General features: G+C 44.6%; 1 protein-coding gene across 3 annotated transcripts; it reads left to right on the top strand.

The window, feature by feature from the left end:
• The first annotated feature begins 22,542 nt into the window (after positions 1 to 22,542).
• On the top strand, positions 22,543 to 70,228 carry Bub1b (BUB1 mitotic checkpoint serine/threonine kinase B). 3 transcript variants are annotated; one of them, XM_060371452.1, is made up of 23 exons: positions 22,543 to 22,740; positions 24,492 to 24,638; positions 31,836 to 31,895; positions 32,749 to 32,893; positions 39,136 to 39,332; positions 41,364 to 41,533; positions 43,730 to 43,950; positions 44,281 to 44,372; positions 46,193 to 46,422; positions 50,830 to 50,942; positions 51,411 to 51,526; positions 52,634 to 52,683; positions 54,547 to 54,604; positions 55,396 to 55,504; positions 56,996 to 57,270; positions 58,221 to 58,354; positions 59,267 to 59,407; positions 59,896 to 59,996; positions 63,322 to 63,471; positions 65,245 to 65,387; positions 66,999 to 67,170; positions 68,084 to 68,190; positions 69,710 to 70,228. In XM_060371452.1, the coding sequence occupies exons 1-23, from the start codon at positions 22,706 to 22,708 to the stop codon at positions 69,939 to 69,941; spliced, it is 3,198 nt and encodes a 1,065-aa protein (XP_060227435.1). In that variant the 5' UTR covers positions 22,543 to 22,705; the 3' UTR covers positions 69,942 to 70,228. The 3 variants fall into 3 exon arrangements, with proteins under 3 accessions (XP_060227435.1, XP_060227434.1, XP_060227436.1); XM_060371451.1 differs by having other exon boundaries at positions 51,408 to 51,526; XM_060371453.1 differs by lacking the exons at positions 22,543 to 22,740; positions 24,492 to 24,638 and adding an exon at positions 27,020 to 27,084 and having other exon boundaries at positions 51,408 to 51,526.
• The last annotated feature ends 947 nt before the right edge of the window (positions 70,229 to 71,175 follow it).

Here is a 71,175-nt window from a genome sequence, read left to right as displayed (position 1 = left end):
TATATACCTCTTGGGGTTGGAGAGATGGCTCATGGTTAAGAGGCTGCTCTTCCAGAGGAACTGGGTTCAATTCCTAGCCCCCACATGGCAGTTTACAACTGTCTGTAACTCCAGTTCCAGGGGTCTGACACCCTTACACAGACATACATGCAGGCAAAATGCTAATGCACATAAAATGAAAACAAATAAATTATATAAAAGAGAATATATTTCTAGGTAGACCAGGCTGACCTCAAATTCTACCTGGCTCTCTCTGCCTCCCAGGTGCTGGGATTAAAGGTGTGTGCCACCATGCTCGTCCTACAGTCCATTTTAAATCACTCAGTGGTAAATGCCCCCTGGAAGATAAGATGAATTACTTTAGAAATAGGAAACATGCTCTATTATACAGCCTCAATCAGGTACTGAATGAGCCTGGAAACAGATTGTGTCCACACCCACCAGCTCTCTCTCTTTTACACACACACACTCTCTCTCCCTCTCCCTCTCCTACCTGGCATAGCCTCTATTTCCAAAACCTGGGATAGTTTGCTAGAAGTGAATGGAAGCTAGATCACCTTGCACCATGCAGCATGCTAGTTGAGCTATTGGGTAAGATCTCATCTGTGGAGACCTGAATGTTTGCTCGTAAACTCCTTGCTATTGATTAGAGGGAATGACTATCTGCTTGTTGAAAGAGCAGAGGAAGAAAGTGGTTGTCAGTGAAGGACAGATTTGGGATTCTCAACACAAACGCTAATCATGCTTTGCATCTTGCAAGTTTTTGTTTGTTTGTTTGTTTTGTTTTGTTTTCCAGGTTCTTGTGTTTCCTGGGCTGGTCTCAAACTCACTATGTAACTAATGATGCTCTTTATCTTCTTGATCCTTCACCCTACACTTCCTCAGCGCTGCAATTACAGGTGTGTCCCAACATTCCCAGTTTATGCAGCTCTAGGAATGGAACTCAGGGCTCCATGCATGCCAGGCAAGTTCTCTACCCACTGAGCTGCAGCTTCAGCCCAGTTTGCTTTATCGATTGATTGTTTCTTTATCAAGTTTTTTGAGTAGATGACAGATATAGAAGTGTTTTTCATGATGCCAACTGTGTAGATGCTTATGAAATGTTAGTTTCTCTTCCCTTCTCCAAAAGGGAACATGCTACAGGAACATAACTGGACAGCCTCAGCTGACCCCGAAAGCCACCAGTATCCTTACAACTGAGCGTCTGTGCCCTTCAGAACTAAAGTCTGAGCTAGTTACAACAGGCTAAGACTTTCTGTTAACTACCTCTCCAATAACTTCTTAGCTAAAGGATTTAAATGTGTAATTTAATTCACTGGCAGTTAAAATTTATATTTCCAGTAACATAACTTTGGAACTAAAACAGCAGAATCTACAGCTTAGTTCTTGTCAAAAGACAAAGTCACAACAAATTTACTTAGAGATACAGTTGGCTTTTACTTATGATTCATGAATTCTGCAAATAGGAAAAGCTCTCTCTAAATAATACTAACACTACAATTCCATACTATAGAAACAAGGAAGGTGAAAGAAAGAAAGAAAGCTGATTAGTTAACATCAGGCTGCTCAAGGCTAGTTTGTTTGTTTTGTAAGGGTTAGGGCAGGGACAACTTCCTGACTCAGACTGGGATCTCCAGTTCTCAGGAAATGTTGGTCTGTTTTGGGATCTTCCTGGTTGTTCCTTACAGTCTCAGTATGATGATGTAGTGTTTAGCCTAACTAACTCCATTTTTTGTTGGGTTGCAGTGACCTACTAATACAAGAGTTCAATTCAAAATAATGGCTTCCTGTGATCTCTGTGTAACAGATTCCAAATTCCAAAACTACTGTTGTAGCTTGTGACTATGACAGTCCTAGGAGCCTGTGGCACAAGCTATAGGTCCCTGTTCCTGTGAAAACTTGGGCTCTCTTACAGGCTTCAGTTTCATCTTTAGATTCAGGTTAACATTTCTCCCAGAATTCTCTCACATTGTTTAGGGCTCAGCATTTTATATCTATATATATATATACATATATACATATGAACTATTTGTATGTATATGTATAGTACTTATATACATTATAGTTATATAAGGTATGTTATAGTTATTATATATTTTATTGGGTACTGGGCCTTTGTGTATGCCAAGCAAGTTCTCTACCACTGAGCTACACTTCCAACTTTACAGGGCTGAATTCTAAGGGGGGGGGGAAGGAGAGAGAAGTAAAAGGAAAATAACCTTTAAAAAGGAAATGGCAGACAAGGGTTGGGGTGGTGGTGGTAGCCCATGCCTGTAATCTCAGCACTCAGGAGGTGAAGAGAGGAGAATCAGAAATTTAAGAGCATCACTGACTACATAGGGTGTTTGAAGTTAGCCTTGGATACACGAGACCCTGATTCATAAATCAATCGACCGATTAACTAATTACTAGAAAATAGCCCTATCCTTTCAGTGCACATGGGCCTCTGGAATGACCACATAAGCCCCATATTTCCAGCTTGGGACTCAGGAATAAAAGCAACATCAGACCTCTTGGGCTAGCTACAGATGGTATGCTTATTGGCTCGCATTTACATACACTTAGAAGAAAGGAAGAACAATGAATTAATTAGGCCACCCAGTAATGATGGCAATCAACCTCAATATTAGAAGATGACCTGTGAGAAGAAGGTGGTAGGCCTACAGCCTACATACAAGCAGGTAGTGACCATTCAGGAACCCCCTTAAAGTGAGGGCCAAAGGCCCACTGCAAAGACATTCCCCCCAGATCCCTCTGCCCTCCCAGCTCCTGCTCCCCCCCCCCCCGCCTCCCACCCATATCCAGAGAAGACCTGGCTCAGAGACCTGAAGCACCTGAAGAAGGGGTCCTCACTAGCCACAGGCACCCCTAAGGATCTCACAGCACCTCCAGCAGGAAAGATACTCAGAAGCATGTTCTCAGTGTGGGACCACATAACACGTAAAGAAGTCTCCCCGAGGGCAGGCAGAGGGACAGACCTGGGAATGTGGAAGGACTTGGCCCTGCTCCATTAGCCCTGCTTTTAAAGTACACCATCAAAGTCTCATGTTGTTTTCAAGTCTGCAGAGCCCTTTGTTCTCTGGCCATTGCTGACCAGCCTGGCTCCAGGACAAAGTTAAGTTTGTTCTAAATCCTGGTTTTCTATTGGTTCTCTGTATCTAATGAATTGTCACTCAATTCTGCCCCAGAAGCCAAGCAGAGTGTGAAGGAAACCCAGGGGGATGGTATGTGTGCCAGCATCCATAGCTGGGCTGGACCCCCTCTGGTTTAGAGGGGAGTCTGGACCTTTAATTCCACTCTTGAGGAACCCTTTTGGTCTTTGAGTTATCTGCATCCCGAGAGTCAAGCCAAACTGTGCGTAAGGTCTCAGGATCCCAATGATGCTCAAATCAGGGCCACCCAGACTGGGCACTGTTATAGTTGCCTTCGCTCTTCACAGCACTGGGGTGGTTTGAAAAGGGGCCCCAAGACGAGAGCTTCCATAGCCCATGCTGAGTCCTGCAAGTACCATAACTAGAACCCCTTCTTTGGAGTTTCCACTTAAGGGCCCTCTTAAGACACGGCTATTAAGCCAGGAATGGTGGCACACACCTGTAACCCTTCACCTAAGATGTGTAGACAGGATGGTCAAGAGTTCAAGGCCAGTTTCAGCTACCCAGAAAGTTCTAGGCCTACATGGGTTGCTTGAGGCACTAGCTTAAAACACACACACACGTACACACTCACACTGCTGATGATGAATAAAATAAAATATACCAGAAAGAGAAAGAAAGAAAGAAAGAAAGAAAGAAAGAAAGAAAGAAAGTAAGTTAGTTGGCAGGGACAGAATGTTATAAAATATAATGCAGCTAATGCAGCCTATACTAATGGTATAGGCTTTGGGGGCCTATACCAAGGTGGGCCCTTGAGTAATTAATTACACTGTGCAACAGACCTGGTGTAAAGAGGATTATTGGGGGAGAGGAAAGGAGTGAGGGCTTGGGAAAGGGATAGAGGCAGACAAGTGGACCATGCAGGCAGGCAGACACACAGGAGCAGAGCCATGAAGGCCAAGAAGCAGGGGATGGGAGTGGGGGGGTGGGGGGAAGAGGACAGAAACAGGAGGGAAGAGAGAGATCCAGAATGGCTGGGGGTACTTTTATCTCTGCACACAAGTGCAGAGGAATTGCCTGTATGCTAACAGGAACAGATGGGTATGTCCCCTATTCTGGGTATGTCCTCATATTCAGTGGGTATGTCCTCTATTCTGCTTGGAGAACAGGAAGCAAAGAAGGCTGTTTGAGTGGCTTTGTAGCCAATCTCAAAAAGCAAAGGTGTACCTGGTGATTTGGTCTTTGAGAGGACGAAGAAAGAAAGGCCATCCTGCTTGGCTGTGGAGAACAGTGTAAGTCAGCCTGGAGTGACTGAGGGCCAGCAGAAAGAAGTAGGGTCTAGTAGGCACCCTCCCAAAGCCTGGCAGCCCACGTGAGCGGGCTTGCCGAGGGCAGCCTTGCCTTCTCATGGGATTCTGCTGTGGTGTAGCTGTAGTTCTCAGTGAGTCTTCCAAAGGTTCACGTGTTGACATTTAAGCCATATTAAGAAGTATTCACAGAGCCAAGCGGTGGTCGCACACGCCTTTAATCCCAGCACTTTGGAGGCAGAGGCGGGTGGATCTCTACAAAGTGAGTCCTGGACAGCCAAGGCTACCGTGTTTCAAAAAAACAAAACAAAAAAAGTACTAACAGGGTGAACATAGCTAGGGTTTTAAGATATGATAAGTTCATTCCATCTTGGGGATAACTGAATTCTAGTGGCTTATAACAACAGGGAGGGATGCCAGAAATCACAACACACTCCCTCTCTATATATGTCTGCCTCTGTCTTGGTTCTGTTTTTGTTGCTGCTGCTGCTTGTTACAAGGTCTCTCTTTTCTCCCCTCCCCCGCCACCCCAGGGTTTTTCCGTGTAACAGAGCCCTGGCTGTCCTGCACTCTTGTGGACTAGGCTGGCCCCAAACTCAGAGATCTGCCTGCCTCTGCCTCCCGACTCCCGAATACTGGGATCAAAGGTGTGCGCCACCACGACCAGCCCTTGAGACAAGGTCTTACGTCACTCAGGCTGGCCTGGGATTTACAGTACAGTGGAGTTGGACCCTGAATTCCTAATCCCGCTTCCCCCTGAGGTTATAAACAGATCTGCACTGACATACGTGCTACAACTAATGGTCTCGGGGTTTTTTAAATTATAATTATTTACTCATTCGGTGTGTGTGGTGTGTATACATGTGTACACCAGAGGACAACTTGTGGGCATCTGTGAGCAAGTTCTCTCCTTCCACTATGTCTGGCTGAAATAGGGTCGGCCTTTCAGCCTTGGTTGCAAATGCCTCATCCTTTGAGCTATCTTGTTGGCCCTTTTCCAAAAACAAAACAAAATAGCTTGGGTTTTGCTGTGTGACATTGCAACATCTGGGGACTGTGCCAGCCAAAAAAAAAAAAAAAAATCAATCCCAGATACGGCTCCTCAACCTTGGACCACCAGAACCACAGCCAAAATAAATTCGTATTGCCTGAGTTGATCTCACAGGCTCAAATGATCGTCCAGCCTCTGCCTCCAGAGTAGCCAATGCAGCAGGCACGCAGTCGGTTTCCTGTAATTTGTGGTGGCCTCTAACCCAAGGATGGCCTTGAATTTGGAGTCCTCCTGCCTCCATCTCCAAAGTGCTGGGATTATGGGCATGTGTCACCACACCTGCTTTATGAGGTGCTGGGGATCAAACCTTTGCGCATGCTTGGCTAACGGTTTACAGACTTAGCTCTATCTCCAGCCCCAATCCTAGTTTCTTTATAATTTGTCCACTTCACAGTACAGTGTTATCAGGAACAGTAAGTGGCCTAATACAGACCCCATCTTTTTCTTTCCATGGAGACTGACTGGTGCCATATATCCCCACCATCCCATAATGATCCTCAAGCTGGGGAAGGGGAGTAGACTTCATCCCAAGCCTGAACACTCGTGAGGGCCAAGCATGCGGACAGTGCCGGGCCTCTGAGGTGTTCACACAGCAGCTCACGTGATGAGATCAGGGTCAGAGTCATGGGTGAGACTGCAGCTGGTGCTCTGCTTACCAAAGAACCCTTGGTGGGAGTCTCAGCAGAAAATCCATAAAAGGGCCAAAGTGCAGCTGGTCCCCAAGCTCCGCAGGGCTCGTGTTCCTAAGAACATGTAGAGCAAATATGCCATACCTGCCATGGCTTGTCCACCGCAGACAGTCAGGTAACTGAGAAGTAGACATCTTATTAAGGCCAGGTCATCTTGGGCATCCTTTACTCAGAGCAAAGGTAAGACTTATAGCCGGTTGTGGTGATTCACACCTGCCATACCAGCACTTACTCGGTGGAAGCAGGAGTAATCAGGAGTTCATGGCCATTTTTAGCTCTGTAGTGAGTTCAAGTCCCGCCTGGGCTTATAGTTCACACTCTATTTAGTGCTGGGTATAATTTGAGACAATTAATAGTAATCAACAAACACACAATAGAATCGCAAGGCTAAATGAGTAAGAGGCGTGCAGTAAACACGGGGTGACCATTATTCCAGAAGATGTGAGTTTGTGGTAGCTAACTGCATGCGATAGCTCACATCTAACTTCCCTGCAAACAAATCAGACCTGGTGACTCACAGACTTCTCATTTGTCAACGGTGGTAGTTGAGAAACACACTTCCGGCACCAGCACTACCAGGCCTGGTACAAAGCAAATTTGTTTTCAGTAGGCAATCCCACCGCAGGGAAGTATCCGGAGAACGCAGCATTGGATCATGAGGTCCCCTTTTCCCAGGAACACGCCCAGCATCCCCCTCCACACCCACTCTGCCATGCTTACCCCTCCTGCTTCTCCTCCACTCTCCCCCCGCCCCAGGGTCTCTCCTTGGAAGGCCTGTGTCAGGTAGTCTTTTTTTTCCCCCTGATTTCTAGTTTCTTTGGGCAGTGGGAAGCTCTGGGTGAACACCAGAAAGTGGGAGGAGAAAGAAAGTGGAGGATTGTCGGAGGCCCATCTTGTCTCTACCTGTCCCTGTCAGGCCCCGCCTTTGTGGCTACTCCTTGGCGAGTTCCTTCGCAATTGTCTTATCTTGTGTCATCAGAACTGGGGGCAACTGTTTCCAGCACCGCCGTCCCTCCGTCTGTTATTTCTGTTCCCTCTTTCTCTGCTCCTATCACTGTGAATCATCTTGACTCATGTCACTTGTAGGGTGTCATTGGTTTCCTGCCAGGACTCTGGCTGACACAGAAGGCCTTTCCATTAGAAATGAACACGTGACCTGGGAGATGGCCCAGCCACCTGTGCACACGAGAAGCCAAGTCTGAATACTCAGAATCCATACGAAGCTAGGGAAATGGTAGCATGAGTCTGTAATCCCGATGCTCTTAAAGAGAGATGGAAAGTGGAGGGAGGAATCCTTGGAGCTCACGAGTCATCTACCCTGTGTACACAGCAAGGTGACAATAAAGAAACCCTGTTTTAAATAAGGTAGAAGGCAAAGACCACCAGAGGGTGTCCTCTGACCTCCATGTGGCAAAAAGAAAGAGAGAGAGAGAGGAGGGAGAAAGGGATGGGGGCAAAGGAAGAGATTGAGGGAGAAGAGGTGAGTTTCTTTTCATAACAGAGAGCTCAGCCAGCACAGCATAAGTAAGGAATATTTAGTTTTTCCCTAGGTAATGAGAAGCCCAGGGATGGCCAGTGCAGGCTGCTCTGTTTTTCCTGTCTGTTTCTCTTTAGCATATTAGCTTGTGGCTTCCTGTTTGTTTTCATCCCATGGTCACATGATACAGCCCCGGTCCAGACATCACCACTATCTCCAAGACAGGCTGGGAGGGTGAGAGGATCAGGCAACCTTGTCTCCTCTACCTCCTCCATCTCCAGTCTCTCCTTTGGGTTATACCTAGGGCACAGGGACAAGAGAGACTAAGACACTGGGAAACAGAATGCCATGTTGAGGTGGGCAAACGTGATCCAGTGCTTGTCAAAGGCATGCTGGCATGCTGTGGCACATGGTTATGTCTGTGGAACACTTTCTTCTTTTTCTCTCTCTCTTTCTCTCTTTCCTGTGTCTGTTTTTGCAAGAGAGGATTTCTCTGTATAGCCCTGGGTAGCCCTGGATGATGTCCTAGAACTAACTCTGCAAATCAAGGTGGCCTCCAACTCAGTGATTCACCTGCCTCTGCCTTCCCATTGCTGGGGTTAGAGGTGTGAGGCACTATCTGGTTAGCTTTAAAAAAAAAAAACAAAACAAAACAAAAACATTTTCTTGATTGAGGATTGATGTGGTATGGCCTAGCCACAGTGAGCGGTATCATGCCAGGGCAGGTGGTCCTGGGTTGTATGAAAAAGCAAATCATGAGAGCTAGCCAATAAGCAGCATTCCTCTGTGGCTTCTGCCTCAGTTTCTATCTCCAGGTTCCTACCTCTGACTTCCTCATTGAAGGACTATAATCTGTTAAGAATGAAGAAAACCCCCCCATAGTAGCATAAAAATAAAAGGTGTTGGATTAATAATGTTTATTATTAGCATTATAATTATTTCTACGGTATTTCTAACCTGCTATCACAATCAATGGAAGACACAGACACAGACAGATTTTAGAACAGCCTTATCTGACCTGGGGTAAGGCAGATATTAACCCTCTAAACTCTTCCCATCACTTCCCAGCCCCCATCCCACGTTACCTACTTTAATCATTCCTATGTGGGCTACTTCCCATTCATAAGTCCATAAATACTTGCTTATTCTTCGTCTGGGCTGCTTTCCTCCAGCCACACTGGCCGTGGGCTCCACCCATCCAAGGTGGCTCCTCCTCCTTCCTCCTTCTCTTCCTATTTTCCTCTCCTAAACATCCTCCTCCTCCCCTGAGAACGCTTAAACTTTGACGACACTTATCCCATTCTGCCTTGGCCAGGTTTAGGCCTTTTAATCAGCCAACCAGGAATAATCAATTAGGCAGTTACAAATGTCATTTTGAGCTATGAGAGTGTCTGCTTGTAAAAGACAGCAAGAAGGCCGGCGGGGGGGGGGGGGGGCAAATTAATTAACAATCAAATACAAAGCACGATATCATGCTGTTACACTCCACCTCATGTTGTTGCTTTTGATCAGTGGTTTATCACAGCAACAGAAAAGTAAACTAGGACACATCCCAAACAATCATCCTGTCTTTACAGGAGAGGGCAGGGCATTGATGTTAGGGAAGCCATGAAGACAGACAGCTGCTGTGATGACGTCATTGTTAGGGCTGAGGATGCAACCCTGTGCCCAGCATCATAGTGAATACTGGTGCACCTGATGGTGATAAGTAGTACATGATGATAAAGAAGGATGACTAGGGACGAGCTTGAGGGAGGGAGGAGCCATCTGTGTCCCCTTGTCTTGTGCCTCACAGTGCTGAAAAGTATTCAGATCACAGACGCAGAAGCAGACTCAGAACACAACCTGACCTGAAGGCTCCTCTGTGAAGTCTTCTATGCCAGCCCCAGAAGTTCCCTCTCCCTCCACCATGTGCCCTCAACCCCTGGATATCTGGTGTCGCTGCATTGCCTTTTCACAAGAGGATGTCCTAGACAATTAGATTAGGGCCTGCTTTGAGACACTATCTAAAAAAGGAAGAAAGAAAGAAAGAAAGAAAGAGAGAAAGAAAGAAAGAAAGAAAGAAAGAAAGAAAGAAAGGAAGGAAGGAAGGAAGGAAGGAAGGAAGGAAGGAAGGAAGGAGAAAGAAGGGAGGGAGGGAGGGAAGGAAGGAAGGAGAAAGAAGGGAGGGAGGGAGGGAAGGAAGGAAGGAAGGAAGGAAGGAAGGAAGGAAGGAAGGAAGGAAGAGAAGGAAGGAAGAGAAGGAAAGAAAAGAAAAAGACAAAGAAAGGGTGCCAAAGAAGACAACATCATCAAAAACTGTAACATACAGCTATAACCCCAGCCCACAAGAGGCAGTGGTAGGAGAATCAAGGAAAAGTTCAAGGCTGATCTGGAGTAAGTTCCATTCCAGGACTCTGCTACAAATAACCAAAAAAGAAGAGGAATCACAGGCATATGCCACCATGTCTGACACCCATACAGATTTTTTTTAAAAAAAAAAAAAAAAAAAGTGTCATGCTGCCATGGCAGCTCACACACATACTGGCACTTGAGAAATGGGAGTTCAAGGCTGCATATCAAGTTCAATGCCAGCCTGAGCGATCTAAGACCTGCCTCAACATTACAACAAGTGTTTCTTAAATTGGGTGAGAAGCCAAGAGTAAGTGTAGAGCTTGTAAAGCATTTCATCTTATATAATTTAAATATGATGTGTCTGGCTGACGAGATGGCTCAGAGGTTTAAAGCATAGGCTGCTCTTGCAGAGGATCTAAGTTCAGTTTCTGGTACCCATGTCAGTCTGAAAACCATCTGTAACTCTAGCTCAAGGGGGTCTATCCCCTTCTTCTGGATTCATGGGCACCTGTACTCGTGTGCACACGCTACCTGCCACAAACAAATAAAAAATAAAATAAAAATTTCATTTAAAAAAAACGATAAACTGGGTGCAGGCACACACCTGTAATCCCAGTACTCAAGGAGGCAGAGGCAGGTGGATCACTGTGAGTTCAACGATAGCGTGGTCTGCAAAGTGAGTCCAGGACAGCCGAGGTTACCACTGTCAGGCATGTGCTGAAACCTGACCGACACTGTGGCAGGCTTGGTAAGCAGGGCTTGCCACCCGAGAACCGGGGATTAAGGGGTTAGTTTATTCTGAAGCGATTTGAGTAGCCCTACAGTGCGGGAGCTTGTTAACATCCACTATCCTACAGAAACAACACAGTCATAAACCCATGCATTTATCAAGGGTATCAGGCGGATGGCGTGGTGGTTTGAATAAGAAGGGGCCCCCTAGGCTCGTATATTTGAATGCTTAACCGTCAGAGAGTGGCAAAACTTGAGGAGGATTAGAGGGTGTGGCCTTGTTGGAAGAAATGTGTCACTTAGCCTTTGAGGTTTCAAAAGCCCAAACCAGGCCCAGAGTGCCTCTCTGTTCCTGCTGCCTCCGGATCTGGAAGTAGAGCCTCTCAGCTCTTCCTCCAGCACCATGTCTGCCTGTGTGCCACCACGCTCCCTGCCAGGACGAGGACCTGACAACAGATTAAGCCTCTGAAACTGTAAGCAAGCCTCAGTTAAATGCATTCTTTGGTAAGGGTTGTGAGGTCATGGTGTCTCTCCAAGGCAACAGAACTAAGTGACTAAGGACAGTCATTTACAGACTAAGACGGCGCCTGTAGTTTTTAGGTTTCGTAGTACAGCACTGTTAGCTTTAGAGCCCCAGTGGTCTGCTGAGTAGATACATTCCAAAGTTTTAATCTAATAGTCACAAAAACGCCAGCTCAGATAACAGAGGTTGGTGGTAAACAGCTATTGAGGGGACTAAAGGACCCAACAGAATTTGGCTCTTGAACGAACGACAACATTCCACCTCTCCGCAGTCATTAAATTCTAATCGGCCAGCCTGCACGATCTTCAGAGGACTTTAGTTCACAGGCCTGTGCTCGGTAGTTAGGTCATTAAAGGAACTAATGTCTTCCATGCAGGACCAGTTAATTCCTGAGGTAATGAATGAGCTCTTGGTTTCAGGAGACTAGCTGTGCCAGCACGGCTGTTAGAGAGTGTGGCTGCCCTTACATTTTCCTCTCTTGCATGCATGCCCACTTGCCTTTCTGGTTTTCACCACGAACTGAAGCAGATACGGGGCCGGCAACCCTGTTGCTTCTAGAACGGCGATCTAAAATCTACCTCTTCCTCTCACCTGGTCTCCGCGATTCCATCATACTATGACCAACTGACCAAGCCGTCCTTCCTCCCTTCATTCATGTTCACCAGGACCAAGCGCTTGTACCTCCCTACGCTAAATGGCTGATTTGCTGAAGCTCAAAGGTAATCCAAGTCTTAGGCCATGACATGTGTTCGAATCACGGCCGGAGTTCCCGTCTTGTGATGAAATAAGACGGCTCTCAAATATATTTTACATTATTTAAACTTTTCATCACACCTGGGGGTCACCCAACTTCAGCAGTATACAGCTGGTTGGGAGGAGAGGCTGGACAGTTGGGCGAGGGTCCCACATCCTTCTCCACCCCTTGTGAGCTAATGAAGATGGCACCAGTGTGGCAAAGATCTCACTCTACTACCGCGGGCCTAACAGATAATGGGTTGTAAATGAAAACACTGGAAACTGAGTGGGACTAAAGAACAAAAGCCGTGACAAAGGCTGTCTAGGTACAACCCATCGTCCTCAGCCTTCCTGCAAAATGAGCTTCACCTCTTTGATTAATGAGATTTTGGAAAGGTGATCACAGGTAATTGTGTTCCTTTGGCATATCTGGGCTTTAAGTAGACAAGGCAACTTCAAAGTCAAAACTCTCCCGGTTCTTGGAAGGTGAAACACAGGTCTTCCCGGGGCTTTCCCATTTTCATTCATTCAGAGTGCTCAATAAGCAGCATGCTTTGGAGTATATCTTTCCTGAGTCCCAACAGCTGTCTTGTTACTTTAGTTCTCGTTATTAGTTAATCTCGGTGGTTTGAATAAGAATGGCTCCCGTAGGCTCTTTTGGGTTTGAATGCTTGGTCCCCAGTTAGTGGCACTCTTTGGGAAGGATTAGGAGGTGTGGCCTTACTCCAGGAGGTATGTTTCTAGGGGAGGGCTTTGAGCTTTCCAAAGCCCACACCAGGCCCGGTGTCTCTCTCTGCCTTCTGCCTACAGGTCAGGATGTAAGCTCTCGGCCCCCTGTCTGCCCGACTGCTGCCCAGCCTTCCACCATACTGATCATACTCTAGCCCTCTGAAGCTGTAAGCAAGCCCTCAGTGAAATGTTTTCTTTTATAAGAGTTGTTCTGGTCATGGTGTCTCTTCACAGCAATTAAACAGTGACTAACATATTAATTAATTAATTAGTTAATTATTTTGGAGACAAGGCCTAACTATGTAGCCCAGGAGAGCCTCAAACTCACAACCCTCTTGTCTCCAAGCTGTGAGTGGTGACCTGTTTTTTTTTTTTTTTTTTTTTTTTTGATGTTCATCAATGTCTCTAGCTCTAATCACTAGATGTCACCTACACCCTAGTCAACGAATTCTGGAGACAAAATGTCTGCCAAATATACATCTCTAAAAGGAAATGCATGAACATTTGTGCCAAAGAACCTTGCTCAGCACAGTGTGGTCTTCAGACTAGCAGCCAGCATAATACCCCAAAGCTTGTCAGAGCTCCTAGTGCGCCTCAGACCTACAGAACCAAGATCTGGAGTTTTAAAACCGTCCCTAGATGATTCTTCTACACAATAAGGTGTGGGAAGCACAGCTGTACTGTTTATTCAAATCACTCTTTCTTGAAAAAAGGGGGCCCCTATGAAGTGTTTCTCAGGGTGTGAATGTGTCAGGGGAATGCTGACATTTTATGATGGTTAGGGGTTTTTTTTAATTAAATTTTTATTATTTTAATATTAGTTATAGTTTATTAACTTTGTATCCCAGCTGTAGCCCGCTCCCTCATTCCCTCTTAATTCCTCCTTCCCTCCCTCATCTCCTCCCTGCCCCTTTCCAAGTCCACTGATAGGGGAGGTCCTCCTCCTCTTCCATCTGACCCTAGCTTATCAGGTATCTTCAGGACTGGCTGCAATGTCCTCCTCTGTGTCCTAGCAAGGCTGCTCCTCCCTCAGGGGGGGAGGGTGTCAAAGAGCCTGCCATTGAGTTCATGTCAGAAATAGTCCCTGTTTCCCTTACTAGGGAACCCACTTGGATACTGCAGGGTTTTGTTTTTTGTTTTTTTTTAATGATTTTGTTTTTATTATTTTTATGTGCACTGGTGTCTTGTCTGCATGCCCGTCTGTGTGAGGGTGTCGGGTCCCCTGGAACTGGAACTACAGACAGTTGTGAGCCTCCATGTGGGTGCTAAAAACTGAACCTGGGTCCTCTGGAAGGGCAGTCAGTGCTCTTAACCACTGAGCCATCTCTCCAGTTCTGATGCTGACATTTTGGGCAGGACATTCTAGTATTATATGGAGTTATCCCCTCACACACACTTTTCAAGACATCCTTTCAAAACCCAGTGAGTTCTTGTGTCCCAAAACAAGTAGGAAAGTCTTCTAACAAATAACCTCTGGCAGTCTTAGGGACACACAACTAGGTTGTGCGCCTTGGAGTATGACCCTGGAGAGAAGTGTTCTTTGCAACTGGGAGAGTCCTTCCCCTCCTAAGGCCTTCCGTACGTGCAATTTGCCAGACTCCAGCACTGCCTGTGTATAGATGGACCCAGACAGTGCAGCTGCCAAGACATCATGGTGCCCCTTATCACACCCTTTCTCTTCCCCCTTGGTAGGAGCAGAAGATATAAAGATGGCAGACATGGACCTGGCCTTCTCCAGCCAATGTCCACGCTGTGGGCAGCAAAGCAGTGGAACAAGAGAGACCCTGGGGCCCTCCAACCGGTCGGACCAGCTGTGCCAGTTCTCCTTGGCCCTGGCACACTCAGTAAAGCAAACAAATGAGAACAACTTGGCATCAGAGAGTTATGTCTGGGGGGAAAGAAGGGAATGCGTCCCAGGGGTGGGGAGTTGGGGGGAGAAGGGCTGGGCCTAGTCTGTGCCCTGCCTATGGTAGGACTAAGGGATTATCAGGCCCTTTTGTCAGGTGGAAGGACTACCTGACTCCATAGTAGAGCCACTGGAGCTAGAGCAAGCGCTTAGAGGAAGTATTCAGATCATAGCTACGCACACCTCCACCCCCAGAGCTGAGCCAAAGAGGCTGGGTTTTCCCTCCAACCTAGAGAAGGGATCAGGTCTGCCAGGCTGAGTTTGGCCTCTGACGTTGCACTCACCAGGCTGTGAGCTTCTCCTAGACTCCTACCGTTATGACTGCCAGCAGTCCTTAGATATAGAAGGATTTTAATTCAGAACATGGCTGCCTGGCAAGAAGAGACAAAAAACCAGACAGGTTCAGTGGCGCATACTTGTGATCCCAGCATTCTGGGAGGCAGAGGCAGGCAGATCTCTGTGAGTTCGAGGTCAGCCTGGTCTACAAAACAAGTCCAGGACAGCCAGGGCTACACAGAAAAAACCCGGTCTCAAAAATACCTCTCTCCCCCCCCAAAAAAATGTCAAAAGACCTAGGCCTGTGTGATCTGGTTGGAATACAGACACACCTTTAATCCCAGGAGACAGAGGCAAGCAGATCTCTGAGTTCAAGGCCAGCCTGGTGAAGAACAAGTTCCAGGTGAAGAAAATCTTGGGTCCAGGTGTGGTGGTACACCAGCACTCAGGAGACAGAGGCATGAAGATCTCTGTGTTCTGAATAGTTCGGTTGAGTCGGTGAGCTGAGAGGCAGTGCGTTGGAGTTCAGTTTGTGGTGGTTCAGTTGGTGCAATTCAGAGGCAGTTTTACTGGGAGAGTTTTACAGAGACAGGTTGACAAGAGAACAAGCTAGACACAGGTGAAGACAGAACAAGCCAGAGAATGAAGATTAGAACAGATTTCCAGAGTTAGTTTGAGGCCCAAACAGAGAAATTCAGTCAGAGGCCAAGAGAGAAGTCAGAACAAATCAGTCACCTTGGAGAGGAGTTTGAGCCAGAATAGCTGAGTTGAACCAGTCAGCGAAAGCTCAGAAAGAATCAGAAAGGGCGAACTTATTCAGCAGTAAGTCTCAGAGGCTGAAAACATTCTAGGCCTGGATTAGATTGCATGGAGGCTAGAAGCTTCCAGAACTAGGCCTAGGTTAGCAGACAGAGGCAGTAAGCGTCAGAGAGGAGAATTAAATCGGGAGAAAAAAAAAGATACTTTAACACTCAGATATCCAGTGAGCTCTCGTTTACTCTCCTTCAGGATTCCCTTTTGTTTGTCCAGATCCCTCTTAGCCGCTCATACTGAGTACCCCTAACTGCAGGCATGTTATAGGTTGTTTTTCTTGGTACAGGGTTTATGCTTTCTTCATATTTATGTCCCTGGTGCCTGGCATAGCAGCTGACACAAAATATTCAAGAAATGTTTGTTGAGTGAACATATGACATTTTTTCATGATCCAACAAGGCCACATGCTAGTATTTACTAAGCTCCTGCCTCAGGGTGCTAGCATTTGATGTACAGCAAAACCTGACGTGCCCTGCCCCGTGGTTCCTTCACTCCTGTCAGGAAACACCACTGATCCAGAGCGTTTCAACACTAGGAGGTTTTCTGGAACATTTCTTTCTTTACAGTTGCGGAAGAAACTATAGCCCACGGACTTACTGTCATGGAGGAGTTTTCCTCATTGCAGTCACAAGTAATGATGTTCAGCAGGAGGCCTGCTCCCAACACACATCTCACCATCAGCAGAAGCCAGCCTGTGGACTGCACAGTTCCCCGGCTGGAAACATGGACCAGAGTTACCAAACATCCCCAGCCCTCTCTTGGAATGCTCACTGCCTTCCGCAATGCCTTCCCCTGGGTGAACATGCAGGCACAATTTCCCAAGTGAATTAAGAAAATGAGGCCCCTCTCTGTAGAATGAGAATGTCTCTCACAGGCTCAGGTATTAGAACACTAGTCCCCAGCTGGTGGTGCAGTTTGTGGAGGCTATGGGACCTTTAAGAAGTAGAGCCTTGCTGGGGGAAGTATGTCTCTAGAGGAATCTATACCTTCACTTCACTTCCTGTTTTCTCCCTCTCCTTCTCTCTCCCTTTCTCTCCTCCTCTCCTCGCCCTCTGCTTTCTGTGTGTGGATGGAGATGTGATCTCTCAACTTCCTGCTCTAGTTGCCTGCTGCCGAGCCACCCCCACTCCCTCTAGAACCATAAGCCAAAATAAACTCTCCTATAAGTTGCCTGTGGTCATGGTGTCTTATTACAGCTGCAGAAAAGTAACTGATATAGGATCTAAGCCAATGCCTGGATAGAAAACCAGAAACAGGCCCAGCTTGGTTCAAGGAGGTGTGTGCCCCTCCCTGTGTCTTTTGCTATTAGGAGAAGATAGTTTTATAATGCACCTGTCTCTGGATTCTTTTCTCTCTGCTTTGGCTTGGAGAATGTGCTGAAAGGAAGGCAATGAAATGTCCCAGAAGCAACATATGCTGAAGACCCCATGGAGAAGATTGGCTGCTATGGTTCTGCACTGGCTCTTGAGACTAGGTCATCATCTGTGGATGAGTGAAGTTATGGTGGGCCAGGGTCTCCTGAACAGCCCTTCCAGCACTCTGGAGTCATCATCTCCAATGGTCCTCAATCTCTCAAGGTTATTTCAACAGAAGTTCAAGGTTGACCAATTCTAGCTCTGGCCTACCCTCCAATCAATGTGTGTGTGTGAGAGAGAGACAGAGACAGAGAGACAGACAGAGAAAGATAGAGAGAGAGGAAGAGGGAGACACAGACAGAGACTTAGGGGTGTAGGTGGGGACAAGGGCCAGATTAGTTTATCCCCTCACTTAACCCTTCTCTGAATCAGTTTAACTCCTACATTCAGCCGAACTGTGTTGTTTCCAATGGTAAGGAGACCTCTGACCTCTGCCCTTTCCCCAGAAAAGCAATGGGGAGCCCAGACTGAAAGGAACATGGTCCGCTACCCTACCCCGATGGCCCCTTAGAATGTCAGAAGCAAGCTTCATACGGTGTGTAGCAAGTCTCAGAAGGCCATGTGTCTGGAGAACTGAGCCAAGGAAGCCTGCCTAGCAGAGAGACAGTGACAGCCTGGATACATTCACTCCAGCATCCGGTCAGAACCGCCACGTTTGTTAGTTCATCTGGGAACCGTCCCAGCCAGGTAGTTCACCATCATCAGTTTCTGGAATGCAGGTTGAGCAGAGAGTCACAGGAACACGCCCATGGCTGTTCCTTGGGACCTCTTTTCCCAGAGCCAGTGGTCTGGCTCACAATGCTTCAGGTAAATCAGGAAGTCAACGGCTCCTTTCTGTTGATGAATTTGCAGTGTTGGGGATGGAACCCAGAACCTTTCACGTTCTGGGCAAGCATGCTACCCCTAAGCCACACCCACAGCCCCTGGTACTTTGAGACAGGATCTCGTTATGTAACCCACGTTGGCCTGAAGCTAACAACTCTCCCGCCCTTGCATCCCTCTCGCCTTGGTCCTGGAACCCTTAGTAGGCGTGTTGAGGAAATGAGGAAAAGAACAGACATTCAAGGAATGACAGACGGAGCCAGGCACGGTGGTGCACACCTGTGATCCAGGCACTTGGGGAGGCAGAGGCAGGCTGATCTCTGTGAGTTCGAGGCCAGCCTGGTTTATAGAGTGAGTTCCAGGACAGCCAGGCCCCCATCTTGGGGGGGGGGGAAGAAAAGAAAAGAAATGACAGGCATGTACTCAGGAAAGCTGAGGTACTGGGGAACTACCAAGATTCTCCAAGATCCGCCATGAGCCCAGAATTGGCCAGGCCGATGTGAAGGTGAAGCAACCTCAATTTTGTACTTCCTGCCACCTCCCAGACTTATTTAACAACACAGCTTGTCCTGTTTCTTTTTCCGTTTTGGTGGAGAGGGGCTGCTTTGTTTGTCCCGAAAAGGGTCCCCTGAAGCCCAGGCTAGCCCAGAAGTCTCTATGTATCTGAGGGTGACCGTGAACATCTGGTCCTCCTGCCTCCACATCCCAAGTGTTCAGATTAAAACTGTTCTTGTCTGTTTACAAGCCTGTCCTGTAGCTTCGCATGTTCTCAGCCTGTGGTCTGCTCTGACCTTTTTGGTCCTTTTCTGCCAGACGTCTGAAGATTGATGACTGGGACCTCCCCATTCTGCAGAGGCATTTATTGCATATATCAGTGGAAATTTGGGGTTAAGCGATGTCCAAAGTTTTTGAGATGATCATGAAAGTAGGATATGCCTCTACAGAAAAGCAGAAGTATAGCCCAGAAAGGAGTTTCCACTGAACTCAAGAGAAAAACCCCAGATTTTTTGGAGGGTTCCCTGGTACCCAGTCAGCAACAGCTGCTACTGAGACACAACTGGGCAGCAGCCAGCAGCTTTTCCACCCTCCACCTCCCCTCTTCTTGGCAACAAGTTGGTTGGCTCGCTACACCTCTGTGTCATTGGTTCTCCCACCTCAAGACACCTAATTATTGGTAAATTCAACAAGTCCCTGCTACTCTGATTGGCTGATCTGTTGTCAGGATAGAGGCCCCAGAGGGACATTGCCTTCTCAGGTGTAAAACCCTCTGATGTGGCACACTGTTGCTTTACCCTAACTCTGTTACCCTTGACCTTACTCCTACCCCCAAAAGAGTCTCTCCTCCTGTGACTGTTGACAGCCAGTCCAGGGATGGCCTGGAGACCCCGAGGTTCCTATCTTTGGATTATCAGCCATGCCAAAGCCATATCTTGTACAACCCATGATAGCAAGGCAGAACTGGGCAATCTGCCATCACAGAGTCGGGAACACACATGCCCTCACGACACTGAACGAGAGACCAAATATAACCACTAAATCCATCTCAGAGCCACTCATGCAGCAAGACACCGCTTTGAGGAGAATTAAGCGCAAGAAATCAAGGAGTTTGCAAGAACAGCCCCAGACTGACAAAAGTCGCCATTATGCCTGAAATTCCACCAGTTAAAAAAATTGTTTTTTGAGACAGGGTTTCACTAAGCAGCCTGGAACTCTCTGTGCAGACCAGTCTGGTCTTGAACTCACAAAGCTCTACCAGTGTCAGCACCACAGGTGCTAAGACTAAAGGTGAATATCATTATGCCTGGACCCATGGGTAAAATTTATTCCTTTATGAATTTTCTTCTATCAACACTCCCTGTTAAAATATGAAAAGCACCAGAGGGAGGGCAATATATTAAGTAATATATTCCCAAATCATCCTGAAAAAAAGCATGGAAATTTTTTTTTATGATTAAATAATTTCAGAGACACCAATGTATTTTTTTCAATACCTACCTGAGGTAGGTAGAATAATGGCCAGCCAAATGGTTCCTATGACCATGTCGCCTTATATTGCCAAAGAGACCCAGCAAATGTGATTATAGTTCACGATTGGGGGCTGCAAAAGTTTTGCTGAGCTCCACCTGATCTCATGAGCCTTTAAAAACAGAAACAATTTCTTGGCTATGATCAAAGCTTGTAATGATGGACGCCTGACTGGGGAGATGTTATATCCCTGCCTCTGAGGAGGAAGGGAAGGAAGCATGAACCAGGGGTGCCAGTGATGCCTCCAGAAGACTGGCAAAAGAGAAGCACATTCTCCCACAGCAATTCCAGAGAACAAGACAGAACTGCCAATGCCCCGTTCAGCCCAGAGAACCTGGGTCAAACATCTCTCCATGAGACCGGAACATAATGAGTTTGTGTTGCTTTAAGCTTTTGAGCTGGAGTGTTAGCTACATGAGAAACAGGAGTCCTGGGGCCCTCAGATTCCTGGTGCAGTTTGACAGGGTAAGGCCTCAGGGGAGCTGTTCACATAACCCAGCATTTCAGAAACAACTGCACACCAAATCTCTAGCCCCCTATCACACTTAACCGGTGTTTTTAAAACACGTTAACTACCAGGAACACCTTGTCACCAGTTAATTCTTACGTTTTCCACGTGATGGCTAGGTTATAACATGGAACATGAGTCAGGAACGTTTTGACGGGGTAGCATGGAGGTCCAAGAGATGAGCTCTAAGTGAGGAAACTCACTGCACGAGAGGTGGAAATCTGGCGCAGATGCACCTCAGTTCCGACAGAGCTTGGCTTGTTTCTGTGGCTAGGTTGTGCCGACTCGTCCTTCCCTCTAAGCTTCACCGTCTTCTGTAGAGAAATCCCAGGGCTCCCCTTCCTACTCCAGAGCCTAGTTGGAAGCTCCTTCTATATGCTCATATGATCCTCCCCCCCCCAATATATCTGCTTCCAGTTTGGGTATGGATGCACTGAAATCACTTATTTGTCCCCTCCACCAGCTAAAAGTTCTTAGAGGGCACAAACTCTGTCTGCTTCACCGATCTCATCTTCTCTGTCCCAACTGTTGCTCAGCGCCCTGAGGCTCTCCTTATCTCTGGGTCTCTGTCTTATCTGTCCTCTTTCTACTAACAATGTGTACAGCCTAACTTTGTGCCCAGTACCACACAGGAGTCTAGCCTCCCAGCCAGTGGGCACAGTACTGCTTGGGTCCTTCCCTAGTTAAGATAAGACACCTCGGCCAAGGCAACTTATAAGAGAGTTTATTTTCAGATTATGATTTCAGAGGTTTAGAGTCCTTTGGGGCAGGGAGCATATCAGTGAGCATGGCGCTGGAGCGCTGGCTGAGAGTTTACGTCTTGATCCACAAGCAAAAATGAGGCAGAGAAAGAGGGAGGGAGCTAACTGGGAATGGTATGGGGTTTTGAAACCCTAAAGCCCACCCCTAAGTGACACACCTCCTAATCCTTCCCAGATAGTTCCACCAACTGGCGATCAAGTGTTCAAACATATGAGCCTCCAGGGAGCATTTCCATTCAGACCACCACGGATGGGATCCAGATATTATGGTCCAGAATTCATGTCCCAAGGAATTATCACTCTCATTCTTGTTCTCACTCTCTCCTCCCCTCCCTCCCTTTTTTCTTCTCTGTGTCTGTGTGGTTCTAGGGATTACACTCAGGCCCTTTTAGCAATGCTAGACAAGTGCTCACCACTGAGCTATAGTCCCTCCCACCCCACCTTCCCACCTTATTTTTTTTTTTTTAAACTGGCTGGTGGTGGTGCACACCTTTAATCCCAGCACTCAGGAGGCAGAGGCAGGCAGATCTCTGAGTTTGAGGTCAGCCTGGTCTACACAGCGAGTTCCAGGACAGCCAGAGCTACATAGAGAAACTTTGTCTTGACAAAAACCAAACCAAACCAAACCCAATTTTTTTTTTTTATTGTGATATAAGTTGTCACTAAATTGTCCCGGATGGTCTTGAACTCCTGATCCTCATATCTCAGTCTCCAGAGTAGCTGAGATAAGGCCTGTACCACCAACCCTGACCTTACCTCGGACTTTACAGGACATCTGGCTAGGCTGTATGAAAGCACAAACGGTACACCTCCATGATATTTTAAAGGAAGTTGGTCAAAGTTGGGAAGTTTTAGGGGTGAAAGGGCTGCCTGGGAGAGTGGGGGGAGATAAAGATAAAGTGAGAACTACAATCTAAACTTTTTAAATTCAAGGGTTCGACAGGAAACAGCTGGGTGAGAGCGGCCTGAGGATCTCTGGACAGGTGTGAGACCTAGGATGCAGGCGGCCAAGATTGAGGGGAGCACAGCTGCCAGTTCTGAGCAACCCAGAAAAGCAAGGTCAGGCACATGTACTCAAGGACATGTCAAGACACTCAAAACATCAAAGAACCCTTGTTTCATAAGGTGTCCCTCCCTGGGTTCGAAGACTTGCCTCAGAGCAGAAACACAGAGCGAACCGGCAGAGGATTCTTAGCGCCTGAGCCTGCTGCGGCGCCTCAATCCCGGAACTACAACTCTCATTCTGCACCGCGCAGCTCGAGCTTAAACCCAGGACGAACTACAATCCCCAGAATGCTTTGGGAGAGAGGAGCGGGGCTACGTCTGCGTCGAGGGGCCGTTAAATTTGAAATTTGGCGGCTTGGGCGTAATGGAGCGTGAGGTGGCGGCTTTGAGAAGGAGTCGGGAGCACGGGGTTCAAAGCTAGCTGAAGGGTGAGGAGGGAAGCCCAGAAAGCCTGCACCCCGAGGAAAAAGGTCTGCGGACGGGCCAGAGCAAGCACCGGGAATGCAGGATGGCGGCGGCGAGGAAGGAAGGGCTTGTGGCGAGGTGAGGACCGGAGAGTCAAGGTGCTGCAGCTGGGTGCTTGGCGGTGAGGGGAGGATCGCGAGGTGAGCAGGCTCTCCCAAGCTCCCTTCCGGACGACCTGGAGCCGTGGGACCAAACTGGGAGTGTTTGGAGTTTGCCTTGTGATCTGGGTTTGCAACTCAGCCCAGTCGTTTTTTTCTTTGACCTTGAAATGTCTTTTGTGGGGGTCATGCATATATTAATACTGTTTTCTGGAGTTATGGGGAGAATTCGACTTATTTGTAAGTTAACTGCTTACAGCTAATAGGTGTTCTCCTTTGGCTAGTAGCACAGGGGTCTAAAAGGCAGAACATTTGCTCCTTTTCCTCATCTATAAGAAGAGAGAGCAGTTTTTCAAGTTTCGAATTTAGTATGCATTTTAATTGTGGAATCCATAATATCTGGGTCATTGTCACGTCATAAGCTTTTATTCATGCCACAGAATTTATTGACCACCATTTGAGCACTGAAGTGGACAATGAAAGACACAAAATCCCAACCCTTGTGAAGCTTAAGTTGGAGGAATGAAGGTGGAGAAACAATAAGACACATTTGAAATCAGATAGTAATCAGTAGTAAAGTATAAAGCAAGAGATGACAGGAAGCATTGGAGGTGGAATTTGTGCAAGTTTCAGAAAGATTAGGAGCTGAGGGTGTAACTCAGGTAGGGCGCTTGTCCAAGAAACTTGCACGCAGGGCCTTGCATTCTTTACCTGGCACTGAGCTGGAAGAAAGATTTGAACAGAGTCCTCACTGATGGTATTTGGATCAAAACTAGAAGTAACTAGTCACGGGCAGGTGGGATGATTGTTGGCAGGACTGAGGGCCTCTGTTTGGTCTCTAGGACCGCCACATGGTGAAGGAGAGAACCAACTCTCAAAAGTTGTCCTCTGGTTTCCACACACTTTAAAAAGAAAAGAGCGAGTTGTGTACATCTCACAGAAACTTAGGAGTGGAAGCTGCTGCTGGCATGGTCATTGTCACTAGAGCACCATGAACCCTGAGAGTAGAAGGGACAGAGGTGAGGATGGGGCTGATGGGGCTGGAGAGGTGGCTCAGCCATGAAAGGCTAGGCTCACAACCAAAATGTTGAGGTGAGTGTGCAAGCAGAGTAACTTATATAATGATTTAACCTAGGCAAGAGGAAGGGTAGATTTCTGGTATGTTTTGTTTTCCTTTTGTCTTTTTTTTTTTTTTTTTTCGCTAAAGGCATGTACTACCATGCCTGGCTTCTATTTGTCTGTTTTAAATTGAAACTTGGAACATGACATAATAGTCTGACTGACACTAATTTTGAATTAAGCCAGCTTGTCCTGTGTTGGACACAAAACTGCTAGTTTTTTGTTTTTTGTTTTTTTAATCTGCTTTGCTAAACTTATGACGCTTTTAAAAATTATTTTTCCTGCCTTTAACTTTATTCGTTTAATACTGTCAACAACACCCTTGCCAAATTCTTCTCTCTTCTGTTGATCATAATAAACTTGGAAAGCAAGTGATAGGCTCAGAAGCTTAAGAGAATAATAATGGGCCGAAGGCTTTAAACCAGCACTGGCCTACAGAGTGAGTCCCAGGACCGCTAGGGCTATTGCACAGAGAAACCCTATCTCTAAGAACTGAGAGAGAGAGAGAGAAATGCTATCAGGTAACCCAAAGATCACAAAAATTCACCCATCTGAAAATGGTCACAGTGTAGTGCAGTAACAGTGGTACTGTTTCCGTTTCCTTCTTCACAGTGAAGCCGTGTCCCAAGAGGGAGATGAGTGGGAGCTGAGTAAAGAAAACGTACAGCCCTTACGGCATGGACGGATCATGTCCACACTTCAGGGGGCTTTGGCACAGCAGGAATCGGCCTGTAACACTGCTCTGCAGCAACAGAAACGGTACGTAATAGAATGGTTTGGGTTCCGTTTGTTAGCCCCAGCTGTGGTAGGGATCATGGGTGCGAAGCCACAGAAGGGCCTAAGGCTCTGATTCTCAACCTTCCTAATGCTGCTACCCTTTAATGCAGCTCCTGCTGTTATGGTAAACCCAACTGCTACTTTGTTGCTACTTCTGTAATTTTGTGACTGTTGTGAATCTGAGGTGGGGATATCTCATAGGCACCTTCCCCCTCCCCCTCTTTTCCCTGGCTCCCCCATGAAAGGATCCTTCAACCCCCAAAGGAATTGCCGCCCACAGGTAGAGAACCGCTGTCCTAAGGAATGCTCTTCCATGGTAGTATGGGAATCTGTTCTCCCAGTTTTCTGACTTGCATGCTTTTTAATTGCATGAGATAGTGTTTATTGTACATTTCGGGCTGAAATGTAAAACGTAACCATACTCATTGAATTAGATTGCTGTAGAATCTAATTCTAATAGCCCTCTGTTTATTAAATTCTAGAGGGCTTTTCTATGACCCAGCTAGCCCCTGAGAAATTGAGACAGAGACCTATTAGTTTATTTAAACAAGGCTGAAACACAATAACTGGGCAGGTATGATTTACATTTTTTTAAGCTAGTCTGGCTACCTCCCAGCTGCATTCCCCAAGTTATTTGCCAATAACTCATCCTGTTTAGGCTGGATCTGTCTCCATCTTTTTCTCCTTCCTCCTTCTCCAGCTTCTCCTGGCCTTGTGGTCCCTACCTGAAACCCCCAAGGCCTGGAACTGAAGCTCCTTCTGCCTCTAGTCTGCCCAGTAACTGGCTGTCAGCAACTTAATTAACTAATCAAAGATCAGGGAGCAAAGTTTACACATCACTTGGTGTAAATGAGAATGTACTCATCTGGACTGCAACCAGATTTGGGGGACCAGTAGTTAGTATTTGAATGCACAGCAGTACCAGACCAACATACAACATGAGATCTTTGAAAACTATTTTTTTATGATTTTGCTTTAGTAATCAGTTCTTGTTTTTGTGTTTTGAGACAGTGTCTCTCCATCGCTGTGGGTGGCCTAGAACTCATTATGTGGTCCTAGGCTGGCCTCGAACTCACAGAGATCTGCCCGCCTTTGCTTCCCAAATTCTGGGATTACAGCATGTGCCACTGTGCTAGGTGGCATTTTATTCTTAATTCCTGTTCCTGGTGCCTGCAGTTTGATCCTGTACTGGTATCCCTGCTTGTGTTGAGTTGTCCTTGATGTTGGCTCCCTGCTGTGTTCCATCCCAGTCTCAGCTCTCAGCTGTGCTTTTACAGCTACCATTGACAGCTCTTTCCTTCTCATTGTCTGTTACTGTAACACGTAGACGGTCCCAGGCTTGAGAAGACTCGGCTCATGTTTTTACGTCTCTGAGTGAGGAAACTATATTCGTTTGATAGAAATCACGCCTTGAAAGTTGATCTTTTCAAGGATGAGGGCTATGCAGGAGGACTGCCTTAATGCTGGGCAGCTGCAGAGAGCTGCTGTCTCTAGTGATGCTGAAGCTGAGACTGAGCAGTGTGCAGTATGCTGTGTCGCTAAGCTGCCGTGCCCGGCAGGATAGATGTTAGTGCTTTTTTCCACATAGGCTGTTTTCATCTGTGACAGGCTTATCTGGATGTCATTCTACTGTCAGAAATCTCTTCTCTCCTAAATAACCTTTCTTTTTCTACTTCTCCAGTTTGGTTAATGCTACAAAAACTCACCTGAATGACTCCTATTCATTGCTCTCTCACTTTCTTGTAAAATAAGGTATTTACTTTCAGTTATGTGTATGTGTGTGAGTATGTGTATGTTAGTGTGAGTACAAGTTCCCAAGTTGGTCAGAAAGGGGTTTGAGCCTCCCAGAGCTGGAGCTACAGGCTGATGTGATCTGCCTAGCATGAGTGCCCTCTGCAAGAACAGTATGTCCTCTGAACCCGTGATTCATCTCTCCAGCCCTCTCATCCTTTCTGGCACTGGCCCTAGGGCCTCCGGAATACTAAGCATGCATTTATCACTGAGCCATTGCCGCAACGCTGGAAATTTCTTTTGAGTGTAATTTAGATACGGTGAGTGCTCGGATTTTTAAGTGTGCGGTTAAAGCCAAGTATCTCGTCCTGACTCCTTACCATAGGAGGCTCTCCCTTCTCCTTCTCAGTCCTTCTCCCCTCTCCATGAAGCACCTGCTAATTAGATTCCTGTCAAATTAAGTCACTTTGGAGCTTGGCTGTTTGTTTGTACAGATTGTCTTAACCTATAGCCTAGGCTGCTCTCAACTTGGGCTCTACCTCCCAGATGATGGATTGCAGGTGTATGTCAGCGTGCCCAGCTTGTCGTAGAATTTTATCTACATATGGATCATATGAATCATATGGATCCTTCATTCAGCGGAGTTTTGAGCACTTTTCATGTTGCATGAAAGCAGTTGGTCCCTTTTTACAGCTGAGTAAGTACTCTGTTTACCATTCACCAGTTATTGGATGTGTTGGTTCGTTGTTTTGTGCTTTGTAAATCAAGCCAGTGTGGATATTTGACAAGGCTTTTTGTGGACAATAATCCCTACCACCACCCTTGGAATGGGATTGTTGGGTCAGAGGGTAGCTTAAACCCAGGGCCGTAAGGGCAGATGATCTACTAAAAAACTTCCTTTTTTCTCCCCATCCCATTTTCACCTCTTATACCTTCACTGTCTCTTCTTGGCAAGTACCATGCCTGCTTTGTATTGTTGATTGTTTTGTTTTTTTCACTTGCATACTTTGCCTTTTTCATTCGGAATATAATTCTTTTGTGTCAGAATCTGTTTTGTTTATCTACTGTGTGTGTGTGTTTGACGGGACTCCCCCAAATATCCTAGGCTGCCCTTGAACTCACTATGGTAGCCCGGACTGGCCTTGAACTTGCAGCAGTCCAGTCTCAGTCCCCATCATGCAACAATTACGGACATGTGCCACTTTGTCTGGCTATTTTGTTGTTAAATTTTAAAGGGTTTTGGGTTTTTGAATTTTCAAGACAGTGTTTGTTTTTCTGTGTAGCCCTGGCACTTTCATATGTGTATATAATTATTTTGGTAATTTTTACATCCTCCCCCTTTACCCTCTTATCTCTCTTCTGCCTCCTGCTGAATTCCTCTTTTTATTCCCAACAAAAAAACATTCCTATTTTCATGTCTCTTTTTGTCTTGTGTTGTAGGGGTTTTTTTTTGGTGCATATGTTTGACCCACTGAATTCCGGTTGAATTTGGGTTGCTTGTGTGAATCATGGGATACTGGGTCACAGGTAACTAATAGTGACTATACCCTGAAAAAAATGACTCCACCCTCCAGGAGCCATTAACTGCTAGGAACCCCTCAAGGAAGGGCGGGGTCTCATGGCACCTTCCCCATCCATGGCTGAACGTCACCGGACCTCATTTTGATCCTACATTGCATTTATTTATATACTTATTGTATGTGTAGAGGTCAGGGGACAGCTTGTAGGAATCTGTAGTGTGGTTTATTTTGTGTGCATGGCCTCTAAAGGACCCTATGCCCTTCAGTGTCAATTGCTTCTTGGACTTCTAGGAACCAGAGAGGATCTAAAAAGCCATCAGAGGCTGAGAGCTAGGAGAGTAGGATTGAGAAGTAGACAGGAGGAGGGTACTGGCCTTCCTGCTCCGATGGAAGGGTATCCTGGGACTCAGAAGCCCAGGCCTCACACAGTGCTGAGGAGAAGGTATGCTCAATGAAAGTGTCACAGCTCTGAGGAAAGGAATCCTAGGACCTGGGAGCCCAGGGACCACACAACTCTGAGAGGAGGCCCCCTCAGCAGAGGCATTGCAGCCTCCAGCCGAGCTCAGGAGGTTAGGCACCTCAGCCCCACTCTACTTCTCTTCGTTGCTTTTCTTCTTTGACGCTTCTGATGAGAGCGTCACACCAGACAGCAAATCTCTTAAAGGAGATTTATTGGAGGGATGAATCCAGAAGAGGAGGTACAAATTCAGGAGTGGCTGCCTCTGCTCCCAGGAAAAGGCAGCAGGGAACTGGGCATGGGTGGGTGGGATTCTAAGTCTAAGCTTGGGGAGATTAGGGATTGGTGGGCTTTCCTGTTCAGGGATTGGTGGGTTTTTGTAGTGACACCAGTATTTATGCCCAGAACTGCTAGAAAGAGTATGAACTTAATTGCTGTATATTATGCCATGTCACTATAAACCCAGTGATGGGACTGGCAAGGGCTCTTCACCAGGTACCACTCCTAGTTTTGGAAAAAGAAACCAGATATGAGGGCCTTTGAGGAACTTTGGACCACTTCTATACCTAAGGGTTGAGGGAGTGGGGTGTGTATTCTCTTTATTTTCGTTGTGCCTGGTGGGTGGCTGTGGTGAATGCTACAGTAAAGTTTACTAATGACCCCTGTCTCCCATCTGGGGTGCCATGGGTCTTTAATGGGAATGTAAAAGATTCCCAGTTCTGCCTAAAAGGTAGAATGTCTTGCTGAATATGCATCATGTCTTCTACAGGATCACCAAGGACAGCCTGTGTGTCTGGCCAACACTGACAGTAATCTCTAATTTGATCATAGAGAAAGCAAGAGTAGGGGCAGGTATTTTAGAAGTCGATTTAAGTGTAACAGGGACACACATCTCCTTTTTGCAACCTGCTGGTGAGCTGTCCCACCATGCAAGTGGCCTGCTTGAAGCGTTAAGTATAGGTTTCCCAAACCTCTGAAATCTTAACGTAACAATAGCATCTTAAGTATAGGTTTTCCAAACCTCTGAAATCTTAATGTAACAATAGCATCCAGGGCGAAAGAAATCTGAAACATTTTTCATCACCTTAAGTCACTTTCTTATGCCTTCAGAACTTAGTAAGCTTTCATAGTCTCGGGCCTTTATACACTTTCTTGGACCCTCATAACTTACTTAAGGCTTTCAGAGGGTCTAGCTGTCAAAAGAGTAGGATCAGAGAAAACAGTTGGTGCAGGAGAAAGAAGAGAGACTAGGGATCGAGAGAAAAAAAAAGAGATTGAGCAGAGTGAAAATAAAAGAGTTGAAAGTGAATTGGACCAGCAGAGTGAAAAGACAGTTGGTGACAGTTGAACCAGGAAAAGCTGAGCTGAGTCAGAGAAGTTATTGTTAAGAGACAGAAGAACCCACAAAGTAACAAAGTAGACAAGAGAAAAGAATAATGAAAAAAAAAAGACATTAAGTGAAAGGACAGGAGTCTGTTCTCTCTTACTATATGGTTCTAGAGATCCAACTCACGTCCTCAGGCGTGGCAGTGAGTCCCTTATCCACTAAGCCATCTCTCTAGCTAATGGGCCCTTTCTCGTTCAGGTCTTGTGCAGGTAGCCAGCTGCTGTGAGTTGGTGATTGCTGTTACAGTTTTTATAAAATGTTTCATTTCTCTGTTTCTTTCTAACCTGCCTATTACACAAGTAATTGAGACTCTGTTTTATTATTTTAACAAGCTTCACAGCACAAAAACTAACCAGTTATTATACTATTCTTAAACCTCTAAGCTGATTTTGTTTCCTCCCAGTGACTTCCTCCCAAGATACTTCTAGTCTTTCCTGCTTTAGCTCCTCCTGATATATCCTGGACCTCTGCTAGCTCTAACTCTCCTGCTTCCTCCTCTAACTCCTCCTTCCCTGGCTGGCAGGAAGTCCAGCCCTGTTCTCTTTCCTGTTTAGCAATTGGCTGTAAGCTGTTTTATTGGCATACCAGGGGACGACTGGAGAACGGTGTATACAACACTGAGCTAGGGGATTCTCAGAACAAGGATTAAAACCAGATGTGGGGGTTGGGGTACAGAAATGAGAATTTGAATTACACAGTAACCTTATGTCTACTGGTGCCACAGCCCTGTTCTGTCCAGGGAACTTGATTGTATGATGCTGTTCTCCATCCACCTCTTAAAATCTTTCTGCACTCTTTGTGATGCTCCCTGAGCTTTGGAGGGGATGATACAGAAGCTATGTACCTGACAGTCTCTGCCTTTACCGTCCCACTACAAAAATAAGCTTCTTTAACTAAGCTGATATGCATTCCCTTTTCTGACCGCCATGGGCACCTACACGCACATACCCACACAGACGAGCATTATTAAAAGTACATTTGTAGCCAGGCAGTGGGGGCGCACACCTTTAATCCCAGTGCTCAGGGGGCAGAGACAGGCAGATCTTTGTGAATCCGAGGCCAGCGTGGTCTACAGAGCTATAATGGGACTCTCTTGGACCCGCCAGCGGATGAATAAAGACACAGAGACATTATTATTAGTCTCAGTGGCTCATGCCTAATCCCAGCACTTGGGGAGGCAGAGGCAGGTGGATTTCTGTGAGTTCAAGGCCAGCCTGGTCTACAAAAAAAGTCCTGGACAGAAAAACTGTCTCCAAAACAAAACAAACAACAATAACAACAAAAACACCAAAATTGATGTATTTGTGTATTTGGGTATGTTCGTGTGGGTACAGGAGCCTGTTAAGGCCTCAGATCAGATCCCTGTCACCTGGACTTTCAGGTGATTGTGATCCACCCTCTGTGCGTGCAGAGAACCAAACTTGGATGCAAGAGCCCTGTTTTGTTTATTTGTTTGTTTGTTTTGGAAGGGTCTGACTGCAGAGATGGCTCAGTGGTTAAGTGCACTTACTGCTCTTGTGGAGGATTCAGATTTGGTTCCCAGTATTCATGGCTGCACACAGTCATCTGTGCTTCTCTCATGTTCCCTTCCAGCCTCCTTGGGCACTACACGCATGCAGTGTGCATACACACGTGCAGGCAAACACTTGTATCCATGAAATAAGGCTGTAGGAAGTTGTGAGCCACCTGGTGTGGGTGCTTGGAATCAGACTCGGTAGTCTGCAAGAGCAAGCAGGACACACTTGGTCTCTAGTTGGTGGACCAGTTTGGGAAGGATTAGGAGGCGGGTCCCTGTTGGAGGAACGGTGCTGGTGGGCTTTGATGTGCTTTTTGTTGTTGTTTTGTCCTTCTGCCCCAATCTTTTTTTCTTCTTAAGTTGGCCACTGAATCTGCTAGGGTGTGGAGTACTGAACCACTGAGCGAAACCCTCCATCTTTTTTTTTTTTTTTTTAATGAATTTCTCAAGCCCGAGTACAGTTATTTAGCTCAGTGTGAACTACTTCAGAAGTGAATGGAATGGAAGTAAGACTTAGTCACTGGCTGCACTCAACTGTATGTGCTAACATGTTCTGTTTCAATTCTAGGGCATTTGAATCTGAAATTCGCTTTTACTCTGGAAATGACCCTCTGGATGTCTGGGATAGGTGAGTATTTTTATATGGGAAGAACAATGAGGCATTCACTGATTTTCTTTTTTTTTTTTTTTTTTTTTTTTTTTTTGGCTTTGTGTCTCACGAGGGTCATGGCATGGGGAACAGAGCATGAAGTGCTGTCTTGGCAAAACAGACTTCCAGCACAGCTACAGTGTTTGCTGAGGTTTGTTTTGCAGGGCTGTCTGTATAGAATTTTACATGTGCCAAGGAAGGGCTGGACTACTGAGTTAAACCGCAGTTTCTCCGAGGATCGATCAGAGTATGACACAGCTTTGAGCTGAGTCCTTCTATCCCTTTCCCTGGAGCGTTTGTTACACTCAAAAGAGTGAGCGATAGAGGCTTAGGGCATGCCATTGAGGACTTCTGAAGAAGCATGCTTTGAATATATTAAATATTTCTGCCTAAAAATCTAGGCCAGAGGGCTGGAATAATGGCTCATCTGTTAAGAGCACTGTCTGCTCTTGCAGAGGATTGGGTTGGGTTCCCAGCTCTCATGTGGAAGCTTACAACCTTATGTAACTCCAGCCCAAGGGATGTGATGCCCTCTTCTGGCCTCTGGTGGCACTGCACAAATGCAGTGCACAGACATACATACGCACGTAATAAAATAAGTCAGTCCAGACTGGGTTGGGTGTGATGGCACATTCTTTTAATCCCAGCTTTCAGGTGGCAAAGGCAGTCGATTCTCTTTGAGTTGAGTCCAGTCTGGTCCTGTGGTTGAGTTCAGGCTAGACAGGGCTACATAGTAAGACTCAAAAACAAAAGCAAAAACCCCATTCAAAATGAGCCTTAGCAAGAGTATGCATCAATTCAAAATATGTTTTTTTGTTTCCCTCCCATGCAGGTATATTAATTGGACAGAACAGAATTACCCTCAGGGGGGAAAGGAGAGCAACATGTCAGTGCTACTAGAGAGAGCTATAGAGGCACTACAAGGGCAGAAGCGCTATTACAGTGACCCCCGCTTTCTCAGTCTCTGGCTCAAATTGGTAAGTGTCATCTGGATTCAGAACAGTAGATGGATATGTTTCCTGTAGAGGTATCTATTGTGTGTGTACAAAAGTGGAGCCATTGAGCAGTTAATTTACATATATGTATATGAGTTGTTGAGTTGCTTTGACTTAAAAACTTGACTAACATTCTGAGGTTTTGCATTCTTTAAGACCGATCATAAAGTCTATAGATTTTTTTTTTTAGTGTATATAGGCCTTTTGTTTATTCATTGTAAACATAGTTGAACCATGTAACCATCTTAGAGGAAGAATATGCAGGAGAAGCTGCCTTGAGGAGCCTGGCATCCCTCTCTCTGTTCTATGAGAATTGCTGCCGGAAGAGGTGTGTTTTAGTGTTTTATTGGTTTTGGACATCTTTCTCCCAGGATATTGCTGTAGCCAAATTGTCTCCCTGCACATTTAGTACTTCCTCCCGACATGCTATGCCTTTATATCTACAACATAGTTGAGGAGTTTCTCCATGAGCATATATTTGTCACAAAATAACCCCAAGGTCTCTCAGACATTAATTTTCTTGCTTTTGTCTTAAAAAAATTTTTTTTAAAGAGACTGTCAGTTTATAGCTAAAATATATTCTTGAGGACTCATTCAAACTTCAGATAAATCAGGTGTGGGAGCTCATGCCTGTTTCCTCAGTAGGAGGATCTTGAGTTTAGGCTTGCTTGGGCTATAAAGTGAGTTCCAAGCCATCCTGGACCACATAGCAAAGCTAAAATAATAATGCTACCTAAATTACATTAGGAAGTTATCCGTAGACTGTTTAAGACACTACAAAAATTAAGAGTAAACATTTGGAAACTTGAGTAACCATTTGAGCAGTGTTTGATGATATACTTGAGAGGCTGAGGCTGAAAAGGAACAAGTTTGATGCGGGTCTCCTACATAGTCAGATCCTGTTTTATAAAACTAACCAGGCAAAAGCCTTGAGGGGCTGAAGAGATGACTCAAGAGGTTAAGAGCACTCATCGGCTGCCCTTTCAGAGGTCCTAAGTTCAATTCCCAGCACCCACATGGTGGCTCACAACCACCTATAATGAGATCTAGTTCCCTCTTCTGGCGTGCAGGCATACATGCAGACAGAACATCGTATAAATAATAAATCTTTAAAAAGTTCTGAAAAAAACAAAACATGTTGAGATTGGGGGAACACCTAAATGCACCATCATTTTTTAGTAGCTTCTATGTTTATTTGTTTTTACAAGACTTTATTCATTTTTATTTTACATGAGTGTTTTCCTGCATGTGTGTAAGTGTACATGTGTGTAAGTGTCCTTTGAGGGCACTGGATCCCCTTGGAACAAGAGTTTCAGTTGTTTGTGAGCCTCTGTGTTGATGCTATGAACGGAAGCTGGATTCTCTGCAAGCACAGATCCTTTTAACTACTAAGCCAGTCCTCCAGCCCCAACTTCTGTGTTTGATGACCACTGTAAACCCAGACCTATTAATATAGGCCTGTGATCCAACTCTTTGTGAGGCTGAGGCAGGAGGGTCACAGGGCAAAGCCTGTCTGGGAGTCAGTAGGACCCTATCTCAAAATACAGAAGGTAAGAAGGGATCTATTTCTCTTATGGGTCAAGTGCTTGCCTAGTATTCAGTGGCAGGTTCATACCCAAGTAATGGGGAAAATTTATCAGTCTGTAGTGAAGTAGAAATTCTCTCTCTCTCTCTCTCTCTCTCTCTTTCTCTCTGTACATGGAGTGACAAAGTACATATTAAACAGCTTTACTTTTTCTTTCTTTGTGAGGGCAGTCAAAGGTGTAACTGAAGGATTCCTTACCCTGTCCCTGTCTTTTGCTTTATGAAAAGATTTTCTAGTCAAAGTTGGTGTTTTGGATTGTTTGATTTTGTTTTTGGAGACAGGGTTTCTCTGTGTAGCCTTGGCTGTTCAGGCTGGCCTCGAACTCACAGAAATCCACCTGCCTCTGCCTCTGCCTCTGCCTCTGCCTCTGCCTCTCAAGTGCTGGGATCAAAGGCGTGCAAACCCCCCTTCCCCAGCTCAGAGTTGTTTTATAAAGGATCCCTATAATCTAGCTAAGAAGAAAATTATCACTAGAAAATCAGTATTTTTAGTTGAGGAGATAAAATTAGCATGATCATTTAGAAGTTGCCAAAAAATGTTTATTTAACTTCTGAATCTATTCGTCCAGCCATATTGTCTTTTTATTTATGTTATATCTTAAGTGTTCTTATCCGTCACTGAGTAATTTGACCTTTACTGGCCACATACAAGAGCACAGGCCACTCAGAAAGCTGGACATACAGATTGTGAAGCTTTATTTGTGTGATGGCAGAACCACAGAATGGATTTGAAACTGACACCACACTCAGTAAGTTTTCCTAAAGCACCATCATGAGAAAATGTCCCTAATTTAGGTAGAAACCAAACCAAACTCGAACTGTGAAATGATGATTGTTTTTGTTAAAGCTATAAATGGAAGCTGGACAGAGTAGCACAGTCTGTGTTCACACTACTCCAAAATGAGAAGCAGTAGGGTCCTCACAAATTTGGCCTATTCTGGCCTAACAGGGAGTCCCGAGCCAGCCAGAGCTACGTGACAAGATCCTATTTCCAAAAGCCAAAACAAAATAAGATTTTTAGGTGGAATGCTTGATTCCATTCACATTTATCAAATGGAACATTTCATTTATTCCAGACTAGTCATAAAATTCTGGTCAGAGGCAGGGATAGTTGTAAGTAGCAATTGCTTTGTGGAGACTATTTTATTAGAGTAAATATATTTGAAGCCATTGAGTGTAAATGTGGCTGTTATAAAGAAAGAAAAATCCCAAATGTTCGATTTTTACCAATAAAGACTCAGGACCCATCTGCTGGAGTGAAAACCTGCTAGCTCAGAGAGACAGAGAAAGCACCCAGCTGACCTTCCCACTCAGTCAACATTCCAGAAGGAAAAAAGCCAAAAGATCAAGGTCAAAAGCTTGCTAGCTCAGCTAGCTGACTGCCTAGAAGGAAAAAGCCAAAGAGCCCAAAGCTCCTTCTACCCCAAACTGTCTTAAATACCCTTCAGCTCAATGCCCCTCCTTTCTACTAAATCCCTGTCAGTCGGTTTCTTGTTGGTTAACCCTATTTCATCCTGTGTACAGAAATTAGATTAAAGGTGCGTGCTAGGGCTGAGCCACAGCATAACCACCCATTTACAGTAAACAGAAAGTCCTTGGATTTAAGGTGCATACTAGGGCTGAGGCACACCAAACAAAAGACAGGTTTTTATAGTTCACAATCTGGAGTTCACAATGGGATCAAATATCTTGCAACATGTAGCAAAGCCTCAGAAAAGGCTGCATAAGTTAAATTGGTACAGGAGGGTATAGGACCTCATGTAAGGACTAGTATTGCTAGGTAGGAACAGCTCAACATGAGAGCAAAGTGTGGCTTACTGAATTTTAGCATTTCAAGTTTCCATAACCCTTTTAGAAAGCAACTTATGACTTTGATCTCTAGGGGTTTACTGGCTCGCTCCCTGTGTGTGTCGCTGTGCATTTCTGCTTGTGTGAGCCATCTCCCCAGCCTGCCTCAATTATTTTTAAATGGACGTATAGTGTTGATGCGTCTAGTTGATGTTCTCTAACTTGCTAACCAATTTTTCTGTGTTTAGACAACTTCTAATTTCTCTCAGTTATAAATAATTTTTTTAAAAAATCCCTTCATGCATTTTACGCTTGCCCCTTAAACTTCTAGAAGGGCTGGAATGGTGGCCTGGTTGATAAAGTGCTTGTTGTACAAGCGGAAGGACCTGGGTCCTGATGAGGCCCGGCACCCATGCAAAGCACCTGCAGTCCTAGTGCAGCGAGTCCTGGAGCTTGATGGCTCTGGAGGAAGGCGCTTAATCTCCGGCCCCCATAGGCACCTGAACACCGCACACATACAACACACACAGAAGGAGGGGAGACAGACAGACACAAAATTAACCGGAAACAGTTCCAAAAGCATGGAAAATGATGCATGCTGTAATTGGTGTGGCTACTCGGACTGTCAGGCCTGTGTAGCAGCTGGGTAGCCCTCTATCCATCCTTACTTTCAACTGTGATCATTTTGGGGGCTGGGCCCAGCTGCTCATGTCCTTTTGGCATAAACAACTTCCTGCCATCCAACTGCAGGAAGTACTGCTGCTGAGTTTCCAGCCTTCGGTGAAGAGCCCTGATTTCAGCCCAAGGTCAGGCCCCCTTCCAGGGGCCTGGGGCCTTTGGCGGCTTTGTGTGGAGAGAGAAAGGCCCAGCCTCCCTGTCTCAACTAGCAAAACCCCTGTAGACCCATCCTACCCAGGAGCTCTCCCCCATGGGGGTCATTGTGTTTGCATTAAAAAAGGAGTGCTTGTCGTCCTGTTCTCTTTCTAGGGGTTGATCCCCAAACACTCCTCCATTAACTTTCCCCACAGTGTCAGTGTCTGCCTTCAGCAAGACCGAACTCCCCAGTTCTCTGTAGTGCTTAAACTGATTTAGATTAGTTTCTAATAGTTTAGTGGAGTGAGTGACTGAGGTGTACTCTGTGATATCAGTCACAGTAATGCAAACTGTGTAGACTTGCTGTACATTCTGAGTGCAAATTTGCTACTTATTCTAATTATTGACTTGTTGTGTTAAGTGACATTTGTTGCTCAAGAGAAATTTGAGGCCAGGTGTTGCAGGATATTTGATCCCATTGTGAACCCCAAAACTGAACTGTAAAACCCTGTGGTTGAGCCCTGCCACACACTTTTAATCCAAGAACTTTTCTGTTTATTGTAAACAGGTGATTATGGTGTGGTTCACCCAGCCCTAGAACACACCTTTAATCCACGAGCTTTCTGTACACCGGATTTAAAAAAGTTAACCCCTAGGTCAAGAGGCAGAAGAAACCAGCTTATAGGGATTAAAGAGTAGGGAGGGACTTTGAGTTGAGGGGTGTTTAAGACAGAGTAGAGAAAAAGAAAAGGCTTTTTAGTTTACTTTCTGGCTTTAGCTTAGGCTTCAGCTCCTCAGCTCCCCATCTTTTGGGGTTTAGGGCTAGCAAGCCTTTGGCTTTGAGGTTTGTTGTTGTTGTTTTGGTTTTTTTGGCCTTTTGCTCCTGGGCTGTCAGTTGAGCTAGTGAACCTTTTGGGTTTTTTCCATCTGGACCTGAGCTGAAAAGGAAAGTCAGCTGGGTGCGTTCTCTGCCTCTCCGAGCTAGCAGGTTTTCACCCAGCATCTGGTTCCTGAGTCTTTGTTGGTAGAATTGAATGGTTGGGATTTTCATCATCGTTTATAACAGCCAGGTGTGGTGGCTCTGTAGTACTAGCACTTGAGAGGCGGAAGCAAGACAACTGCCACAGGTTCAAGTCTCCTAGTCTACATAATGAGTCTAGGTCAACCTGGACCATGTCTATAAAAATAAATAAATAAATATATTTTTATGTTTATGTGAAAGAAGACCACAGTGAAATAAAATTTTCTTATAGTCAATAAATGTAGAAATAGGTCAAAGCATTCAGAGTATGGAATTTTTATTTTTCCTCTCTTGCTATTAAAATTTTAAACACTAGCCAGGTGGTGGTACCACATACCTTTAACCCCAGCACTCTGGAGGCAGAGACAGGAGGATCTGAGTTTGGGCCAGTCTGGTCTACAGACTGAGTTTCAGGATGGCCAGCGCTACACAGTGATATCTTGTCTGGGATAAAGAAAGAAAGAAAAAAAAATACTACACTGTACCTGATCTTAGAAAGTTCCTTAAATACGAACTTGACCAGATCTTACCTTTGCTTTTAACTCTCTCAGCCCAGAATATATTTACTATCAAGTAGAAGCAAAATCAATTAGTTTGACATTTTTTTAAATTCATGCTTGACATTTAAGACCAGTAACAGTCCTTTCCTTCAGACCCCCCACCTACCCCTTCCCTGAGAAAGCTTGTCCTTGTCTTCACTTAGGCCAGACATAAAGGCAATAAATGCCCTTCTCTACTCATTCTGCATATGATGAGGGTCCAGTTCCCTGTCAAGGCAAAGTCAAATGTCACATCCTGTTTGAAGCCTTCCCTTCCCTTTTCCTCCAAGTTTGATCTCCTACTCTTTCTCTTTCTTGGGTTCTTATCCCAGGTATATTTTAATTCTGGGATAATTATAAGATTCATATTCTTCAGTGCCAGAACTGCATGTATTTTCCCCAGTGGTGGTTTGGCATGGAACAGGCATCTGATAAATGAAGGAAATCTGCTCACTGTTAGCACTTTTAATATATTTCAGGGGCATTTGTGCAATGAGCCTTTGGATATGTACAGCTATCTACACAGCCAAGGGATTGGTGTCTCCCTTGCCCAGTTCTATATTTCATGGGCTGAAGAGTACGAAGCTAGAGAAAATTTCAAGAAAGCGGACACAGTGTTCCAGGAAGGGATTGAACGCAAGGCTGAGCCCCTGGACAGACTGCAGTCTCAGCACAGGTAACCTGGGACTTGGAGCCTGTCTTAACCCTTATTTAAATACCCAAAGAACACTTTGTCCTGTTAAATGAAGGACTGTTGTGCATTTAAAGACTTTCTTTGTCTTACTGTAAAGTCCATTTAGGTGCAGTTATGTGTTTGGCCATTCTTAAGTATGAAATGATTCCCTTCCCTGAACAGAATCCAACTATGTGTTTTTTTTTTTTTAGTGCCTATTCCTTCCCTAACCTTCAAAAACACCAGTCTGTCCTGTAGTTTTGCTTTTCCCTGGATGTCACAGAACAGCCGGTATATAACCTTTTGAATTTAGTTCCTTTAACTAATACTGCTTTTAGGAATTCCTCACACGAGCCAAGCGTGGTGGTGCATGCCTTTAGTCCCAGCACCTGAGGGGCAGGGGCAGGCAGATCTAGTCTAGGAAGCTAGGGCTACACAGAGAAACCCTGTCTTGAAAAGCCTTTCGTAACGTATATGTAAGTATTTTTTCCTAGAAAAATACTTTTTTTTTTTATTTAAAAAAAAATAAATGGTGTTGGAAGATAGAACCCATTAACTTCATTCATTAGTATCTGTCTAGTCTAATTCCTAGCACCAACATGGCGGCTTGTGTTCTGGAGAATCCAAGGATCTAATACCTTCTGGCTTCCACAAGCCCCAAGTACATATATGGTGCAAAACACCCAGACATGTAAAATAAAAATTAATTTTTAAAAAATGCTTTTACTTTTATCTGATGCATCATAGTTATAATAACTATTTTAAATCTCATTCGCATCTTGGTCATCTTGGTGTTGGTATTTGTTACTTGTCTTTTTCTCTAAGAATTAGTCATATTTGCTGTTTCTTTATTGTTAAGGAAGTATGAATTACATGCAGGGCATTCATTCTGTTAGTGTGCCAGATCCTGTTGATTGGCAGTCTCTATAGAGAGTGAGTGGTGATGTTGTCTTAGGTAACTGAATTCCAGATGTCACAAATTCTTACCTTATGTTGTCAGTCAGCTTTAAGACCTTTGTGATGCTGTTTTTATCTGTCTCCTACATGGACTGCTCAGGTTAATGTGAGGCTTGGGCAGTGGATTACATCATAGCTCTCAAAGCCTCTTCTGTGTGCAGAGCTCAGTAGTGAGCTCAGGGCAGTTAGGAGTTCCATTCTTCAGCATATTCCTTTCCATCATTATTCTATAGCTTTTGGACCTCAGAATCTCCAGTTCCCATTTCTTTGGCCAGAAAGATAAGGTTTCTTAAGGAGCTATAGGTTTCTCAAATCACAGTTGCAGTGGGTCAAAACCATAAGAGAATGAAAGCCCAGTGGAGGATAGGCTCCGCTCTTACACAGTTCTCTTGCTTTTGTTGACCTTCCAGAGTCATGGGTTCTCTTTTTATGTGTTTAGAGTTTTATATTTAAGTGGTGGGAAAGAGAGAAGCTGCAGTGGGTATGATTGGGTCCTACCCAGCACCTACAATCTATTTGCTTTTTTGTTTTTCCAATATACTTTAAAATCATAGCAGCAACAGCAAAAAAGTTTAGTTTTGAAATTTCTGCCAGCTGTGCTAAAGTAAAATGTCATGTTGTATGTAAACTCATCTCATATGGGTAAGAAAAAACCATATATGTTGGGGAAGGGATGGATGTGGCAGGGTACTAACATTTGGTGGATCTGGGTGAAGGCTATTTGGGTACTCATTTACCCTTTCCACAATTGTGCACATTTTATTTTCAGACTTATAATAAAAAGTTTCTAAGAGATGAATTTCATCGATTTTCTAACCTTAGCTTATCCTTAGATCAACCTGATGATGACTTTAGAGTGTTTTCAATTGGCCAAACGTGCATTTTAAGGGACTCTTAAGTCATCCTGGCCAGGATGTCCTTATGTCTTAAGGTCGCTCTCCTTCTTCCTAGAGAATTGGGGTTTTTTTGGAATAGTTGTACGTTTTTCCTCTAGTCTGCTCTTATTGTTAGCTTTTTAAAGTCTGGGAAGAACTGCTCGTGTCTATTGGAAGCTGATTGCCCTTTTTCCTGCTTTAGACAATTCCAGGCTCGAGTGTCTCGACAAGCTCTCTTGGCACTTGGGAATGAAGAGGAGGAGGAAGTCTTGGGGTCTTCTGTACCACAGAGAAGCACACTAGCCGAGCTGAAGAGCAGAGGGAAGAAGGTGGCGAAAGCGCCCATCAGCCGTGTCGGAGGTGCCCTGAAGGGTGAGCTTATTAAATGTGACTTGTAAATGTGTTGTAGGCAGATTCCGTAAGAAGGCAACATGTAAGTGTATATGAGGGTGCTGCCCTGGTTTTCTGAGTGCTAGGTAGCAAAAAGGAACGCCAAAAGACAGCTAATATCATAGGGTGCAGGAAAGCCAAAGGTGGCGGTTACATGTGACTTTGAATGAATCTGATATTTGAGATGTTTCATTTTCTTTTTCTTTCTTTCTTTCTTTTTTTTTTTTTTGTTTTTTGTTTTTTGTTTTTTTCAAGGCAGGCAGGGTTTCTTTGTGTAATAGCTCTCGCTCTGGCTCTGGCTGCCTGGACTCACTTTGTAGACCAGGCTGGCCTTGAACTCACACAGAGATCCTCCTGCGTCTGTCTCATAGTGCTGGGATTAAAGATGTGCCACCGTGCTTGGCTGAGATGCAACATTTTCTAAACATTGTAAAGAAGATATACAATATAGACAGTGTTATCAAAATAAAGCTTAAATGCCCTAATTCCTTCGAGAATGTAGTTGATACCATCTTCAGCTGTTTGGCATCAGAAATGGACACTCTTTGTCTACCCAAAGATGGCCAACAACAGTTTTTCTCTTTTTATTGAGTCAGCTTCATACAGTTCAAGTTGGCTTCAAGCTTGGAGTTTGTTAGAATCTGGTCTTGAACTCCTGACTCTTCTCTTTCCACATACAAGTGTAGGACTGCAGGCATGTGCCTCACACTTGGCATAAACTTTTTTTTTCCTCTTCTTAACTAACAATCAAAATGTGGATTGGAGAGCTTAGACCTGGGGAGTAGGGAGTTTGTTGTGTCAGGCTATTCCATGACAACGATCACAGTGGGGCTTAAAAAAATAATCTGTCTTACAATAATAATAAGCCCTTAATAAGTGGAATAGCTTTGTGTTCGGTGGTTCTAGTACATCTCTATTAATTTCAAGTAGGAGAAATTGTAAAGCTGAAAAAAAACTTAGGTTAGTTTCGATAAAACTAGATAATGTGCCGAGTGTGGTGGTACACGCTGTTGATCTCAGCACTCCGGAGGTAGAGTAGGGGGAATTCATGAGTTCGACGCAAGCCTGGTCCACAGAATGAGTTCAAGGACAGTCAGGTCTACACAGAGAAACCCCGTCTCAAAACGGAGAAACAAAACCAACCCCAAACCCAGCAAAACCAACAAAAATATTAGACAGTATTGTGACTGAAAGAAGATGTAGGAGTTGTAGAAAGACTGGATGTGGGGCTTGTCTGGCGGTGGGCTCCTTTTGCATAGCGCTTGGGAGACAGGCCAGCAGATCTGTGTGTGAAGCCGGCTCAGTCTACATTCGGTTCCAAGACAGCCAGAGCTATAGATAGTGAGACTGGGTGGAGAGAAGGCCCAGGCGTTAGAAAACGCACAGAGGTTAGGAGTGCTTGCCATTCTTCCAGAGGACCTGAGTTCTGCTCTCAGCATCCACACTGGGTAGGTCATAGCTACAGGGAACCCAATACCTCTGGCTTCCATAGGCACCTCACACACACATACCCACGTGCAGACACACTCCCCTACACATAATTAAAAATAATAAAGACAAATCTTTAAAAAAAAGAAAAAGGAAAGACTGAAGTGCTAGGACAAAGGAAAAGGTAAAGAGAAAATAAAGATGCTATTAGTTGGAGAATTCATTGAGATTTTTTTCACTAAGATTTTATTTATTCTTAATGATTAATACGGTTGTTGTTCTGTGTAGAGGTGGGTCCATGTACCCTTGGAGACCAGAGGAAGGTTTCTAGAGCTTCAGGAATTATGAGCCACTCCATGGAGGTGCTAGGAACTTAGCTGCTGAGTCATCTCTTTGCCCCAACTTAAGGTTTTAAGAAAATATATATATATATTTTTTTTTTCTTTTTTTGTTTGTTTTTTGAGACAAGGTTTCAGTGTCCCGGAACTCACTCTGTAGATCAGGCTGGTCTTGAACTCACAGAGATCCGCCTGTCCCTGCCTTCCAAGTGCTGGGATTAAAGTTGTGAGCCACTACCCCGCCTTGCCTGGAAGAAAAAAAGAAAAAAAGAAAGAAAAACAAACCTTTAAGTCTCATTTTGAGACTGTGGTAGAGGAAATGGTCCTCTTAATTTGGAGCAGAGGGTGCATATCTTATATGGCATCCAAGTTGATAATGCTTTTACTTGACATCCTCATCTTTTCCTCCTAGCTACGGGTCAGAGCAGAGGATTCCAAAGTTTGGTTCCTCAGCAGATAGGCAGTAATCGCAGGATCACTGTTTTTGATGAAAATGCTGACAGCACTTCTCGAGAAGAGTTATCTAAGCCTGTCGTCCAGCCGTGGATGGCGCCCCCTGTCCCTAGGGCCAAAGAGAAAGAGAATGAGCTTCAGCCGGGCCCATGGAGCACAGACAGGCCCTTGGACTATAGGGTAAGGACGCACACGCAGTATTTGCCAGTCTAATGAAGACTTCAGACTGGCCTGTCTTGGCTTGATCTTGTTTATGCTGTTTGCTTTGTTGTTTGTTTGAGACGGGTTCTCATTATTTAGCTTATGCTAACCTTGAACTTGCTGTGTAGCCCAGGCTAGCCTACCACTTTTCATGTTCCTGTCTCAGCTTCCCATGTGCTGACATTATAGTCATGCACCGCCCTGCCTGGCTGGATTTTTAACATCACTTAACTCCTTGAATATTTAGAGGTTGTCTGCATAAGTTGTGGTAGAATGATCATTTTAATTTTTTTTTTTCTTCATTTTTAGCCTCATGGCCATCCAGTTCCAGCGGCACCTGTAACCCCTGTGCTTCCCAGCTTTACTCCATATGTGGAGGAGAGTGCTCAGCAGACAGTAATGTGAGTAGCTCGCAGACTGTTGGCAGTGGGACTCGCTAAGGGTGGGCAGAGGTGCCTGTTAGAGTCCCCAAGGCGTCTTGTGGGAGTGAAGGCAGACACGGCTCTGGGTCTCCTTTGTATTCGCCGTATATGCGGGTGAGCTTAATAACTACGGTTAAGGTCCTGTTGCTCTAACAGACATGACCCCTATAATAATCCAAGTGAGACATGCTGTAGTTAGAAAATGGAGTTTTCTCTCTTGCTCGCTTTTCTCTTCTGGGTGTCTCTCTTCTCTTTCCTAATCCTTAACACAATTATAAAAAAAAATTTTTTTTTTAATGTGTATGAGTGTTTTGCCTGCACGTATGTATGTACCCCACATGTATGTCTGGTGGTCAGAGGTCAGAAGGGAGCACTGAATTCTCTGGGACTGGACTTACAAGCAGTTGTGAGCTACCATGTGGCTGCTGAGAATTGAATTTGAAAAGAGCAAGTGCTCTTAACTGCTGAACCAACTCTTCAGCTCCCTAAATTTTTTGTTATAAGAAAAATTAGGCTAAATGATATGATAGATAAATAATCAGCCTAAGCTTTAGTCTAATCTTTAAAGATCGTAAGTTCTAATACTAGGTTCAATTCTGAGTTTCAGTGTAAGAATTCTCATGGCTAATAAGGGTATTTATTTTTTTAAGACAGAGTCTCTGTGTAGACTGTGCTAGCCTTGAACTCATAGAGATCCACCTGTCTTTGCCTCCCGAACGCTGGGATTACAGACACACAATACCATGCCTGACTCTGTTAGCTAATTTATAACTCACACTCTGTGATAGGAACCATAAGAATCTGTCTGAGCATGAAACATGGGAACTCACTGGAATCTTATAGAATTGATATTGAGCTTTATGTCATTTCCATTTTTAAATTTAAATTTAATTAAATTTACTTGTTTTTATTATTTAATTAAATTAAAACAAATTCATTTGTTTGTTTTGAAACATGTCTCACTATGTACCGTGGCTGTCCCGAAACTTGCTATGTAGACCAGGCTGGCCTTGAACTCACAGCAGTCTACCTGCCTCTGCTTCCCTAAAGCTAGGATTCTGGGCATGTGCCACCACTCTGGCTCACTTTTAAAATTCTGTTGTAGCTTGGGTGTGTGTGTATGCAAGTGTGCATGTATGTATGCTCGCATGCATGTGTGTATGCTTGCATGCATGTGTGTATGCTTGCATGCATGCCTGCACATGGTGTGTGTGGCTGAGAATGCTGCAGTGCATGTGTGGAGGTCAGAGGACAACTCACATGCTGGGATTGTACTCGAGCACCCTCATGCCCAATCAGGTTGTCTTTCTTTAATGATTTGTAGTTGTTCTTCAGAAGTTAAGAGAATCATTCTTTGCTGGAGTTTCTCCAACCTGTGCTAATCAACTTTCTGTCACCGTCATATACTGACACAACCAGCTCCTAAACAGAAAAGATCATTTTTAGCTCATGGTTTCAGAAGTTTCAGTATGTGGTCATTTGGACTTGATGACTTTAGCTTAAGTATTTTTTCTTCAAAGCACAGGCGGCTCGCAGAACTCATACCTCCCGCCCCAGTGTTGGGGAGCAAACTTTGTACCTTGATTGTTGTAAGCAAATAGTTTACCTCAGAGCCCTAGAACATAATTACTGGTGGTCCTTGTGCGTTATTTTCTCCCCTTTTCTAAATGTTACTATTTTGTTTGTTCTTTAAACAAATCCATAGAGCCCTGCTGCTGGCATTGTCTGTCTGTTTGGGCAAAACAAATAAATAACTCGTTTTAATTTTGGAGTGAATGATCGTTGTTTTGCTTCCTTAGGACACCGTGTAAAATTGAGCCTAGTATCAACCATGTTCTCAGCACCAGAAAGCCGGGGAGAGAAGAAGGAGACCCCCTGCAGAGGGTTCAGAGTCATCAGCAAGGGTGTGAGGAGAAGAAGGAGAAGATGATGTACTGTAAGGAAAAGATTTATGCCGGAGTGGGGGAGTTCTCCTTTGAGGAGATCCGAGCCGAAGTGTTCCGGAAGAAACTGAAAGAGCGAAGGGAAGGTACGTGGGTTGTCGTAAGAAACTCTTTCCAGGTCTGAGAGAGATTGCCTCCATCACCCATGCTTTCGTGTGATGATGTTTCTGAGGTTTCGCAGTTTTTCTCTGTATGTACAAATATATATATATATACACTGTACATATGCTGAATTCTGATTGCTGCCTCCCATAAAACCTCTTGATGGAGGAAGCAGTCTGTGCTCAAGAGAAAAGCAGAAAAGAGCGATTGCAGGCGCATCCATTGCTCAGCAGAGGTAGGCAGCTGTGACCCTGCCACGCAGACAGAGCGCCCGCCCCTCCTTAGGTACCTTTCTTGATACACCTGCAGTCATATCTCAGTCACTTAGACTAATTATTTTCTCCTGTTCTTTCTCATGCTGATATTAAGGGACAGTTTGGAGACTGAGGGGAACGGAAAGCAGTCCCTGCTCTGGGCTGTATGTTCTGGGTATTAGGAGGCATCAGACGGAGCAGGGCGTGCTGATCCACAGAAAGTGAGTGTTGGAGGCTTTAGGGCATTAGAGCAAGAGGGTAAAATAAATTTCAAATGATATGTAGGAAAATGGCCCCTGTGTGCCTGTGTGGGAAGAAGGTAAGGGTACAAAGCAAGGGGCCAGCTGAGTGAGGCTTTTTGCCTTTTTAGTTTTGCTGGTTTTGAGACAGGGTCTCATCTCACTGTGTAAAGCCGGTTGGTCTCAGCCTCTCGAGGGCTGGGGTTAAAGGTGTACCACTATACCATACTGAGCACTGCCTTTTGGAACTCAGGAACTGTCGGTCTGGAGAGATGGCTCAGCAGTCAGGTAGGCCATTAGCCGCCCTTCCAGAGGACCCAGCACACATGTCAGGACTCATTGCCATCTGTAACTGGTGCCAGGGATCCAACACCCTCTCTGTGGCACCAAGTACGCAAGTAGTACAGAGGCGGATGCAGGCAAAACACCCATACGCATAAAATGTAAAAGAAAAATAAAAACGGGAGCAGGGGTCAGTAAACCAGGTAAAGGAACTTGTTGCACAAGCCTGGTGACCTGAGTTTGACCCCTGGGAGCTGCATAAAGATGGATGGAAGAACTGACTCCAGGGCAGGCACCTCGCACACCATGCACACCCACGATAATAATAGTACGTTTTTAAAATAGGAACGAGCTGAGGGTGCAGCCCAGTGAAGAGAGTGCTTGTCTCGTATGTGAAGACCTGGGCTCAGAAGTCCCTGCACAGAAAACACCCCAAACTCCCAAAGAGCCCTGTCAACATAAAGTAGACGAGGAGGTACCTTGGTAAAAATATTTTTCTAAGGAAAATTAGTGTGGAAAGAATATTAAAATCTAGAGGGCTTCTCTACCCCATCTAGTTCCCAAATAATTGAGACAGACCTTTTAGAATAATAAAAGCTTTAAGGCACCATAACTGAGCAGATAGCGACCCTCTAAGCTATTTTGCTGTTTCCCAGCTACACACCTCAAGTTACTTGCCATAATTGTTCCTGCCTGAGCTTCTCCTATTCCATCAGGCCAGCCCTGATGGTCACGTGCTCATGGTCCATGCTGTCCTATGGCGACCTCCTCTCTGGCTTCCTCTTCTGCTGCTCTATCTTCTGTTCCTCTCCTCCTCCTCCCAGCCTTGTGGTCCCTCTCAGGACCCAAGCCTGGGAACCGAAGCTCCACCTACCTCTCCTGCCCAGCTATAGGCGGTCAGCAACTTTACTTAACCAGTCAGAGAATATTGGTGAGCAAAGTTTACACAACATCACTTATTGTGCGTGAGAATGTGCTCATGTAGATACCAACTAGATCTTGGTGCCCGGTATTTAACATTTGAATAATAGCAGCACCAAATCAGCCCCAACAGAAAATTTCTAGTTCATATCTACTATATGGAAGTCAGATACATTTTATTCTCAGACATAAACCCCCATGCTGAGGCTTAGTGGGATTTGGGTAGATAAACTCAGTTTTCTCTCATATTTTCAAGTCTTAACAACTGTATCTCTGATTTTCTCCCACTTCATTGAGAGAACTGAAGCATTTCATTTCTTATCACTGTCAAACCTGCCATCTCTACCCACTTATTTTGCCAGGCATTCTTTCTGTAAATACTGTTTGCATTTCTCTATTATCATCATATCTGTGGAAGTCCATATTTTTGAAATCCTTTATTATCCCCGTGTTGTTCTCAAGCCTTTAGCTCATCTTCTTTAAAAAAGAAAACAACATCAACAAGAAACATATCTGCAGGGGAGGGGAGCCTATGCCCTGCACTCACGGGGAGGCAAGAGGACAGTGTGGTTGTTTCTCTCTACCTTTAGCTGACTTCTGGAGACCAGACTCGGGTTGTCAGAATTGCACCTTGGGGTGGCAAAGGCTTTTTACCACTGAACTGTCTTCCTGGCCCCGTTCTATTTTTCTCATTGCTTGTGTGTGTTGGGGGTGGGTATAGGGTTTGCATTCTGTCTTAGTTACTGTTCTGTTGCTGTGAAAAGACACCATGACCAAGGCAACTCTTAAAAAGAAAGTGTTTAATTGGGGCTGGCTTACAGTTTCACAGGTTTAGTACATATCATCTTGGTGGGACTCGGGCATGGAGAAGGAGCTGAGAGTTCTCCAACCGAATCTGCAGGCAGCTGGAAGACAGACACTAGGCCTGGCTTGGGCTTTTGCAACCCGAAAGCCCATCCCCCAGTGGCACTTCCCAAACGAGGCCACACCTACCTTAAAAAGGTTGTATACCTCCTAATCCTTCTTAAGTAGTACCACTCTCTGATGACTAAACATTCAAATATATGATCCTATTGGGGGGCCATTCTTAGTCACACCAGCACACACCCATATATGTATGTGGAGTCGCATGTGTGAACATTTTTGTGGAGACCCGGGGTTGACCCTGGGAGTTTTCCTCCATCACTCTTCACAGTCTTCGTTGAGGTATAGTCTGGATGAAAGCAGAGCTCACATGTACTGCTGGTCGGCTAGCCAGTTCTCCCTGGGAATCCTGTCTTCCCCACCTTCTAAGTACTGGGATTATAAGTGGGCCAGCACACTCACCCAGCGTTTCCTTGGGTGCTGGGAATCTAAACTGCAGTCCTCATGCTTGCCTGGCACACACTTTTAACACTGAGCCATCCACCCAACCCCAGACTTTCTTGGAAAGTCTAGTCAGTCTTCTGGTCTTGTCAGTGTTATCTTAGGCAGTCCTTTTACTCTTGTCAAGCGGCTCTGCTCATGGTCTTTAGAAGCCCTTTTGCCAAAGCCGATGCCTGTTTCTTCACAACACCATCTGACGACCTCTCCAACCCCTTCTTACTGTGCAACGAGCAAGCTGGCTTTCCTCTGGATTCAATACAGTCTTCCTGTATTGACAAACCTTCCCTACACCTTTATATGACTGATCCCTCATTTGGGCTTTAGCGCTGCATCAAAATGGTGCTGGTCTTTAGTGTATCTTCATCCACTCACTAAACACAGTTTTACTCCCTCCATTTGGTTCTGCTGTTGTTCAGGCTTGTACTGTAAGCTGAGTTCTCTATCACTGGGCTATGGTCCCCATACCACCCCCACTTAAACTTGGTAGGTTTTTGTTTGGTTGGTTTCGGTTTTCCTTGCTTATTTGTTTGAGAAATGGTCTCATAAATAAGTTAGGCCGGCCTTGAGTGTACTGTGGGTCGGAGGTTGATGCAACCCTGCGCCTGGTTCGTGCAGTCCCAGGGTTCTGTGCTAGCAAGCACTCTGCCAACTGAGGTACATTCCATGCCCTGTTTTATAGATAATTTTGGTGTTTTTTGAGACAGTCTTGCTTTGTAGCCCAAGTTAGCTTAGAACTCTAAATGATTCTCTTACATCTTTGTGTGCATATTTCAATGTTAGAATTACATGGCCAAGGACATGTAACATCATTGGAACCTATTTTCCACTGTACTTGTGCATAATAGGTATTCCTTTTTTTTTCTTAAGTATATACCTAAACAAATAGAGACCCAGATCTCAAATTGAGGACCCGGGTCCCCTGTTGGAGGTTGATTTTGTGCGCTGTGTGTTCAGATGCTGAATTCTGTGCCCTGAGATCAGGTTGCAGTCCGGACATGGGAACTGTCATGATTGTTGAAGAGTTTCCTGTATCAGTGTTGTATAAGGAATGCTCCCCAATTATCTGATTGGCTAATAAAGAAGCTGAACAGCCTACAGAGGGCAGGAGAGTTAAGGCGGGACTCCCATTCCCAGTCTGGGGTCCCAGCTGGATCTTTTTTTCTTGACTAGATACATAAAAGAATAGAGACCCGGACCTGAAATTGAGGGCCCAGTTACCCCTTCTCGTTTTCATCAGTATTGACGTGCGTGCTGAGGCCATGAAGCTAAGGCAGTTTTTGCAGGATGCCTTGTGAGGAGGAAATGCCTCAAGTGATTCCATTGTTCCTAGCTGAACTGTTGACCAGTGCAGAGAAGAGAGCAGAAATGCAGAAACAGATTGAAGAGATGGAGAGAAAGCTAAAAGAAATCCAGACTATCCAGCAAGAAAGAGCTGGTGACCAGGTAAATTTTTACTACTTTTTAATACAGAAAATTTAGGCGTGCCAGGCAAGAGTTTTACCTTTGATATACATGCCCAACCTGAAAGAAAGAATTTTTTTTTTGTTAGTTTTTTAGTTATTACTAGCAGGAAGTAATTTAACAAGTGACTTTCAATGGGATTTATGGCATATGAAATTAGTGATGTCATTCATTGACTTCTAGATTATATTCTCATCTTGTTAGTTCTGGTTTTAACTTTCTATTTTGGTCATGGTCCATTCAAATGGGGTTACTTTTTAAATTTTAATATATACTTAATACTGCTCAGTTGAGTACAACATCAGGTTGACCAGGACCTAAAGTATTGGAGATTGTCTGATTGGTTGGCAGATGTCTAGAAGGTGCTAAAGCTAATGTTAGCACAAGAGCTTAAAAATAGCCTTTTCCATATGGGAGGGACATTGGCTTATTTATGTTAATGTAAAGCAGCAAGAAGAGACGATGCCTAGAAAGGAGACAGCCAGACTGCACACTGCTTCAGAGTCTCAGGAAATGCCGGGAGCATCTCTGTCCTGGCCCGTCCATCCACTAAGCTCGCGTCCCAGGTAAGACCATGGTGGTGGAAGGCATTGTGCTCACAGCTCGGAGAGCAAGCTTTTGGCTCTGGCCATTTGAAATCTCCTTAATGTTTTGACAGCCCTAAGCCATGAGTTGTACCAATTTTAACAAGGTGTCGTGCTAAGAGGGAGTATATGATTCTGACTTTTTCTTGGTGAAAATCTACAGTGGAACCTGCCTGTAACTCTGTAACTTGAGCCCTGAGAGGTGGAGGCAGGAGAGTCAGGACTGCAAGGCTAATAACTCTGAGACGAGCCTCGTATACAAGCGGCCCTACCTCTATCCCCACCCCCAAAATACATAACCATGGTGGTACAGTCTGGTGGGTCAGAATGCTCAGACCATCAAAGCCAGTCTAGCTGATAAGATAAAGTCTAGGAAGACCTTATCTCAGAACAGCAAAGTGTGGGATGAGGAAATATACATAAAGCATATTACATATTTTTGCATAAAATATCCTTATAAAACCCAATCCAGTGCTGTGTACAATAAATATATATTAATTAAAATCAAAAGTTGGGCATGATGGCACATGCATTTAGCCCCAGCACTTGGGAGGCAGAGGCAGGCGGATCTCTGAGTTGGAGGCCAGCCTGGTCTACAAAGTGAGTCCAGAACAGCCAGGACTACTCAGAGAAACCTTGTCTTGAAAAACGAAAACAAGAAAACAAAACAAAAAAAAAATATTTCAAAAGTAAAAAAATTACCATACAAGCTAGCTGCTGTTCATGCTAAAATGTGCCTTCCGTGGTACTGTTATTTTTGTTTCATAAAATTGGTGGCTTACCATTTTGTAATCTGCTTTAACTGTTGTTGTGTTATCAAAAAATTTATAGCATTTTCGGTGTGTAATGGTTCCCTCTTGAATAGGATGAACAAGATTATGCTTAACAGAAAGTCTTCAAACTTAAAAAAAAGTATGACTGACTATGTAGCAGCTGCCTGTTATCCCACTTCTGGGGGGGAGCATTTCAAGACCACCCTCCACCGCTGTTATTTGGAAGCTGCCTGGATAGTATGAGCTCTGCTTCTAAAACAGAAGGTCTTTCTGTGGGTACTGAACACATTTTGTTTTTAAACAAATTTCTTTACAGGGAAGCTTCACCTGCTGAAAACATTTTGCAAGAACAGCCTGACTCTAAAGGTAAGTTGAATTGGACAGCGTTGTGACAAATACTAACTCAAATGCATTTCACAAGAACAGTAAATGCTCTTCTTTAATTATAGTAAAATAATTAAAAGAAGAAGAAAGAGTTGGCATAGAGTCTTATTTTGTCTTTAAATAAAGGAATTAATTATAAACACATATAATCCATTATGTGTGATTTGAGAGAATATTTTTATAAGATTTCTTACCTTTTTGAAATACTCAGGACCAGCAGGATATACTGGCAGGTCATGGTGCTTGCTGTGGAGCCCAAACAACTGAGTTTGAGCTTCAGAACCTGTTGACCTTCACGCAGTCACCTGACTGCACAGATATGTAACACGCATGCAAAACAGTTGTTTAAGTCTATGCTCAGGCAGACGTAACGGTATCCAGCCCGGCTTGTAAGGAAAGCAGCTCTTGGAGAGGGGGATATCTTGAACTGTTTTATATTCATATTGGTGTTCTCGTCTGCTAGCAGTATGTTAAAAATATTAGGCTTCCCATCTGTTAAGCTCAGTTGAAAAGATTACACATTTTCCCTTTCCATTTCTTTTCGCATCAGTGATTATTGTTGCGTAAAAGCTATTAAAGGAAAAATGTAAGCTATGAAAAATAAAAGTAAAAAGAGACCTAAGGGCTGGTAAGATGGCTCAGCAAGTGAAGGCAATTGCCTAGTGAACTGGGTTCAAGCCCCACATGCATGGCGGGAAGAAAAACTGACTTCCACAAGTTTTTTTCCTGACCGCCGTATGTTTGCCCACACATGTACACACCAAAAAATAAGTATTAAACAAAAAGACTCAGTACATACAAAAATGGTTTTAAGTGGCAGAACATGAATATCCACTTGAAATTAGTTTTGTAAAAATAAATCTAACGGGCCTCGAACCCTAGCAAACAATCTATAGGGAGCACAAAGCAGGGAGAAGCGTGTTGAACAGTAGGGAGAAAATAACTGGCCAAACCCAGCATGAAGTGACCAAAAAAAAAAAAAGTTGGATTTTTGTGTGTGTGTGTGTTTTTTTTTTTTTTTTATACTTATTTGTGTATGTGTGTGCTTGCATGTGATTGCACATGTGGAGGTCAGGACAGCTCTCGGGAGTCAATTCCCTCTCCCATGTCAGTTCCAGGGATCAAACTCGGTTGTCAGGTACAGTGGCAATAGCCGTTTATCCACTGAGCCACCCCCTCAGCTCCAGAAGGAGGCGTTTGAATCATTGACAGTATACAGATCCTATTATGCGTTTCCATTTTAAAAAAACATTGTAAACAGTTACTAAAATGCCGAACTGGCTAGCTATTCAGAGATTATTAGTTATACAGACACATAATAATTAATAAAAAGATAAATAATAAACCAAAGATAAATAAGAACCTTTTAAATGCTTAGAAAATCATACCGAAATACTTGCAGATGGAATGGCCCTGGACCACTGTCAGGGCCATGCTGTGTTTGGGGAGTAGCGGCATGGCTGGGGAGCATAGATGTATTAAGATCATGCGTATTTAAGTAATTATTATGAAATGATCTACTTTTATATGTTTTCTTCACTATAAGAACAAATCAGAGGCTAGACAGGTGGCTCAGTGGTTAGGAGCACATGTTGCTTACAGAGGACCCAAGTTTGGTCCCCAGGACACAGGTGTGGCTTCAGGGGATCTGACGCCCTTTTCTGACCACTCCAGATACCTGCCTCACTAATGTGTGTGTGCTGTACCCACACACAAGACACACACGTGTGTGCATAATTAAAAAACCTATTTTCAATTATCATTTTTCCTTCAAACAGCAGTTTTCATTACTTTCTATAGTTTTCTTGCATTAAACACTGATAAAACTTTATTCTCTTTCTATAGGTCCCAGTATGCCTTTCTCCATTTTTGATGAGTTTCTTTCAGATGAAAAGGACAAAAGGTTTGGTTTTAATTTGTTTTTTGTTTGTTTGCTTGTTGTTATGTTTTTAAAGAAATAAATCTTCCTATATATGAACACTTTTAACTTAGATTTTAGATTTAAAAATTTTTTTAATTAAAAAAATGTTATGTGTGTTGGTGTTTTGCCTGCATATATATCTGTACACAATTTGTACAGATGGCCAGAAAAGGGTGTGAGAGCCTCTGGAACTAGAGTTACCAAGCTGGTGTGAGCTCCCATGTGGGTGCCAGCAATTGAACCCAGGTCCTCTGCAAGAGCAGCGAGTACTTAACTGAGCTATTTCTCCAGCCCCTTAGCTTAAATTTCTTGAAGAAATGTAGTATGTATTATGTGTATGTATATATGTGTATGTATTTATTACATATATACTACCACATATAATATACACACATGTATTTATGGGGGTTTACATGCCATGGCACATACATGGAAGCCAGAGGACAGCTTTTGTGAATTGGATGTCCATTTCTTCCACTGGGTCTCTCGGGTCGAGCTCAAGTCATCAAGCTTGGACTGCAAAGCACTGTTACCCGCCGAGCCATGTTGTTCCCCAATATTCTAGCCCTGTGAGTGAGGGTAGCCAAGCGCTGTGATACATGTTAAGGGCTGGAAAGAAGGAGTTGAGATAGGAAGACCACGGGTTCAAGGCCAGGCTGGAGTGCATAATACAACTCTATCTCAGCAAACAACCAGAAAGGCGCAAACGAGAGGCTGACGGTTGTTCCTGTCCATGGGCGAGGGAGTGTTAATTGGAGTGTGTCTTTTCCCAGCCCTGCTGCAGACCCTCCACAGGCTCTCAGAGCCCAGCGGAGACCCCTCGCAGTTCTCAAAAGCACGGAAACCATCGCCTCCACTGAGGACACGTCTCCTGATGTCTGTGTAAGTTAACATCCGTGGGCTTAGCGAATTATTTCACTCAAATCTCTCAGGAGTTTAGCATTTGGCTGGTTAGATGGCTCAGTAGGTAAAGGCACTTCCTGCCAAGCCCCGTGACCTGAGATCGATTCCTGGGTCCTACATGGCGAAAGGAGAGAACTGACTCCCACAAGTCGTCCTCTGACCACATGACTCTCCCTGACACACACACATACAAATAAATGTAATAAATTTGAAGTAAAAGTGCAGGGCTAAGTGCCGAGCACGTTAGGACACGCTTGTTGTAATCTCAATGGACGGTGGAAGTAGAGGACCAGGCTAGTGAGTTTGAGGCCAGCTGGAGCACATGGCTAGATCTTATTCAAAAGAAGATGACGGTTAAAGTTAAAATCACTAATTTGAACTAAGCACATAAAAAGAGTTTCAGAATCACGTCACCAAGAAAATACAAATCAGAACCACAGTGAGATACAACGTTGTACCCGTACCCACTGGAATGGCTGTCATCAAGAGATGAATAATAACGAGTGTTTGGGGACAAGGATACAGAAAATCCCACCCTTCATGCATTGCTGGAAGAGAATCTCGAACCCCAGGACAGTTAAGATGACTTTCTCTTGCAGAGGACCGACCTGAGTTTGCTTCCCAGCACCATTTGGCAGCCCATAGCTGGCTGTAATGCCAACCAGTGCTTTACTCTTGTGACTCCCATGGATGCTGCACACACATGATATGCTAACATACATGGAGGCAAAACACTCATACACATAAAATGAAAGAATAAAATAAAAAATAATTTCTAGCCAGGCGGTGGTGGCACATGCCTTTAAATTAATCCCAGCACTCGGGAGGCAGAGGCAGGCAGATCTCAGAGTTCAAGGCCAGCTTGGTCTACAAAGTGTTTGCCGGACAGCCAAAGCTACACAGAGAAACCTTATTTTGGGGAAAAAAAAAATGTTATTTATTTTATGTGCATTGGTATTCTGCCTGCATGATTACCTGTGTGAAAGAAAGTGCTGGAACACCAATAGGCCTGCAGACAGTGGTGAGCTAACGTATGGGTGCTGGGAATTGAACCTGGGTCCTCTGGGAAAGCAGTCAGCTCTCGTAACCGCTAAGCCATGTCTTCAGCCCTCCAGGATACCTTCCATTCTCAGGTAAAATTGTTTGAGAGAGGACATTAAGCAGTTTTTCTGTCTATAGAGTCCTCAAGTCCTATTTTTATTTTATTTTATTTTATTTTATTTTATTTTATTTTATTTTATTTTATTTTATTTTATGAAGTATAGTTTTCTTTGTTAACAAAATCATTTTCCTCAATGCTGTCCTATGCTTTTTAAATTGTCTTCAACTAGAGGTCCTGGTATGTTATTTCTAGATCCCATGTCATTGATCTGATATCGAAGATTAAAAAAAAAGTGTGTGTATGTATATATGTTTCATATCACATATTTGTTGAACTGTCTCAGCTCAACTGTGTTTTGTTTTTTACAGGATGAATTTACAGGAATCGAACCTTTGAGTGAGGACGCCATCATCACAGGTTTTAGGAACGTGACTCTCTGTCCTAACCCTGAGGACACCTGTGACTTTGCTAGAGCAGCTCGTTTTGCATCTACTCCGTTTCATGAGATACTGTCCTTGAAGGGCATCCCTTCCGGGCCTGAGGGGCTGCTGCAGGAAGAGGATCTCGATGGGAAGACCGTGGAGGGTCACCACACTGTGCCGGCCACTATGTATAACCAAACCCTCAGCATCAAGAAGCTGAGGTGATTGGAGTGTGGGCTTCACCGGTCTGTGGGCTAATTCTCAGTTACAGTGACTAGGCAGGAAGCTCTCTTCCAAATGCTTAGAGAGAGACGTCAGTGGAGTTCACACGCTGGTTTGGGTTTGAGGATTAGAAGAAATAATTTTGGGTGGTTCTGAGACCCAGAGGTGCAGGAGAGGTGGCTCAGCAGCTAAGAGCATTTCCTTGTAGAGGACCTGGGTTTGATTCCCAGCACCCACATGGCAGCTCACAGCTGTCCATGATTCCAGTTCTGGGGTATTCATTGCCCTCTTCTGACCCCTAGAGGTACCAAACACATACATGGAGCACAAACTTGTGAGAAAGAACGCTCACATACATACAATAAATAAATCTTAAAGGAAAAAATTTTTTTAATCTATTTCTGATTTGGGAACATTATGTGCTTTAAAAATGAGACTAATAAAAATCATAGCATCTATAAATTATTTTAAAATAAATTTTATTACAAGATTAGCTCAGTGTAAAATTTATAACTTAGAAGTATATAAAGCTGGGGCTAACGAGATGTCCAGTGGTTAAAAGCACTTGCTGCTCTTGCAGAGTCCCAGGTCAAGTTCTGAGTACCCACAAGGAGCTCACAACCCTTCTGTAACTCCAGCTACTGCCATACATGCAGGCAAAGCAGTTATAAAAGAAAATAGAGGGGCTGGAGAGATGGGGCAGAGGTCAAGAGTTTCTGTTGGCTGTTCTTCCAAAGGTCCTGGGTTCAATTCCCAGCAACCACATGGTGGCTCACAACCATCTATAATGAGATCTGGTGCCCCCTTCTGGCGTACATGCAAGCAGGACACTGTATGTAATAGATAAGTATATAGAAAAAGCAAATGGGTCTTTATTAAGAAAATATATAAAGTTCTAGCAAGTTGGAGAATATATCCCTGAGGACAGCTTCACTTTTGTTTTTCGCAGCCCAATTATTGAAGACAGCCGTGAAGCTACTCATTCATCCGGCTTCTCCGGATCGTCTGCCTCTGTTACAAGTACGTCCTCCATCAAAAGCCTTCAGATTCCCGAGAAGTTGGAGCTGACTAACGACACTGCAGGTAGACCCATCCAGCCTGCGGGCATGCTTCTGACCTGCCCAGTAAACGCTGTATCCCTCTGCGGACTGATGGTCAACTAGTGAAGCTGCCACAGTTGTCATATTACCAGATGAACCAGCAGTAACCCAACGTAATTTCATCAGAACCCAAGGCAAATGAATGTGGCCAGATTAGCAGCTTTGATCTGTAGTGTTGGAGTGTTTTCCCAATCCATCACCGCACACCTTTGTTTTGTTTTCTTTTTCCAAGACAAGGTTTCTCTGTGAAGTCCTAGCTGTCTTGGAACTCACTCTGCAGACCACTTTGACTTTGAACTCAGAGATCTGCCTGCCTCTGCCTCCCAAATGCTAAAATTAAAGATGTGTGCCACCACTGCCTAGCCCCCATTCTGTTTTGTTTTGTTTTAAGATTTAATTATTATGTATGCAGTGTTCTGCCTGCACGTACACCTGCATGCCAGAAGAGGGCACCAGATCTCATTATAGATGGTTGGGAGCCACCTTGTGGTTGCTGGGAATTGAACTCAGGACCTCTGGAAGAGCAGCCAGTGCTCTTAACCTCTGAACTGTCTCTCCAGCTCCTCCACCCATTCTGGTTTTTTGTTTTGTTTTGTTTTTTGTTTGCTTTTTAATTCTTTTTTATTTGTATGTGGTGGAGGTGGGAGAATTGGGGGAGATGAGAATAGAGGGAGAGAGAAAGATCATGCAAAGGCCAAAAAAGGGGCATCAGCTCTCTTGGAGCTGGGGTTACAGGCAGTTGTGAGCAGTGAGACAGGAGCCGAACTCAGATCCCCTGGAAGATCAAGTGCTTTTAGCCCCAAGCCATCTGTCCAGCCCCTTTAGTACCATGTGGTGACCATTAGTTTTTATGTTGTTGTTGTTGTTGTTGTTTTTCAATTTCTTTTCTCCTCAGAGAATGCCGTTCAGTCACCCTGGTGTTCACAGTATCGCCTACAAGTGTTAAAATCCCTGCCAGAGTTAGGTGATTGTACAGAGTTGTCTGTGGAAGATAGACCGATGCCTACCTTGGAAATAGGAGAGGAGATTGAGTTTGGTAAGTATGGCTGGACACCTGTTCTTTTGCTTGTGCCAGCGCACAGATAAGTGATTGGAACATCCTAAGCCCTTAGAATGTAGTGTGTCTAACACAGTGATAATTTCATGCCACAGTAACAGCTGTACTTTCGTTTGCCTCTTTTTTAAATATTTTTTTAGGTTTATGTATTTCACCTTATGAGTGTTTTGCCTGTGTGTATGTGATGCCTGTTGTGTCCCTTAGAACTGGGGTTACAGGTAGTTGTGAGCCACCATGTGGTGTTGGGAAGTAAACCCGGGTCCTCTGCAAGAGCAGCAAGTGCCCCTAACTGCTGAGCCATCTGTCCACTCCCCCTTGGATTTTTAAGCGAATGATTTTGAAAAGTATTCTAGATGCCACTTATGGGCAAAAATACTCGGACCTCTCACGCTTAAACCAAGAGGTTAAGTGTGAGGGCCTACATATGTTCACAGTGACTTTAAAATGGAATCAAACCTTTCCAACAGGTAACGAAGATTACTGCATCAAACAGGAGTTCCTAATCTGTGAGGATTACAAGTTACTCTGGGTGGCCCCACGACACTCCGCAGAGCTAACCATGATAAAGGTGAGGCTGACCCTTCGTCAGTGCATTAGCTTGTAAATAAGCAAGGAAGATGGCTGTGCCCATGGCCTGCCAGCCCTGTCTAAGGTCTGCTGGCTCATTTGCCTCACACACGGACTATTTTGTGAAGACTCTCTGTGTCCAAGCATACTAGGCATACTATTGACTTGATCGTGTTGAGGAAGTACGCCCTGGAGTATGTGGACTGCTCCCCTCTGGTCAGATCAGATTCTAGTCTTGTATCGCCCTGAAATCTCATTCACCATTACTGTAGGATAGCTTCATTATGTTTTTCTTACGTTGGACACCCAGATCTCTTTTCCTTCCATTTCTTTTCTTTTTTTTTTTTATTTTTTATTTTTTTAATGATTCCTTATTCATTTTTATGTACATTGCTGTTTTACCTTAATGCAAGTCTATATGAGAGTTGGATCCCCCCGAAACTGGAGTAACAGAGAGTTGCCATGTGGGTGCTGGGAATTGAAGCCGGGTCCTCTAGGAGAACAGCCAGTGCTCTTATCTGAGCCATCTCTCCAGCCTCTCCTTCCTTTCTGTCTTGGCTTAATTCCTCTTCTTTTGGAAAAGGACATCCTTTAGAAGCTTTCTGAGGAAAAGAAGGTAAAGGTTTTTAAATCCTCTGGGTCATAAGATCCCTTATTCTGTGTCTTTTCTTGATCGGTAGTTTGACTGGATAGAGACTTCTTTGTTAATTTTTTTTTTTTTTTTAATTTTAAAGGCTTCTTTTCTAACCTTGTTTGGTTTTGTTTTCTGTTGTTGTTTGTTTGTTTGTTTGTTTTTCCTAAAGTTTTAGAAACTGAACATAGGCATTGCGTAAGCAGATGTCCAAACACTGGGCCACATCTTCCACTCCTCCCTAGCCTTACTTTTGAAGTCATTCGCCACCCTGATCTTTATTTATTTATTTAAGTTCTATTTTGAGCTCAGCAAATCAATTTTGTTTGCAAAAAGGATGTGCTAGGAACCAAACCAAGCACAGACATTGACTTGGTTTTTATTCTAACGTATGTGGCGACTGTGTCTTTTCCCAATTGGCTCGGGCGCAACCTAATATCATTAGCTTTGGGCTAGTTTTAAAAGAATTAGCACAAAGGGAATGAAGGAAAGGGGTCAAGGGTCAGCCACTTCCATGCCATCAAGTTCTAGAAGTGCAGTGGGCTTTGGGGGGAACTAAAGCTTTACCTGTGGGAGTTAGTTGTCATGAGGTGTTTTCAAATAAAGGTCTGTGTAGACCTGGTTGCCCTCAAACAAGTAATCCTCCTGTCTCTGCCTCAGGCATACTTGGATTGCAGGCATGTGTCACCATGCCCATTTATCACTTTAATCCTTTCCAGATTCTGTAAGGTGTTGTTTGTCACCAGCATGGAAGGTCTCTTATCACCCATGTGTTAGGCAGGTAGTCAGCAGACCTTTTAGTCTGGAAGCTCATTCAGTCTTGACATTTTCTTTGCTTTCTCAATTTGTAATTTCTTGTATTAGGGTGTAAGTTTTCCTGTACAATTATTTCTTACTTTAGCATTTAATTATTTGAGTTTGTGTATGTGTGTATAGATCAGAGGATGGCTTGTGGGCCTCTATTCTCCCATCATATGGGTTCTGGGATCGGTGAAAAGCATCTTTACCCTCTGAGCCATCTCACCAGCCCTATTTTGGAGCTGTACTTTCTGGTTACTTCATTGGGTTCTTTACCTACTACCCTTCTCCACACCCATCCCTTCCAACCCCCAACACTAGGTAGGAGAGAAAGAAGGATGGAGAGGAAAGGGGTGTAGATCTCTTTAGGCTATTTCCTGCTGATTAGGGGCGTCGAGTTGCTTGCATCAAGTCCAGTCTTTATCAGGATATCTCAAACTAGCAGCCAGCAATCCAGCAAATTGTAGTCAGCATCCAGCAAAAGCAGCATCAGGGGGAACAGCAGTCACCTTTCTTGGGGCTCTGGCATTGATATACCCACTGCAGAGTCCCCAGAATTCCAACCAAGAACTATCTTCAGCTGGCAAAATCACCTCCCTGCCAGGGTACAGGGCAAATCATGGTCATCTACTGTGGGCAATCTGAAGCTGCCCCATAGTCCACACCTGGGATTAAAACAAAAACACAATCGCAGCCTGGTGCAGCAGTGCATGCCTGTAATCCCAGCACTCAGGAAGGCAGAGGCAGATGGATCAAGCCAGCCTTGAACTAAGACGTGAGTCCAGGAGAGCCAAGGCTACACAGAGAAGCCCTGTCTCCAAAAAAAATAATAATCATATAACAACTGAGTTTTTAAAGAAACCAAGATTCTCACTACACTATTTCCTGTATGTTCTCTCTCTCTCTCTCTCTCTCTCTCTCTCTCTCTCTCTCTCTCTCTCTCTCTCTTCTTCCCTGCACCTATGCTGGGCAGCTCACAAGACCTGTGACTCCGGCTCCCCAGGATCTAAGCCCCTCTTCTGAGGGACCCTGTCCTTGGGTGTACATAACCACACACAAACAAAAGTAAAATATTTTTATTCCTCCTGTAGCTTCTCCTTTGTCTTACTTTCCGTAGTGCATTTGTCTCTTGGTAGCTGGAGGGGATTGCTCCCAAGACACTTCCTACCTGTGCCAGAGACCTCAGCCTGAGGGTGCTCAAGCCCTTTATATAAACTGACATAGTATTTGCAAACAGCCTGTACGCACCCTTCCCTATGCTTTCAGTCATCACCGTGCGGCTTATAATACCTGACATCATGTACAGCCATGTTACTTATCGTGTGCTGTTGACCCACACAACCGCACACCCCAAGTATTCTCCGTCCATGGTTGACTCTTGCACCATACAACCTGTAGATTCAGGCTGATTTCAAACCATAGTTTGTTGTTGTTTCAGACAGGGTCTCACCCTGAAGTCCTGGCTGGTCTGGAACTCAATATGTAGACCAGGCTAGCCTAAACTTGAGTTAGTCCTTCTGCCGTTGCCCTCCTTATAGTTCCCTCCTGCCTTCATGCACGGGTAGTTGAGATTCTGTGTGTGATAGCAAACAGAGCCTGTTTGTCCTTTTGTGTCTGGCTCATTTTACTTAACACAATCCACTTTCCTACAAATAATGCGATTTTGTTCTTTATGACTAAGACACGTGTTTTCCAGCGTGGCATGGTGGTACACACTTTTAATTCGAGGAGGCGGAGGCAGGTGGATCTCTGAGTTCAAGGCTAACCTGGTCTATAGAGAGAGCTCTAGGCCATTCAGGGCTATGTGGTGAGATCATGTCTCCAGTTGGGTTTTCAATCTGCCAGCCATCACCTCATCTTCTAATTGCCCTTACATTTTATATATTTTGTCTCACAGGCATCTTCTCAACCTATCCCGTGGGATTTTTATATCAACCTCAAGTTAAAGGAGCGTCTGAATGAGGATTATGATCAGCTTTCCAGCTGCTGTCAGTACCAAGATGGCCATATCGTTTGGTACCAATATATAAATTGTTCCACCCTTCAGGTTTGTCATAATACTAAAAACATACAATCTAAAATTAAACAAATTTATTCTACATTTATGAAAGACTTTAATACAGAGCTGGTGAGATGGCTCAACAGGAGGCTACTTGCTGGCAAGTCTGACCCAAGTGTGATCCTCAGGACCCAAACTGTGATGAGAGAATATTAAATCCTGTAAATTGTTCTCTTCTTTCCGCTCTCACATCATGGCACGCACACACACGCACACTAATAAATAAATGTAATTAAGAATTTAAGACATTTAATACAAAATTCCTTTCGATTGTCCAGAAATAGACCAGCCAGGCAGTGGTGGTCTTTAATCGCAGCACTTGGGAGGCAGAGGCAGGCTGATCTCTGTGAGTCTGAGGCCAGCCTGGTCAAGAAAGAGAGTTCCAGGACAGCCAGGGCTACACAAAGAAAACCGCTGTCTCAGAAAAACAGAAAAGAAGTAGACCGGTCGTTATTTTTTATTTATTTAACATTCACTCTGTGTGTGTGTGTGCGCACCATGGTGTGTATGTGGAAATTGAGGACAATTACAAGTCAGCTCTCCTTTGAACACATGGTTCCAGGGCTCAAACTTCAGTCAGCAGCCTCGGTGGTAAGTGCAGAGACTGGCTGGCCTCGAACTCATGACCATTCTTCTATCCCAGGCTTCTGAGTGCTGGGATTACAGGTGTTCACCAACATACCATCTCCAGAGAAAGACAAATCCAATTAAAATTTAACCGTTTCGATGGCTCTTTTCTCAGGTGATAGTTCATTGGCTGGTTGGGTTTTAGTGCTGACGATTTTGACCAGCGCCCAGCACAGGCTAGGCAATCACTCTACCGCCGGGCTGCCTTCCCAGCCTTCTCTTCAGAGTGGCTTTGATCATGTACCTATTTGGTATTTTAACCATTTATCTTGAGAGGGGAGAGGGAGGAAGCAGTGAGTCACCTAACTAGAATAAGCATCATCTTATTCAAAGCAAAATGGACTTTTTGTCTTGCCCCTACTGCCTCCCTGCATCCTTTTTACAATACAGACATAATATATCATTTTATTCTCTGCTGTATTCTTCAGGATTTGCTACCAGTTTTTTGTTTTGTTTTCTTTTGTTTAAATAAAACACTTTGTAGACCAGGCTGGCCACAAACTCACAGCAGTCTGCTTGCCTCTGCCTCTGCCTCTGCCTCCCCAAGTGCTGGGATTACAGGCGTGTGCCACCACACCCAGCTACAAAATAATATATATTTTTTAAAGATTTACTTATTTATTATGTGTTGAATGTATACAGTGTTGTGTTTTCATGTACACCTGCATGCCAGAAGAGGGCAGAAGATCTCACTATAGATGGTTGGGAGCCACCATGTGGTTGCTGGGAATTGAACTCAGCACCTCTGGAAGAGCAGCCAGTGCTCTTAACCTCCGAGCCATCTCTCTCTCCAGTCCCAAAATAATATTTTTTAATGTTTTACTTTATTTCCATGTGTGTGTGTGTGCACATCCATGTGAGTATCAGAAGAGCTTGCAGGAGTCCTTTCTGTCTGTCCGCCAGAGATCACAAAGCTCTTCTGGCCTGGCAGCAAGCACCTTTCCTTCATGCTCTTCATCCAGTCTCATTAAATCCTCACAGTCTTAAGGAGGGAGACCTCAGTGCTTACGCTGGGGCGGGGACGCAGGCTGTGTTCCTGTGGGGAACACAAGGAAATGTGCGCAGCAGGCGTCCTAGGGGGTGTGCTACAGAGGTGGCAGCTTGAGGAATAGTTTGCTGTCCTTCTGTTTCCAGGCTCTCCTTCAGCACAGCGAATTCATTACTCACGAAATCATAGTGTTGATTATTCACAATCTTCTGACAGTCGTAGAGAAGCTACACAGAGCCGAAATAGTTCATGGAGACTTGAGCCCAAGGAGTCTGATCCTAAGAAACAGGTTGGTCCCTTTCATTTCCCCACGTCGGCTGCTTTTCTGTTTTGTTTTGTTTTCTGTTTTTGAAAACAAAGGTACTTGTCGTATTTATGCCTTAAAAAAAAATGTGTGTGTGTGAGTGTTTTCTCTGCTTGTATGTCTGCACCACGTGCATGCGTGGAACCCAGCAAGGACAGGAGTAGGGGTCGGGTGGAACTGGAGTGACATGACTGTAAGCTGCCTTGCGGGTGCTGTGAATGTACAGGTGAGAGGGTGCCCGCCTTGCATGGGCAAAGCCCTGGGCTCCAGCTGAGCACCGGGAGAAATGCAAAGGGACATTATCTTTTATTTAAGAAATTGGACAGGAGTATTATCTAGTCATAAGACAATAAATACAGAAGAGCCCTTTTATTATATACGTAAAATGTGTGCTTGTTTGCATGTGTGGATGCGCACCACATGCAGGCTTAATGCCAGTGGAGGGCAGGAGAGGGGCCTGGGATCCCGTGGAACTAACTTACGGGTGGCTGTAGGCCACCATGTGGATTCTAGAAATTGAGCCCCTGTCCTCTGCAAGAGCAACAAATGCTCTTAACCTTTGAGCCACGTTTATCCCCAAGAAAGAGGCTTTTGAAGCACTTTGTTTATTGTGTATGTAACTTGTGATGGAGGGGTTGGGAGACTGCTCAGTGGTAACGTGATTGATAACTTGGGTTTGGTGCCTGGAGAGGGAGAGGAGGAAGAGAAAGGTTTTGCCCATGGCAACGCTAGCAGCTGAGAGAGAGCTAGAGAACGGTCATGCTTCTGTATTAATCTGTGACGCATTCTCTGGAGCTTAGAAAAAATGTTTTAAGTGATCATAGTTCATAAAAGCAAAATTCAGTTGGATCCATGCCGAAAAGAGATGCCGTACATTCCGAAATCCTTCTGCTGCAGAGGTGCGTGATTGATGTCTTGTAAAGCCTCTGTTTGTACCAGTGGGGAACTGGAGGTAACTGATTGAGGAAGGAAACAAAAGGCTATTTTCCCCCCTCAAGCAAATTGTTTCTGGATATTCATTCCTAATATTTTATGAAATACACTAATTGATAGTAAGTTTGTGTTTTGAAGTATTTTCTTAGAAAGTAAGAGATAAGGTTACCAAAAAAGTAAGGTAAAATACCGTATTGGTTTCATTGAAACAGGAAACTTCACGATATAGGTAGCAGTTCACTGGAAAATAACCTCATAAACTTTTTTATTAAACTTCAGAGGTAGGTCCCTTGCCACTTGGAAAGCCCACCTGTTACAGTAAACAAGAAGGGCTCTGACTCCTGTGTGTGGCAGAGCCTACTTCTCATGACAATCCCTGCTGCATAGTATAGAAACTTGAGAATGTTCTGTGGTGACCACGTGCTGTGGTTTAGATTCTGTGGATAGATTCTGTGTGACCAAAGCCATCTTAACCCTTTGGGCTGCCCTTGCCATTACTTCTACATGTACGTTTTCATAACTAACCACTGGAGGGCACTGTTGCCAAGGCTAAGACACACCTGCAGTCCTATTTTAAAAAAAGAGAAGAAAAAAAAGGGGAGGCCAGCTCCGCAGCTGCTTTCACAGCCTGTTTCTATTACCTCCTCTTGAATCTGGCTTCAGAATCCACGATCCCTATGATTGCAGTAAGAACGATCCCGCTGTGAAGATAGTCGACTTCTCCAACAGTGTCGACCTGAGGGCGCAGCTGGATGCTTTTGCCTACAGCGGCTTTCGGACTGTACAGGTCCTGGAAGGACAAAAGATCCTGGAGAACTGTTCTTCTCCCTATCAGGTAAGTGGAGGACAAGCCTGGACAAATATGCCAGACAAGCTGTGAGAGCTGGTATCTCCTGTCACTGACTTGCCTAGAAAAGCTGGCCTAGTTTTCAAATAGTTAATCACCACGCGACTTACAGTTAACCATTTTTCCGTCAAGAACTATAAGCATACACATGTAAATACGGAACTCGGTGACTTAGGTGCTCAGGCCGTCTGTTATTCACCACCCACGTCATGTCCTATGAATTATTCTCTTTGCTTTTCACTCTGCAGTGAGGATAGCAGCCTCTGCTCTTTAGACATCAGAGCTGTGAAGAGTAAATGCAGTGACACATAAAAAGGACATTAGGGCAGATGTAAAGTGTCTTATGCAAACATCTTCTGGCTTAGCTCTAGACAAAAGGTATCTGCGGACTGGGTACGTGGCGTGTGCCTGAAGTGGTCACGTGGGCCGCAGTAGCTCACAGCTGGAGTCCATGAGAGTATAGTAGCTTTGCTGATGTAATTTGGTAATCCACATCATCTGTTGTGTTTGGCTCTTAAAAAAAAAATCCCTTAAGCTGGAGTTGGTGGTGCACGGCTTTAATCCCAGCACCTTCAAGGCAGAGGCAGGAGGATCTCTGTAGGCCAGCCTGGTCTACAGAGTGAGTTCTAGAACAGCCAAGGCTACACAGAGAAACCCTGTCTCAGATAAAAAAAAAAAAAAAAATTCTGTCTCGAAAAGCTAAAATAATAATAATCCCTTAAGCTATCTCTGATCTTTTCTTTGAGGAGCTTGTCCCCATCCTGTAAAGATAAAGGACCATCCACTAAAATATGTCATAAAATGAACAGTTAAGCTCTGCCACACTTTCCAACTCTTATGTAAATAAGTTGACAACAGAGGCAGGGACGGCCTTGGCTCACGGAGCGTTTCGTGATTTCAGGTGGATCTGTTGGGTATAGCCGACGTAGCTCACTTACTGTTGTTCAAGGAACACCTGGATGTCTTCTGGGATGGGCAACTGTGGAAACTGAGCCAAAATACTTCTGAGTAAGTACTGGATCTGGCAGGGTGTCTGCCCATCCTGATAGTCTCCCCTCCCTTCAGCGGCCTCTGCTGTGGAAGGTAACCTTAGTTTTTCTAAACCAAGTTCCGTGATCCCAGTGACTTCTCTCTGCAGGGGACCTAGTGCAGGGCACAGGAGTTGCCAACTGAAAATAAGACAGACTTTTCAGAACCGCGACATATATAGGAGTATGGAGGTTTCTTAATTTAGAGATATTAGAAACATTTTAGAAGAATAATTTTCTAACCAATTGGTGCTAGTTTTGTTTTTGTTTTTCGAGACAGGGTTTGACTGTGTAGCCCTGACTGTCCTGGACTGGCTTTGTAGACCAGGCTGGCCTCAAACTCACAGAAACCCACCTGCCTCTGCCTCCCCGAGTGCTGGGATTACAGGCGTGCACCACCACTCCCGGCTGGTGCTAGTCTTTTTCACAGCTGTTAATCATCTTTGGAAGGAGAGTTAAGTTTCCAGGTTATATACTGATTTTAGACTATCATATATTAAATGAGTAGGCAGAACCAAACCATAGAACAGAACCTCCCGGGACAAAAATAAGTGCTATCTCAGGCCCTCAGTACTTCTCAGGCTTCTTGTGAGCCTGTTAGATAGTTCGTGTGCTGCCAATGGCTTCTCGGCATGAGCTCACCAGGTAATGACTTGCTGCTCATTCTTACGTTTGTTTTAATTTTAAATCAGTGTTGAAGATTTAATGCTCCTTCCCCATTTTCCTCTCCAAAACATTAAGTTGTAATTTCTTCTCCATTTGACTCAGAACTTGGCCAATCACATTCGTCTCTCATGTGTATTTTTAAAATAGGTTTGAGCCTGACCTGTTTTTTAATTCCAGAACTTGGGAAAGGCAGAGGTTCAAGGCCAGCAAGGGCTGCACGGTGAGACCTGGTCTCAAGCCAAAACAAAAATAAATACATTAATGAAATAGCTTGAAGCATGCTTTCAGACCTGAAGGGTTAATAGGCACCTCCAGTTGGCTTTGGACCTGCTAGTGATAGTCAGCACAATCAGAAATAGCTGGGGTAGGTGTCCCTTCTCGGCCCTCCACAATAGCAGGTGTGTTCAGAGAAAAGACAAAAGAAGAAGAAAGCAGGTCACTTTAATCGAGTTCAGGATCCAGGGAACCGTGAGGATGACAGAGCCTGATGTGTGAGTGCTGTCCTTCCCTGGCGTGCTGTCGAGGAAAGCCAGCAGGTACCACTGTAGAGAAGTGCTAGCAGGTGCCACTGCATCTGGGTATACAGAAGAGACCTGTGGGCCCGGGTGAGGGAATGGGATCCCTCGTATGTGCCTTCAACACCACCACGGTAGACTTGTTTTTGAGTTCTTCCCTGAGCTTTCAGAGGAGTGCTTGAACGATCCCCAGCCTTAGAACTCTTGGTACCACCCTACACCGCTTTGGCACATTAATGGACCGCTGAGCCAAACTGAGAAAGAATACCGATTTTCATCTGCCTGAACTTGATAGAAATGATTTTTATATTTTCCTAGGCTAAAAGACGGTGACTTATGGAGCAAGTTCTTTGTACGGGTTCTGAATGCCGGTGATGAGTGCACAGTGTCTGTTCTGAGGGAGCTTGCAGCAGAAATGAACGGGGCTTTTGACACCACATTCCACAGTCACCTGAACAAAGCCCTGTGGAAGGTGGGGAAGGCAATTAGTCCCGCAGCTTTGCTCCTTCAGCAAGACGGGCGGTCGGGTCTCTCACAGGTCCCTGCCTAAGCACGCCTGTGTTGTGGAAGCCGTCCCGGAGATGCTGTAATTTAATGTAGAACACACTTAGACACTTTACTAGCCCTTTTCTACCAGAGGGTTACTCCAAGGAGCACAGCTTTCAGCAGACCACTGTGCCCCGGCAGCCTCGTCTGTTTTATTCAAAATGGAGTCCATACAAATGGGTACTTAACCCTTTTGTCTCTGCTTTCCCCTCTGCTTTTCTCTTTTGTAATTTTTGTAACATGTACTCTCCCACTCACCGTGTATTTCATAATAAAATAGTTTTTGTTAAATTTGTGCTTCTGGCATTTCCTCTGTATTTGCAAACTAAGGTAACAAATGGTTTAATTTTTTTAGGATAAATTATTTTACCATGGAAACTTGTGTATCCTAGATTTAGAACAGCTGCCCTTGGGTTATAACAAGCCAGCTGGCCGGCCATTTCTTCAGAGGTCTCTGGCCTTCTATCAGGTGTCCAGCCGGGAAGGAGGTAAAATGAGGTGCAGAAGACCAACCCTCCTTAAGTTTTAAAGTTGTGTTTCGGATGTGGCTCACAGTTGAGTCTTAAAGCCCTCAGCCACCTGTGGGAATGGGACACTCCATGTTCTGCCATTGTATGCAGAAGGAAGGAAGGATTGCCGAGGAGATAGTCTCACACAGACTCGAGGAAGCAGGGGCCAGAACATGAAGAGCGCTCTGAAGTGTGTACTCTGTGGAAGAGAGCAATTCTGATGGAACACTGGACACCCAGAGGGGAGCATCAGCTCTCACAGCCTTGAGGGTTTTGTTGTTTCAGTAGGAGTAATAAAACCACCTATTTCTTTCATATTAAGGCATCAGTAACCTAATGTTCATCCTTGCTGGTGCCTCATGGTTCCGCTCTACTTGTCACTGATATTGCTAGAAATCAAATAGCCCAATTAAATGTCTCAACTGACAATATTAAGCAAAAACCGTACAGGTCAACCTGGAAGACATGATTTGGGCCTGAAAGACAATTAAGAAATATTTTCTCTCAGCCAAAATACAGCTCTTCAAACATCCTCAACTTCCCTTTTATACTGAAGATATAAAATGATGAAACTTTCTGTAATCAAACCCCTCTCTGCTCTGCTCTGCCTAGTTCTCAGTTCTCCACATTGCCCAGGAAATTTGGAGCCTTTAACTTAGGTAAGCTTCCATCTAGAGAATCCTTCAGCAGAGTAGGCAGCCAAGTTACTGTGTGGACAAACCTTTGTTT

This window comes from Meriones unguiculatus, chromosome 18 (assembly GCF_030254825.1).
Source record: "Meriones unguiculatus strain TT.TT164.6M chromosome 18, Bangor_MerUng_6.1, whole genome shotgun sequence".
NCBI classification, from domain to species: Eukaryota; Metazoa; Chordata; class Mammalia; order Rodentia; family Muridae; genus Meriones; species Meriones unguiculatus.
This window is presented reverse-complemented; position numbering and strand designations above follow the sequence as displayed.

What these genes read in the sequence shown, in the direction of transcription:
- Bub1b (XM_060371451.1), top strand. Translation starts at nt 22,706, where the DNA reads ATGGCGGCGGCGAGGAAGGAAGGGCTTGTGGCGAG. An exon ending in AAGGAAGGGCTTGTGGCGAG is followed by an intron (nt 22,741 to 24,491) that starts GTGAGGACCGGA and finishes CCTTCTTCACAG; the next exon opens with TGAAGCCGTGTCCCAAGAGG. An exon ending in CCACTAAGCTCGCGTCCCAG is followed by an intron (nt 51,527 to 52,633) that starts GTAAGACCATGG and finishes ATTTCTTTACAG; the next exon opens with GGAAGCTTCACCTGCTGAAA.